The sequence below is a fragment of the Thermobia domestica genome, chromosome 14, assembly GCF_964235325.1.
Source record: "Thermobia domestica chromosome 14, izTheDome1.hap1.1, whole genome shotgun sequence".
Lineage (NCBI taxonomy): Eukaryota > Metazoa > Arthropoda > Insecta > Zygentoma > Lepismatidae > Thermobia > Thermobia domestica.
The window spans coordinates 78787939-78860027 of record NC_137467.1 but is presented as its reverse complement, the minus strand read 5'-3'; the positions used below and the strand labels follow the sequence as shown (position 1 = coordinate 78860027).

General features: G+C 35.0%; 1 protein-coding gene across 1 annotated transcript; it reads left to right on the top strand.

Annotated features, from left to right (window-relative positions):
* Positions 1–27508: 27508 nt before the first annotated feature.
* On the top strand, positions 27509–61252 carry LOC145670234 (uncharacterized). Its single transcript, XM_081738628.1, has 2 exons — positions 27509–27549; positions 59396–61252. The coding sequence occupies exon 2, from the start codon at positions 59404–59406 to the stop codon at positions 61150–61152; it is 1749 nt and encodes a 582-aa protein (XP_081594754.1). The 5' UTR covers positions 27509–27549; positions 59396–59403; the 3' UTR covers positions 61153–61252.
* The last annotated feature ends 10837 nt before the right edge of the window (positions 61253–72089 follow it).

Sequence of the window (72089 nt, the reverse complement as noted above, 5' to 3'; positions counted from 1 at the left end):
TTAAGCATCAGAATTCATCCTCAAACACTTCATTTTACCCAGTTTATGTGATCTAACACTTGATATACGTCTCATATTATAGTTAAACAACCATTAAAGTTTAACCTTACACATCAGATATAGGTTCCTATGGTTCTAAGCAGAGTCGGATCCAGGATTTTCTGAGGGGGTGCACCAATAACTACTCTTCAAAGTGCCATGCGACGATATTGTCAATCCTTGACAACGCTGATCGTAGAACGGGGGGATAATATTTTAAAGGGGGTCGCAAGTGATATGCAAGAAAAAATGTTCTCTCCCCCTGACTTCTGTTTTTCCCCTATTTCCCAAATGTTATATTGTGTTGCTTGGTGAATCCTTTTCCTTCAGTGTTAAGAAAATTGACTTAAGCTATTGCTTTTGCTAAGCTCTACTTACTCGGCAGAAAGTTTCGGAAAGTGTTGCTATTTTCACTCCTGCTTCTTATTTTAGATAGTGTATATTTACAACGAAGGAGGGGTGCACGTGCCTGGGGGTACTCCAGAATATGGATTCGAGGTGGCGTGTTGTTTGCCACGGTGTAGTTGGCCACGACACGATTTTGGTATAGTTTGCCTCGATTTTGTCACAGTATTTGCATTCCGATCTCATCAGATCTGATTATCGTGAAGATTCACACACACCTGGATAAAAAGGAAGGGTTGCCAGGCATCTCTGTTTATGATTCCCTGGATCAAGTAGTAAGTATTCTCGCTTTAGGAACGAGATAAGCTGCAAACAAGTGAACACAAAACATCATTAATATCACAATAACTTGGTAAATTGATGCAATTGCATTTTCTCATTGATATAATTGATATGTAATATATAATTAATATAATTGGAGTTCCTTATATCATCTCCTATTACTTAATGTTCTGCTTTTTGTTATGCTACGCAACTATAGAATTGGATTTTATATATTTCAGAAAAATAAATGAAATATTTCAGTTTTATGTCCCACTATTATGTCGTGTAAGGTAAGGGATATGATGAGGATGAGAATGAATAAAAAATTGTGTATTTAAGAAAGTGAGAGGAAACCGAAGAATCCCGAGAAAACTCACGCACACGGTGTTTGTCCACTACAAAGTATTATGTATTCTTATTGGAGCCGCCTAGGACTAAGAACCACATATGATGTGAAGTTATAATCATCAGTTTATTTCGTGCTTTTGGGTGCATCAATTCTCTATAGTATATTGACTCTATAGAAAGTCTGCTACGGGATATTACAAAACGGGTTAGAAATAGCAGAAGGGTTATATGACATCAACTTCAAGCTTTGTAAATTAACAGTTACGAAAAAAGAGACCCTATCAAAGTATAAAACCGCTCTCCCAAGGGACAGAAAAGTTTTAAAATTTCTATGTTGCCCACCAACCTATTGTTGAGGTGAGAAAGACTGTTACAGTTGACATTTTGTAACGTGGCTCAGTGGTAAAGCATTCAGCTCTTGTGCTTGGGGTCTCCGGTTAGATTCTAGCTCGCGCGCTAGACAGCCTTTGCGTATTTTTCATTAGAAAATGAAATGTATCTTTCAGTTTTACGTCCAACAGTTATGCCGGATATTCTAAAGGAGATGGTGATGATGAGAAAAGAATGCAATGGTGGAATGAATAAAGTGAGAGGAAACTGAAGAACTCTGAAAAAAAACTACGCACACGATGTTTGTCCATCATGAAGTCCATTTGGAGCGACCTGGGATCAAACCAGGTTCCCAGCGTACCAGAGCGCACCTACCACTGAACCACCACATATATATCTCAATAGAATTAGCCTATACAAACTCATTAAAACATAAATTAATAAGCGATCGAGTCCTGTCTAATGTCAAACGAACAAAAACCTAAATCCATTAAAATAGTTAGCGAACGGTCAGAGGATACGAAATGGAATGTTCAGATATAATTTAAATTTTGAGAATAAACTAAAACACACGTAAAATACCTTTGAAGAGAAATGTCTAATAAATACTCAAAACTATGTTACGAAATAGAAGCAGTAACCGTGTTTAGGACCGTTTGTATTGTACGTATTCTGCTTAAAAATATAATAGATCTGATTGTTATAATATAGTCATCTGGCAACCCTCAGTTTAAGAGTCGATTTTCTATAAATCTTCACGATTATGATATAAGATAAATCAGAGAGAACAATACCGTGGCAAACAACACAAAAATTGAGTCGTGGCAACCAACACGTAATTTGTTGTATTTTGTTTCCGGCCCTGGTTCTAAGGCATTAATTTTCGGCACATATATTTTTACTACCATGCTCACACTTTTAGTATTCTCTGGGTATTGTTCTTCCGGGGCACCTTCTCTGAGAACTGGATATTAATTTGCATGTACGCGCATTCCTTTTCGTATTGATGCTCTTAGCAATTTTGTCCAATTGTATCATAAACACACAATATGAATCCAACAGCCCCTATATCTTTACATAGTTTATAAAGCTCATTTTAGGTTTTAGGCCGCGTTTCTCAGTAGTAGAGCGTTCACCTTTAGGCATGGGGTCCCTAGTTCGATCCTAGTTTGCACCAAGTGAAATTTGTGGTGAACAAACGCCCTGTGGGTGGAATTTCTCGGAGTTCTCCAGTTTCCTTCTACTTTATTCATTCCACCATTCCATTCATTTTTCATCATCACCGTCTCCTTTAGCATAGCTGGCATAATCGTGGGACGTAAAACATAAAGATTTCATTTCATTTTCATTTTAGCTTTTGTTAATACTTTATTAAGTTACTGAGAAAGTTACATTCGTGTAGACATACTATACTTTTGTTACTGCAGATAAACTACAGATACAAATCATTTCATATTTGCACAAAAGCAAAGGTGAAAGAAAATAATGTTATAATTGTACTACTTATCAAAGCATTTGTCACAACAGTCTATCGCTAGAAGTATTACTGTTATTTGTAAAGTTTTTTTTGTTATGATCTGACAACAGTTTGGAGATGGGAGATGGAAAAGTATTATTTGTATTCAACAAGCCAATTAACATTCAAGACTCAGTTGTCAAATCAAAGGTCCAAATATTTAATTAGCATTGTATAGCGAATTTCATTCTCAAATCTAAAAAGTTAAGCATATTAGTTATCGAAAGACGTGTGCATCAGATTCTGAGAGATCTGGCAGTTCAGAAGCACTTACTAGAATAGAACATAAAGAAAGGCACCTTGCTCAGTACTAGTGATGGTCACAAACACCGGTTTTTCGGTTTATGGTTTTGAGGAAACCCGAAATCGGTTTTTGGACATTTTCAAAAAACGGTTATCGGTTTTCTCCAAAACCGGTTCGGTTTTTCACCGGATCCGGTTTCGGTTTTTTCAAAACTGGTTCCGTTTTTTTTTTTCAAAATTGGTTCTGTTTCTGACCAGAATAGTGTTTCGTTATTCTCCGGAAACCGATTCCGTTTACACAGAAATAGTTTTCTGTTTTTTTTTTTTTTCAAGTTTTCACCGAAACCAGTTTCGGTGAAAACCGAACTGGTTTTGAAGAAAACCGAAACCAGTTTCGGTGAAAAATCGAACCGGTTTTTGGAGAAAACCGAAACCAGTTTCGGCGAAAAACCGAGCCGGGTTTGGAGAAAACCGAAATGTTGGTTTTTCGGATTTCGGTTTTTATATATACCAGTTTTGCCCATCCCTACTCAGTACCGATGTGACAACAATCTTCAAACCTTATAGTTGAGTTGTAAAGATTTCACTCTATGAAACAACTTTAGGAACAGCCATCTTTGTGTTATGTATTACAACTAATGTGATAAACAACGATAAACAAGTGCATATATATGGCATTTCCCAATTATGAAATGGGACCGTGATGTCTTAGTGGAACTGCGCTCACATATGGCTTGCGTGGTACCTTGTTTGATCCCAGCTCCCGTCCAGTTGACTTTGTGGCTGGGCAAACACCGTGCACGTGGGTTTTCTTGGAGTTTGCGCGTTAACTACCACTTCAGTCATTCTATCATTACCATACATCTCATCATCACCATCTCTTTGTCACAGTGCATAAGTATGGAACCTTAAATTCAATAAATAAACAAGCGAGTTTCGTTTCACAGTGTGAAAATACGGCAGACTTCCAAACTATGTAAATTCAGAACTCTAATTTGGACTAATACTTCTATAGCTAATGTTTGCAGTAGAGGAATAAAATCAAAAATAGCGTCTATTTCGTAACCGCCGAATCTAACCAAAAGCAATTACTCGCTATCTCTTATGTTTTTGCCCTATGGAAATTAACTTTAAAACAGCAAGTGGTAATTGATGTGAACAAAATCAGAGATAAAGCATATTCTTGGTACTTAATCTATATTTAAAAAAAAAATCTGCTTCCTGCTAACTATTTCCGTTTTATCTAGATCCTATTTATATTATGGGAACAATGTTGTAATCAAATAAGCGTTGATTTTACTACTTCCGGTCTCAACAGATAGATAAAAATCTAGACAAAACTCATTCTTGGGGCGCCGAATCTCGATGAAAACCGTTTTCCCGATATCCTTACCGTTTTTGCTCTATGGGAATAAGCATTGATACCGGAAGTACTAGTAAGTTTCATCCACTTCCGGTTTTCGTTGAGTGTTGCGGATGGTAATGGCATGTTCTCTTAAGACGCTAAATCGATTGCTGAAATCTACTTATCTATTACTGTTTGTATTCTATGGCGAACAACGTTAAAACCGGAAAAGGTTGATTTCTACCACGTCTGATTTGGGACTCATTCTTGGGACTCGGAATAGATTACAAAAAGCGCTTCTCTATATCTCTTACTGTTCTTGCTTTATGGAAATCAATATTGGATTTTAGAAGTTTTAGTGAATTTCAACCATTTCTGATTTCGTTAGAGTGTTGTAGGTGTGGGTGATATGTTCCCCCGAGACGGTGCACCGATTGCAACACCGCTTGCTGCTGTCAACTACCGTTTTGGTTCTATAGCGAGGAGTGTTGAAACTGGAAATGGTCGATTTCTACCACTTCCGCTTCCAATAGAATGTTAGCCTTAGAAGATGAGAGTTATTCTTGGGTCGCTGAATCGAGTGCAACTAGAGCCAGGATCTTCATTTGAACATCTTACAACGCACGAGATACAGAGATTGGGGTATGAAGCAAGAACTCCAACCACTGTAGTGGACGGAAGCACTGTCCATATTGGAAGGAGCGGCATATATATAAGTGGATTTAACAGGAGAAAAAATACGTGCTCGGTCACTGAAAACCTAAAGTCGCTTAGAGCATCAATTGAGCTCTTCAATATTCAATTGAGCTAATTTTTTCCCATAGATTAGCCTACTTCAGTCTGATCTGTATTATTGGAAATTCAAGTAAAACTAAATTTTATGGCTGGGAACACAAAAAGCTTTTTCAGACCAGCCATCTTGAATGAGGTTTTCCTGGCTTTTCCTTATTCACATCACGGAAATGTTGGAATGGTATCTAATATACAGGTCCCAGACCGCTTCCTTTCTTCCCTTTCCTCGGATGATGTAATGGCCAAGTTATCCCTCATACGTGCCCTCATACATGATTATAGATAGCGAAAATCCAGAAATTTAATTCCTAATTCTAAATTGTATGGCACTGAAAAATAGACCGTCTTTTGTTGCCAAAATTGCTTGACAGTTTTTCTTCTGTCAGAACAAGTTATTTATTTATTTATTTATTTACTGTAGCGGTATATGTTAAGTACCTGTAATTGTTTCTCTTCTTTTCACGTGTATTCGAACTGCGATGCGCATATTACTATATATAGTGTTCAATTTTGACATAAGAGTCCTTTGAGGAATTGACCAGCCTGACAGGACAATCTAAGTTTAGAAAACGGTCAAAGCTTTCTTAGTCTTTTTCCTTTTTCTCTTTTCCCAAAGAAATATGGATGTCCTAAGAGACATTACTTCTTTGGATTTTTAGATGAGTACGTGGTATAATTCAGTGAATGCGCTTTGCCTATTGTTTAAGACGTAAAACTTCATTCAAAGGAACAAGAGCGAGAGATATTCATACATTTCCTCACGTTCGTTTGATATTGTCATTTGCCTCTAGTTGCCCTTCTATTGGCATACTCTTCAGAATCTTTAAGAAATTGAAGAAGGAAGAGGGACTTCTTCATACTTTCTTCTTCTTCTTCTTCTTTTTATCCTGAACGGAGTGGATGAATATCTTTCACGAAGAAGCATCTCTTTACTTATCAGCTAGGCATCAAGAGCGAAGAAACCGTCTCTCCAATGGTTGCTCACCAACTCCCTCATTCAAATCACGTGGCAGGTGAGCGGGACTATTCTTCTACCACCATCCCTTATATTTCCCGTACTTCATCGCCCCATTCCAACCTTTCTCTACTACAACTTTTTTTCCCCTTTCTTCTTTGCGCACAGCACCCACCCTGCGAAAAGAAGAAAATTTCGGGAACGCCAGGTTATATAAGAGATAGTGGTGACGAGGGAAATGTAGAGAGAGGGTGGTGGAGCGAATGAAGATGATGGGTGTCGTAGAAAAGGAGGGAGGGGAAATGAGGGCAAAGAACTGAGGAACACCGACGGGTTGGTGTGACAACCAACCCGTCTGAATCTGAATCGTTACGTTAGCCTGGAAAAGGCTGTCAATAGTGTTCCAAGCCACCATTGAGAACCACTTTTGCTAACTTGACGTTTTATCAACTAGAAATAGACATTTCTCTTTCCGAAATAGTGGAGAAACTAATGAAAAACTTTTTATTGCTTTTATTTTATATATCTTCATCACAGACGTTCATGACAGTATACCTCGTCCTTATTTGACCCTGAAAGTAAGTGACTGAGCGACAAGAATAGAAATAGGGTGATCAAAAAGTCGATATACACAAGATAGTATGAAGTAATGATTACTGAATATGTGATGTGTAATACTATTTCGAGGTATTCTATCTTCATCAGCATAACTACCACCCCTCGGTTGAAAATAGATTCGCCTAGTGATTGGAGAATGGGAAACAGATGGAAAAGAAGGAAAAATAAAATGAAATGGAATCTTTCAGTTTAACATCCCACGTTTATGCCCTTTAATCTAAGGGAGACGATGAATTAAAGCAAGTGAATGATGATGGAAGAATTGGTGGAATGAGAAAGTGGGAGGAAACGGGAGTACCACGCGTAAACACACGGATGTTGTCCACCACAAGCTTACTTGGCCATGGGAAGAAGGAAACAATTCTGCATACCAAGGAAATGCACTTTCATATGGCTCTACAAGAAGGACGCTGAACTGAACTCACCTTTATCTGTATAAAGTTCACACAAGTCCAAGAACTTCAACTACAAGACAGAGATAAGCACCCATAGTTCAGTGTTTGGTTTAGATATTTCATACAATGGAACATTAACCGACTTAATTTTACCATCTTTTCTGGTGAGGCATGGTTCCATTTGTACCACCCGATAAATTGATGGACAACTCAGAACATACATGTCCTGCACGAGATTCCACTTTATTCTGACAAATAATGGAAATAGGTGTGCGGGTGCAATATTTTAGGTGCCAAATTCTAGTCCCATTTTTTGAGCTTTGTCAGCATATTGTGGAACAGTTCATTGCCTTACTGGACACTTAGGATGGTTACACGTGGTTCCAACAGAAAGGAGCCACCTGTCATACTGCGGATACAACTATGGAGCTCTACTTCTCAAATCACTCCTATCATCCTGTGGAAGGTGTTTTCTAAAATGGGTAAGCATGTACGCTTTTGTGAAGGACAACAAGGAGCACATTTCTATCATTTACTATAAGCTTTTTTTTTCTTTTTTTACTATGTAAGTATTATTAAATGTATATATGAACATGGTTGAGTATACGAGTTTTGGATCACTCTGTCTGAATGAGTAAAATATAAACAAAATTTACCAAATATATTCAAATATATTCAAATATATTTAACATTGCAATGTTTGGTAGAGTCAAATGATAGACCGGGTGTCTTTTTTTCCCTTCACCAAATTTTATTACAAAATATAATATAATAAATACAAGTGTCTCTAATTTCAATGTCTCTTCCTCAATGACCAAGTGAAGGAATACTAAATGTTTTGCCGGGTGTCCCTTCCACTCAAGGCAGTTTCCAGAACACTTTGGCAGGTTGTTGGTTAGGCTTGGATTATAAGTTTAAGATGGATCCCTAGCTCAGTGCAGCATAGGGTAAGGAAGAGGTGCTCCTAGTCCACAGCGACATAGGAAGGTAAAGGTTAGGCGTTCAGTTGGTCGACTGATACTGGGTCCCTCGGTGGTCCTCCTTTTATTTGTCCTCCTCGGGTCCTTCCGTGAGGTCCGTCTGCTTTCGGTGTTCCTCGGTCTTCCGTGTTCGCTTGCTGTCTGCTATGTTGTTTATAAATAATAGCACGTGTTGAGTTGACACGTGCGTCTGTTGTGATGTGGGGATCCTTGCACCCCCCACACTGGAAAAAAATAATCTGGAAGATTATTTTGAGAAAATACACAGTTGTAATTAGTAAAAGTAACGGCACCAGCACTGACACACTTGATACTGTTTAGACACTAGAAAACACTATAAACACTATATACACCAATATCACTATGAAAAACTTGTGAAATATACTCATAATGGTAATAACACTGTAGTTCTGTCCCAAATAAGCAGGATCAAAAAACAGTTTATCATTTCCCTCAAAGTGGGCAGAAGTGTCATCACTGTTATTAATAAATGTATACGAGTTCACTAATGGTAGGTATCGTTTGAGCGTTTTTGTCAGTAGAATCGTTGTTGATATTGACGTTGCACTCTGTATGTATAGGTTGCATAGTTTGAATTTTTGTCTGTATGTTAGGTGCCGGTGTGTTTAATTTATTCTGTAGCGCTTCTACCGTTGCAAACCTTTCTAATGCTATCTTATTAAGGAAATCCCTCTGCAAACCCAAAGATAAATGGTGAATCTTTTGTTCTTCAGTCGCTTCCGGTAATAACTGCCTTATTGCTCAGAGTTTACGTAAAAAATACGAGTCTATTGGCTCGTCCATTCCTTGTTGTACCTCGAACAATTCTTGTTCTGCTTTATACGATGGGACTTTTGGCCTATATAAAGCTACTAACTTAGATTTTAGATTTTCATAAGTCATTGTATCAAATTGATTTTGATTTTTAAGCTGTAATACGAGATCTAGTGCCGTGTCTTGTAAATATATTGGTAAAATTTCCTTTTTCTTAGCCGGCGACCATGCCTGCATTGCTGCCATATGGTCGAATAGCATAAAAAACCTGTCCGGATCTTCATGCATCTGTCCCGCATACTTCGTTAAATGTGGCATATTAAAGGATAAATTCGATGCACCCTCTGTCATGTTTGTATTATTCTCTCCTGATCTGTACGTCCGTTTACCTGACCTAGTTTCCGGCATAAATTGCACTATGGAAAGGTAAGAAGAGAGGGAGGGAGGGAGGGATTATGTCAAATTTAGTTGAATTATGATACTAACCTCGTCAGTGTTTAGATAAAAAAGTTGAGAAAAAGAGCGCCCCGTACAAAACTCCGGCGCCTCCACCCTGCAATGTTTGGTAGAGTCAAATGATAGACCGGGTGTCTTTTTTTCCCTTCACCAAATTTTATTACAAAATATAATATAATAAATACAAGTGTCTCTAATTTCAATGTCTCTTCCTCAATGACCAAGTGAAGGAATACTAAATGTTTTACCGGGTGTCCCTTCCACTCAAGGCAGTTTCCAGAACACTTTGGCAGGTTGTTGGTTAGGCTTGGATTATAAGTTTAAGATGGATCCCTAGCTCAGTGCAGCATAGGGTAAGGAAGAGGTGCTCCTAGTCCACAGCGACATAGGAAGGTAAAGGTTAGGCGATCAGTTGGTCGACTGATACTGGGTCCCTCGGTGGTCCTCCTTTTATTTGTCCTCCTCGGGTCCTTCCGTGAGGTCCGTCTGCTTTCGGTGTTCCTCGGTCTTCCGTGTTCGCTTGCTGTCTGCTATGTTGTTTATAAATAATAGCACGTGTTGAGTTGACACGTGCGTCTGTTGTGATGTGGGGATCCTTGCAATATATTCATTCACTTTTGTGTATACAATCTCATTCAAATAAACTTGAAAAGTTTCTTACTAAAAAAAAAAAAAAACTCTAGACAACTATGTATAGACAAGTTGTTTATTTTGAGATGACTCTCTAAAAACACAGAGGTTATATGAATCTTCGATTTACTGTTAAGTAGGAAGTACGAACTACCGAGCTGTCGCTGGAAATCTGAACCATAATCTTCCACACCAAATACAATTGTTCAACCGTGACGGAGCTCTTATTTATAGGTATACTCGTAAAATGTCATTTACATTATTCGAGCTCCTTTTTAAACATTTCTTATCGTACAAATTTTTGTGTTAGACTGTATAATCTGTGACTTTTGGAGGTTTTTTTTTTTTTTTTAAAGTTGCGTAGCGCTGGGAACGTCTTGGTAGTCAGCGGCACAAATTTTTGAATAACTCTGGGTTAAGATGATTAGGTATGCCTTTACGTGTTTCATTTTCAGACATCCAAGCAAAGATCCAAGTAAGTATATCTAGATCCTAGAGGGACTAAGCAAACTTTGGGGCAGTCTGGACCTCTTCGCCTCTTTCCAGGATCTGTACCCTGAAGTCAGCCCACGAACGAACTTCGTACTTACTCAAATAAGTATTTGTAGACAAACTGTGAACAAACTATAAAAAAAAAAAAAGTTTTCCAAAATGTTTCGGTTTTCTGTAAAATCCGGGTCAGTTTTCTATCAAACTACTTTCGGTTTTCTAGTTAAACCGGTTTCAAGTTCAAAAGAGCTTCGATTTTCTTTAAAAACCGGTCGGTTTTCTATCAAACCACTTTCGGTTTTCTATCAAACCGGTTTCAGCTTCAAAAAAGGTTCGGTTTCCTATAAAACCCGGGATAGTTTTCTATCAAACCATTTTCAGTTTCTGTCAAACCGGTTTCGGCTTCAAAAGGGGTTCGATTTCTATCAAAACGAGTTTCGGTTTTAAGACCAATTTAGTTTCATCAAAAGCTTCTTGCTTCTTCGTTAATTCGTTTGCAAATGACTATTATAAGAACAAAAACAGGTACCGGTTTCGGCGAAATTCACACTGGTTTTAGTAAATACGGAATAACTCTTTTAAATGGAATACGGCGAAAAGTATTCTCCGGAACTGAGTCCGCTCGACCCAGCTAATTCTCTCCATTCTTATCCACATCCACATTTCAAAAGCTTTTTTTAAAAAAATCACTTTTGCGTAATGTCCATGTTTCTGCTTCACACAATAAATACACGAAGTACTTTATGAGTCTTTTAATCAAATCTTGTTTCAAGTTATTTTCTGATGTCTGCCATATTAAACCCAGCATCGCTACAAGTTTATTTGTTTATTTTTTTTTTACAGTATTCCACTTCGTGTATCTAGTATGTAATATTGTATCTACATCAACACATTTTTCACATGTACTTGAATCCAAACGTTGTGTCTCGAATAATCGTTGACTTGTTTGACAGTGAATCATGTATGTATAACCATATACCAATAACTTTTTGCCTCCTAATATAAAAATAATAATAATACAAATTTTTACTTGCCAGTGAGGAAACCGAGTAATTCTTGCGATTACTAGCCTAACGCTTTTGACCAGCTGACTTCAACTGGCTGGTAGCAGTAATAGTAGTGGTTACAAATTATTTGGTAATCGAAATAAATTAAATTAACTTGGTTGACCCTATGCTGTTTTCTATACAGTGGTTCTCAACGTGGGCGTTAACACCCTCAGGGGGGATTCTCGTTTTCGAAGGGAACACTTAGAACAAAAAGAGGCGATAAGGGCGATAGACTGTGTGGGACAGTGGTTCTCAAGCTTTCCGATAACGCGAACCCCCTGTTCATTCGAAAATTGATCTGCGGACCCCTTTGCAATGCTATCTGAAATTTCACATGGTATTAAAACAACATCCTAATTAGAATTACTATTAATAGACAAGAAAGAGATCAAGAAAAATTATGCAATCAGTAATTTATTCTAAAAATACATTAGTGAACGAAATTTCAATTGAAAAAATGGTAACTTTCAAAATGAAAATCAATGTCGTCCTTTCTTTTTATTTTCTTTTCTTTTTTTAAGGAATCCACTTGATAAATTCTTAAATGTGGGGTCACTAATGTGCGGAATGAAATTCTTTGTGTTTTTCCATAATTGCATTGAAATCTGGAGTAAGTTTTGTCACCATTAATCTTAGGTCCTATTTCACATTAGGATGATTTCGCTTTAAGGTTTTAGTACTGCAAAGAGCAGAAAAGATCTGCTCACATAAGTAAGTGGTAAGGAAAGGCCTCAAATGTTGCAATGCTTTTTTTAGACAACTCTTCATACTTACAACGCACTCGCAACCAAAAGCTACAAAGTTCCTTTTCTTTAAAGCGCTTTTTCATAAAGTACCGCATGATAGTTCCAATAGCTGTTCGTGTTGTGTTAGAGAGATTCATACCTTGTATGTCATGGCTTTCTACATTAGTGAAAGGATTTTCAATCCAAACCATTACCATGTTGTGGGATAGGGAAATATTCTCGAAAACTTGCAGCAAATGCTCTCAAGTGTCCTACAAGTGTTTTGAACATGTCAGCAGAGTTTTTCACTTGAAGAATCAATGATATTCTTGAGCACTGAAAATGATGAATAGTTATTGTTTTGTTCTCGTACTGCCCACAGGTCCAGTTTCTTAATCTTAAAAATACTTCTTGCATAATCGCTGTGAGTTCCATTTTAGTTCAACACATTTCAATTTTTAGGCCTTGCGGAGCCCCTGGCTGGCTTCCACGGACCCCAGGGATCCGAGGACCCCACTTTGAGAATCCCTGGCTTAGGGGAATGTTTGAGATTTGGTGACCGGTTAGACTTTTTTCTTATTATTGGACGAAAGCCATTATGCGTTTTACAAATTATCAAAAGCTTAGACTTTCATTACAAATTATTATTATTATTATTATTATTATTATTATTATTATTATTATTATTATTATTATTATTATTATTATTATTATTATTATTATTATTATTATTTCTTTTTTCCGGTCAGCAGCTAAATACTTAATGGTTTTGTTTGACATGTAACTTTGAGATGTGTTAATCTGACGTAGTGCCACCTGAAAAAATGTAATTTTATGCTGGATTGGCAACATTGTTAACCTGGTGGTATTGCATAATGTGTCAAACAATATCCTTCTCGTTGTATTATTTACATGGTACAAATTTTCAGCATTCTGTATCTATTAGTTTAAAAGTTACAAGCGCATATCAATAATGGTCCACCCTCAGTGGCGTATTTACGATTTTGTTTCGGGAGGGGCTTTGCTAACTTTCGGGGGGGCTTTGCCTGGAAATGTGAAAATTCTGCAAGATATTTCATTTACTTTACTATACTAAGTAAGATTTCGGGGGGGGGCTTAAGCCCGGAAGCCACCCCTCTAAATACGCCACTGTCCACCCTATATCCTACATATTGTGAGTATCCTTTGAGGTTGATTTTAAGAATTGAAGATTTTCACTGATTATTAGAATGTAACGTCCAAGTCTTACGTTCAAGCTTATGCATGGGTGGATGGATTGAATTAAGATGACGAGGTGTGCTACATTCACTCAAGGCGGCCCTAGACTCGAAAAGGTTGAGAACCACTGTTCTACACCTAAGCATTTTCCAAATATGCTTTTGGTCCCGACACCATTGGTATGAGCACAGAGCATATGTAAAATGAAAACGAAAGTGTGATATCCTTTGTATATATAGAGGTGGCAACACTATTGTGGAGTGTTTGGAAATGGCAGGCGAAGAAAGATATCCGATACCACATGCATTCAAAAACCACGGCCTCTCTTGTCTTCGGCATTTTGGAATTCTGAATTTTAAAATTGAGATGTCCTTTTCGTTCTCTTTTTTCTCAAACTAAAAAAGGATGCAATATGCGGTATCAGTGAATTGAAGATGTTGAAGAGAATGACGTTTTGTCAATATTTCTTTCAAATATTCCGCATTTTTGTTATTATTACTATTTTCTTTTCTTTTCTTTGTGTCATGTCTTTGCATTAAGACTTCGGAAATATGTCATTTGCAGAGTTACCAAGAAATATCTTCTTTTTTCTTACATTCCATGAAATTGGCAGCCTTCATAAGAAGATTTGTTCAATTTTCTAACATACTATTCTATTTTCTCCGTAATAGAAAGTTGTTTCCATGGAACAAAGAAATGAACCGGTCATTATTTAAGAGTCTTCATCCCGGCGAAATTAAAATACCGCTAATTTTACAGTAATTATGTGATATCTTCAAATAGATAAAAGATAACTGAAATGTGGAACAAGAGCGCCCTAGACAATATTATTTTACATGAGAAATCGTTATCACGACACACTTATCTGCTTTCAATTTCGAGCCATTTTGAAAATCGGCATTTTTTTTTCGCGTTTCTAAACAGCTGAAAACGGAAAGCCGCTAGATGTCTTGTGATAACGGTACCTCACGCAAAATAATATTGTCTAGAGCGCTCTTGTTCCACATTTCAGTTATCTTTTATCTATTTCAAGCTATCACATAATTACTGTAAAATTAGCGGTATTTTAATTTCGTCGGGATGAAGACTCTTAAAGGGAATATGCATCATTTAAATGAACGGAAACATAATTCCTTTTAACTATGTACGATTCAAACATAAAGAATCTGAGGGAATTTCGTTGACAGTGTATATAGTACTACTGTTTCATAGTAGCGTTGTGCAAGGTATCTCATAAGTTTCCATGCGAAGGAAAAATAAACATACATAAATAATGTACGTCAATGGTTAGAGATCTGTTTCTACATGGTTGTATAGGTCGGTGTGCGTATATTCAGGCCCGGATTAAAAGGGGGCTTAGGGGGATTGTAAATCCAGGTCTCCAGGTGGGCGGGAGCCTGATGAAAATCTCAATTGGCTGTCTGAAAACAATCATCATCATATGGTAAATATGACCAAAAATATGAAACAAATATCTTCTTGTGTTACATCCGCCGTCTTAATAAATTAGCATAAATCAATTTTTAAAAAAATGATCGAATATAGTGCAGTGAATCGTGATTCATATTTTCTCGTTGAATAGAAGTGTTCTGCAGTCTCGTGTAGTTATAGAATCTCCAGTCGGAATCTGGCAGAAAAATTAAGTCACCGCGCAGGCGCACAGTATTTTATGATCCTTTTGATGTCAATAAGTTCCGTCTATTTATAAACTGTATGCGTGGAGTCAGGAAAAAAAAAACAATAATGGTAACTGTACTTTAAATACATTTGTGCAGTGACCACTTCTCTTGACTTTGTTTTTTTAATGCATTTATAAAGTTTCATTAGGTATAATATTGTCTAATGCATGACATGGTTAATTCTATTAACTCTCCTACTGTACTTTCACAGAAATGTATTAGGCGAAGTCACCAGGGACCACATATTTTTTTCTAGCCCCGGACTTTCAGATGGGTTAATCTGTCCCTGGTTTTGTTGAGTGGCCTCCCAGGTCCCCAGATTTCACCCATGTTGCCACGTTTGGCCTAATCCTCGTTTCGCCTAACCAATTATCTGACAAGTAAATGATAAGATTTGTGTCCGTCATTTTAGGCGAAAAAGGATCCTCGTTTGGGCTAATCCTCGTTATGCCTAAAATGGCGGACAATGAGAAAAAATCATGAAAATTAAATTAGAGGGAAATTATAAGACAAACTTTCCTAGTATATGAAGAATTAAAAATTACAATATATATATATATATATATATATATATATATATATATATATATATATATTGATATTATATTAATTATTTTCGAGGAGTTAGGATTACCAAAATTTCTTTATGTATTTACTATGACCATGTATATATATATATATATATATATATATATATATATATATATATATATATATATATATATATATATATAATCGACACGTTCCCTATCGATCCAAACGATTTATGGTATGTATTACAAATCTTAAGAATAGATTTCATCTCAGCTTCATTCTTCTATTGAAGCCAGAAGTAGTAAGAACTAGTACAACTTCCGGTTTCGATATTGATTTCTAAATATTAATAATTGTATGCATTCCGAATCTTAAAAATAGATTTCGTCTCAGCTTGAGTCTTCTATTAAAGTAAAAACTAGTAAAACTTCCGGTTTCTATATTGATTCCTAAATATTAAAAATCGTAAGAGATAATGAGAAATCGTTTTTGATGAGAATTCAGCTTCCGGTAAACAGGTTGCATGTCTCACATTATCACTCTATTGCTGTCGGAAGTTATAGATATATTTCCGGTTTCAATATTGAATCTGCATAATTTGGAAATCTACAGTAATTTAACAATGCAAAAAGAAACTCACATGTAAGAGAACAGGATGGACATTCCCGGTAGTATGTGAAACGAGTGGAAAGTCCGCCATTTTAGGCAAAACAAAGATTAGGCCAAACGAGTATCCTTATTTCGTCTAAAATGGCGGACATAAATCTTATCTTTTATCTGTCATAAAAATGTCAGATAACTGGTTAGACGAAACAAGGATTAGGCCAAACGATGCAACACACGATCGATTTTACCTTACTTGATTTTTATCTTTTGGGGTCATTTGAAGGTTATAGTGTATTTTAAAAAAGATATAAAACATTAATCATCTTAAGGAATTTATCACCAATGTCATTACAAGCTGAACTCCAGTTGTATTTAAACGTGTTATACAACAGCGACATCAGAACAACGGTAGTTATGTAGAGCATATCATATAAATAAAAATGGTTACCCTAAGAAAATGTTTATCTTTCCTTTGTATGGAAAATTACGGGACACCCTGTACAAGAGGCACGTGGATGCGCCCACTGCTCCCGAATGTTACTTCAAAAATAGACATGAAAATGTTTTCTCTATTTCATGTTTATTCTTATTTATTTTTTAACGCCCTACAACTTTGCGGCGAGGCTAAGGAAAACGAATGTTAATTGATTTAAGTTTACATTCACTGTTACGGTTATTGGTTGGTTGAATTGGATATTAGAGTTTCATTCAGCACAGAGGCTATGTGAGACATGGACTTACAGCTGAGTTCCCACGGAGAATAACCCGCGTATTTCACATAAATTGTTCACAAACTAAGGAAGCTACAGTATCACTAACATGCATCTCCATCTGACGTGTTTCCAACTCCAGATTTTTTTCATTAAATTCATAAAGATGTGTATTTACGAAAAGAAAAATGAAATTCAGCGTACGTCCCACGATTATCTATGCCCGTTAGGCTAATGGAGACGGATGATTAAAGCAAGGAAATGATGGAAGAATTTGTGAAATGAGAAAGTGGGAGAAAACGGGAGTACCCCGAGAAAACCCATAGACACGGTGTTGTCCACCACAAACTTACTTGGAAGGGATCGAACCAGAGACCTCACACATCAGAGGTAAGCGCTCTACCACTGAGCCACCGTTTCCCTCTGTATTTACGAAATATAAACAAAATCATGTGTCTTTTCTGTGGAAATCTTCCGAATGCAAGTTTAGTTTTCTTTCAAGGAAATGATTTATGCTATAGAATAATGAGACCGGTTAATAAAACATTTATTTATTTATTTATGAAATATCAACAAAATCATGGCAATAATTTTCAAGAAAGTTATCCGAAAAGAACGTATTCCAGAATTTTCCTCAGAAAAATGAATGACCTATTCCATATTAAAGGGTTGGTAATGTAATATTCATTTATGAAACAGCTTATAAAGAAAATCATTAGAGCAATTTTGGAGATTTCTTTCTCTATTTTCATTATCCAGTATGTTACCCTTATTAGGATCACGTAGACATGTCTATATGTTCTCCACACGATAACTCTTGAACGAAAGTGAATTTATAAATTCTGTTTTGTTATTTTCTTGCAATAGATAGTTAGTTCCTTAAATCTCCCAAAATCGGAACTTTTTGGGCAAATATCTGAGGAACGGAGGCCACCGGCTTCTACTTGGTACCAAAATTCTCTTAGGTGTTGATCAACACTAATATGATCTCCCTATGACTTATGGTTCGCGAGATATGGCTCCTTAAATCTCCCGAAATCGGAACTTTTTTGGCCAATGTCTCGGGAACGGTAAGAGTGACGCGAAAAATTCCATTTCTTCTTTGAGATAGTTTTTGATATTCTATGGAATGGAGAGCTCAAAATTGAAAAATTCGTAAATAACAGACACACATACACATACACACACACACACACACAGAGAGAGAGAGAGAGAGAGAGAGAGAGACATATAAAAAAAAGAGAATTCCCTAACGATTTTTTTAAATTAACGTTCGTTGAAAATTGGTTCAAGAACGTTGAACGATTTGGCCTGTAGACAAGAATACGTATATCGGGGACAGATGAACAGACACAATACAATCACTTCTTTTAAAATATATATATATATATATATATATATATATATATATTCTGTCTCCTATCGTTGTTCAAAAGTAATAAAAACGCCTAGAATCGGGAGAACATTAATAGTGCCCTTTCATGTTATAGTGAAAATTACATATAAAATATAGTAGTTGAATTAATTCTCGTAAATTACAATTTTAACAATCATAAATATATTTTTAATGTACTCTAATCTTTGTTTTGAAACAAGAGAATATATATTCAATATATATATAGTGCAGTATTTCAATTTGTTACCTTTATCTGAAAAGAAAAGTCTATCCCAGTGTATTTCTATATATATGGGCATATGGACAGTGAAAGTATTCGTTTTAATTATATATACACTATTCGTTTTCGCCTAAGATTCGTGTATAATTGAAGAGGGACCATTGCACAATAATCCCACATCCCGTTCCCTCAATAGAAATTCCATAACGTCTATGATTTATAGTGTTCCAAAAAAGGGTTGATAATCTCCAACACAAATCTCTCTCTCTCTCTCTCTCTCTCTCTCTCTCTCTCTCTCTCTACTCGGCTAACCCCCTACCTGTAATACAAGCGAGGTTATTTCGATTTTTTTTCTTCTTTTATATATTTAAAGCGGGGTTTTTCTGTTTTCACCGATAATATTCACAGATGATAATGGTTCAGACTGGTACTGAAATGAGCTATAACTTATTCAATTCAAAAGATTCTCTTTAATTACTCTGATAAAGCTTAATAATTTTGGGTTCCATACTGTTTTTAATACGCTTCTTCTACCTTTTTTTTTTCATTGAAAAAGTATACAAAGATAAGTTGAAAAATATATCATATGTGTAACTGTGACTGTTGAATAGATTTTTAAGCTTTTAGATGACTTTTATAACTCATGCTAGTTCAACCTGTTGATATATATTTTTTTTTCGTTCTTTACATTCTATAACCTAGTTTTCGTTACGTGTTGATTTAAAGTGTTATATAATACTCAAATAAAATTGTTTCAACTTGTGTTTCATTCTGATACTTATATGTACATAATCTAGTTCCTCTAAAGATACGAGGTGTGTTTAAAAAGAAACCGAACTTTTGAAATAGTGCGCTAACGGGTAGAGGGGTGTCGCTGCGGCTACTGATCGCACCTAGTGCCAGGTTTAGACAAAAAAACTGCCATTCACCTCGTTTAGCTTTGACCGTTAGTTGTCGAGCTACAGTCGCTGAAGTGAGCACGTGCACAAGCTGTTCATCGGATTAGTAATACAGTGACAATGAAAGACCTTGAAGACAGGAACGTACGCAGGGGGTGTTTCCTGGGGGTTCGGACCCCCTCCCCGAAATTTCTATTTTTGTGTAAATTTAGCCTAATTTTAGGGGCAATTTTAGGAATTTTAATATGAAATATCCTCATATTGAGTTTGAATTCCTCCCGAAATAAATTCTTGCGTACGCTACTGCTTGGAGAACAACATATATGTGTGTGCAAGACATTTTACCGCGGTTAACTGATGCTGTGCCCGGGCAAAGGCCTGAACTGTGAGAAAACCACACTTGGATAGTGCACTGTGCCAGTGTGCCTACTCACGCTTCCCTTCCCATCCACAAATATCTGGTAAAACAGATTTCCGTTGTGCGCAATCCATCCTATTCTCTGGGCCTAGCCCACGCAGACTTCTTCCTGTTCTCCAAACTTAAAATTATTTTGAAAGGACGTCGTTTCCAAACCATAGAGGTGATTCAGGCCAATGCGACAATAAACCTGCCTTCGGTGCGAGCGGTCCCGGGTTCGATTCCTGGTGTGGGCAAGGTCGAAAAAGTGTAAAACGCTTTCCCAGGCCAGCCACCCTGAATGAGATTTTCCTGGGTTTTCGTCATTCACACTAGGCAAATGCCGGGGTGGTACCTAACTTATAAGTCCCAGGCGGTTTCCTTCCTTCCCTTTCCCCGGATAGTGTGCTCACCGAGGGACGCCATCCCTCAAAACGTGACGGGCTAAATGGCCTTCAATGCCGAAAGCCCAGAAATCTAAATCCTAAATCCCTAAACCTGCGCATCATTCCAGAAAATTCATTCAAGGAGACTTTCCAAACATGGAAGAACAGTTTGGAATGGTGTCTTACCAATTGAGGGGACTACTTTTAAGGGGACATGGCTTAAAATGTTGTACAATGACCAACTAAGATGTTATAGCTGAAGTTCGGTTTCTTTTTGAACACCCCTCGTAGTTCTTACTAACGTAAGTTAGACAATGTATCCAATCAGTGTAATCATATTATTTTCTAATTACAGAAAACTAAATCAATTTTATCTTCTAAAGTTACTAATACTCTTCTTATTAAGAGTATCATATATACAGAAACAAGATTTTTTTTTTTAGGAATGATCCCAAAAAATGCATCAAAAGATTGCGATCTTGATCAAGAATTAGTTGTCGGATCAGGAGACACAAAATTTTTGAACGGACTCTAATTCGAGTTTTGGTATTTTTGTCGGAATAAGCACATCATACTGAGTTAAGAGATAATTTAGGTTTGGCTACACTATATGTAGTTCTCCAGATATAAAGTGTACCAGAATTTTTTTCATTGAAATGTATTGGAGTTTTCTTTGATCACGGGCCACAACAATTTTGAACGGACTCTAAATCGAGTTTTGGTATTTTTGACGGAATAAGCACATCATACTGAGTTAAGTGATAATTTGGGTTCGGCTAGACTATATGTAGTTCTCCAGATATAAGGCGTACAAGGAAATTTTTCATTGAAATGTATTGGAGTTTTTTGGATCAGAGGCCACAAAGTTGTGAACGGTCCTTAAATCGGGTTTTGGTATTTTTTAACGTTATGAGCATATCATACTGAGTTAAGTGATAGTTTGGGTTTGGCTACACTATATGTAGTTCTCCAAATATAAGGATTACAAGAATTTTTGCATGAAATATATTGGATCTTTTGATCAAAAATAAAGAAAAGGAAAAAGAAAAGAAAGAAAGAAAAATAATAAATAAATAAATAAATTTTTCAATTTTACGTTTCCGCTTATACCCTATAGGCTAAAAGGGACGAATGATTAATGAAAATGAGTTAATTTTAAATAACTGGTGGAATTAGAATGTGGAAGAAAACAAGAGAACCCCGAAAAAACCCACGAATATGATCTGCTACAAACTCACATGGGATGGGATCTAACCATCGATTCCTCGCACCAGAAATGAGAGCTCTACCAATTAACCACTGTGCCTCTTACTTATATATCTTCCATATATACAGGGTGTATATTAACTAGACCGACAAACTAAAACAGATGATTCCTCATATCAAAGTAAGGGACAGATGGATTGGGAAAAGGGTCACAGTAAAAGTAATCAAAAACGACCAATGTTAGTGTAAAATTCATAAATTTCAGGATTACTGAGATGAATAGTAACATTCCAGATGCAATTTAAGTCCAATTAGTATGGAGTGAAGCGTGAAAAGGAGTGGCATTACGGGTTTTTATCATTACCCTTTCATTATAATGCGTATCCTAAGTGAGGAAAAGGGCTGAAACACTTTCCACGAAACTGTGCCTGCGTTTCAACTAGTAAATAATCAAAAGAAATGTTAAAATTTGATTAAGGTAAACTGCCAAACCCTTTATAAAGTTTTCAATGTACTATCTGTTGAACTAAGTTTTTGGTGTTTGAGGATGCAGGGCAAGAAGAAACTGAGCAAGAAACAAAAGCAGTTGGCGAAAATGAATTTCTCTGTTTCGGCAGAATCAAGCTTTAGATGAGAGAAACGAACGAACGTTCGGGAGCAAGGGGGTAAAGTAAAGTAAGGTTTGGAATGTACTTGCAGACAGACGTCGACGAAAGCAAAATATTTGTTTTCCGTTAAAGTTCCCCGCCAACCTTTCCAACACACACATACACACACACACACACACACACATATATATATATATATATATATATATATATATATATATATATATATATATATATATATATATATATATATATATATATATATATATATATATATATATACACAAAGACTGGAAGAAAGAGAGGGAGATACAGAGAATGGCTGAATTGTGTGTGTGCGTGTGTAAAGGTTTACTTCAAGGGGGTCGTTTTCGTACACCGTTGAAGAAAATGGGGGGAACAAAGACGCAAGCGGGTTGAAGTTTAATTCCACACCGGGAGTTACTACTTCAGCTACTTCTGCTGGGAGCTGTGGATAAACACCAGCCTGCAATTTCCATTATGTTCAAGAAAGACAGTGTGCTGTAAAAGCAAATGAAAGAGATACAGGGCCTCAAGAAAAGAAACAGAGAAGAAAGTAAGAATAGCAGTGCAGTTTCACACACAAACACAAGACCATCCATCTATCTCCGGATAGTTTTTCTTTACCCGTTTCCTGAAGGACCTGGGTTCGTATGCAGACTACATTGGATGAGAAACCAAGCAAGCTACAACGCCTTTGGGATTTTACCCGGTGTTTTATCAAAGCAATTTCTCTCTCTCTCTTTCTCTCGTTCAACTATTAACTTGCAAATTTAATCTTGGGTTTAAAACAAAAACTGAGATCTCCCCCAACTGAAGATGAAGCAGTTCCACGCCCGCTGTGCACTTATTCGGTAACCATTAGTAAAATATTCATAAACGAGGTTACACTTGAAGTTGTTCATCATAATATCAACTATGCAGCACGTCGAAAATTTTCATCGAAATACCCGAGCTTTATTATCATAATAAAATGTAATAATATGAAGCTAAACTGTTGAAGTCAAGTAAAGTGTTTGCTTTTCGTTTAATAAGAGAAATTTACTTCCTCTGCATACTCCGAAGGACTACAAAATAAAAACTATTTTTAATTCAAACAATCATTACAAGAATTATAGTTTGTGTGTCACTGTTAGGGGCACGTCTGTCAGTACTATCTGTGTCATTATTAGAAAAATAAATGACACTGTTAGCAATATACAGTATGTGTTACTGTATTGCGGTTCCTCCTCGCTAAAAATGTTCTGCCTCATCTAGAGTAAGCCAATCAAAATTAACCGCAAACAAATATAACTAGAATTTTAGGAATGATAATATATATATATATATATATATTAACAGATTACGATTTTGGCCAAGGATTGTAGAACTGACTAAAAAAATCCATCAAAAGATTGCTATCTTGGCCAATAATTAGATTTTAGATCAGGGGTCACAGAATTTTTGAACAACCTCTAAATCCAGTTTTCATATCTTTTACGGAATAAGCACATCATACTGACAGTAAGTTAAGTGATATTTTGGGTTTGACTACACTATATGTATTTCTCCAGATATAAGGCGTACAAGAACATTTTTGATTGAATTAAATATATTGGATTTTTTTTTATCCTGGACCACAAAAATTTGAACGGCCCCTAAATCGAGTTTTCGTATGTTTTACGGAATAAGCACATCATACTGAGTTAAGTGATAGCTTGTATTTGACTACAATATGTAGTTCTTCAGATATAAGGCCTACAAGAAAATTTTTGCCTGAAATATATTAGATCTTTCGATCCAAAAATACCATTAAAAATTAATTTTGACGTAGTCTTAAATAAAATTTAATATTTGATCAGGGTAAGAATAATATTTATCCACAAGCTAAAGAAAAAGTGGTTCGACGAAATCCCTTTACACAAAAAAAAAAAAAAAAAAAGTCATCTGGAGCTCTTTCATTTCAAAGCCTTATTCCTTAGGTCTGCTGTTATGAATGCTTATGTATCATTCATTCCAACAGACTCGACAATTTCATTCAATCGCACTCCACTGATGTCACTCCGTCACAGCTTTGTCCGACGCCTATCTCTATCAGGAAAGCCTGACTACAACTTTCCGTCCCCCCCCAAAAAAAATTTGAATAACCTGATTGCCTATGGATACCACAAGACCATCAGTCTTAACAAAAAAAAAATAAAATAAAATAAAGTATTTTCTGCCTCATATATATATATATATAGTGTTTCAAAACAACACCGACAACGTTTGGGAGGTGATTTCTGACACCAAGATAATACAAAAAATATAGACCAACCTGGGTGGACAAATGCTTCCTTTCGGAGTTATAGGCTGCCAAAATCATGAAAAAATGAACTTTAAAGGTCCACAGCTCAAAAACTATGGGACCTACCGTAGTCGGGTCAACACTTCACTTATAGGAACTAGTATGTGCGCTATCCAAATATCCATATTTGAGAATCCTGCGATACCTTCGCAACAATTTTTCTAGAGGTAGATGGTGACTATTTCCAATTACATGCCCATAGCCAAACTCCCTTTATAAAAAATGTCGCGTGAGTACCTTAGGATTCCTGAACATGGATTTGAGAGAAATCTAATTACATCATGTGCAGTAGTTCACATTCCGAGTAAGCTTGTAAACTCCATTCATTTGTGATGAAACTGTACAAAAGCACACAAAATAAAACCGGGTAAAATCATGGAGTGGAATTTTTATAGAAAGGAATTAAACAAGTTATTGGACATATTAAGAAATCAGGAGACTCACAGGAATGACAAAATACAGGGATTATCCTTGGGAAACGGTCCGGTAACCGTTATACAGGGTAATTTTTAAAAGATTTCATTTGGGTCTAAAATTTCTAACTGAAGTCCGATTTTCATGCGATTGGTGGCAAATGAACAAGGAAAGATGGGAGATTTATGAAATTATGTTTACTGGTTTAAATTTATTCAAGGTAATATCGACCACGCCTCAAGAAAAATAGCAAATATTTGCCAGTGTACGTCACAATTGGAATGAGGTTTTGGATTTTGGAAGCTAAATCGCATAATACAAATTAAGTGTTAGTTGTAACACCCATAAATCACATGTTGAATAGCTATAACCGGTTTCTTGAGACAAACGACGGAGATATTTCTTGGCCGACTTAAAGAGTCGACAACTGACATCTACAACACCCGTCTGTGGGGTTCGATGCTTCCCTATCTCACTCAGAAGCGATCCTGTTTCTTCCAATTTATTCACTAGCGACCATATTATTCTCCTGTCTGGGGCAGAACGTGAAGCAAATTTGTTTCTAAATGTCCTTTTCATAGCAACAACAGATTCCGTTCTCCAAAAACTTTTAACAATAAATTCATGTTCAAGCAGGGCCGTAACTTGTGGGTGAAAGAGGGAGCAACTGCTTTCCAAGGAAAGCTCCCATCGTTTGAGGGGACCCCACTTTAAGACAAAATTTGCTTATTCCATATACGATACGAACATGAAATTATAAATGAAGCATCAAACAAGTTTACTACATTACATAAAAACAATAAAAAATGTCTACTATTAAGGTAAACGCACCGGATTTCGACAGGTTAAGGACCTTTTTCAAAACCAATTGTCTATTGTGGCCATAATATTGGTCGGTGTTGGCCCATTTTTTTCCTTGAAATGTGCAGTTTCTACTAATACTGAAAGTCACTTCAATTCTCAAATGCTAATGTTAAATTTTTTTATGAAACTGGAACTCGCCAATGGAACCCAAATTCGACACACTTCATCTGGTTTCGACAGTTGCGGTACCTGAATTCGACACCTTCAATTATATGCATGTAAAACATTAAGTCGGCATTATTAGTAGTAGTAATCTCTTCACAGCTTCAAATATTGTTTTATTATTATGCAGAAATTATCAGACGGGCAAAAGAACACAACTTAAATTTTCTGAACTGAGTAGTTACTTCGATGATCCTCAATTCGACATGCAGGAACCTGATTTCGACATTCCATATCGAACTGAGGTTACAACTATCGGAGAATTATGCAACAAATAGCTTTATGAAAGATTTTGAACATACTTGTACGTTTAGATATTCAGTTAAAATTATATTTGCACTACTGAGCATGAATTCGACAACCTTGTCGAAATCCGGTTCACGTTATAAATAAAGGCTCGTGTTTTCGACAACCCCCCGTTCATGTTACATCACAACCTTTGTCCTCACAGAAGAAAACAAAACGCATTGATTGAAACTCCTTTACAACGTTAAAGTACTACTATTTGCTTGAAGCAAACCTAACTTTAATAAAAGTCTTACGAAAATAACCTGCCGTCTTATGATTTTCTTAAGATTATGTGTTTTTTCTCGAAGAGTGTATCACACACACAACAATGTACTTATTTTCTCTATGCGTGTGACTCATCTACTGTAACCGTGCTTTTGACACGAGAAAAGACACTCCCATAATGTTGCCACTTCTATTCACGATCGCAGGGATGGCATCTTACGCTTATTTCACAACATTTAAGCACAGGTATGTCGAATTCTGGTGCCTGTCGAATTCAGGCGCGTTTACCTTAGGGCCCCTAGATATAATATTTATTTGTATAGCTTTGAGATTTGTCAATATTGTCCCTTTAATTAATTTGTCATGTATGAAACGAGCCCGGGGGCGTAACTAACTGCCCCGCAGACCTTCCCGTGCGGGAGGACCCACAGGCTCCGTCAGGCCCATAAACAGTAAGAGAAAGATGGGAAAAGGGTACCCAAGGATTAGAAAAAAAATCTTCTAGGAGGCCCAAATACACGTATTAACGTTTGCCCTCCCACAAAAAAAAAATCTGAGTTATGGCGCTGCTTCAAAGAGTATTTTCACTGTGTCTTAATCATATTCACACAGTAGCACACAACTCCTTATTCTGTTACTTATTCTTATTGACCTTGGTGACATTGCCATCTAACGACGAAGAAAAGTCAAATCTCCACACCGTACCGTGCCTTATTCCAATTGTAAGGCGCACTGGCGAATATATATATATATATATAAGGCATGACATATATATTACCCCAGATGAATTTAAACAGTAAACATGGTTCCATAAATCTCCCATCCTTCCCTGATCATTTGCCACAAATCGCATGAAAATCGGACTTCAATTAGAAGAAATTCTAGACCCAAATGAAATCTGTGAGTTTTAAAAATATCACCCTGTACTAGGGTATTGACGATGGTAAAAAATGATAAATAATTAAATATTTAATAACAATACTTTTAATTAGTTACCATGTAATCCGCTGTTGAGCTGAGACCACATCCAACAGACCGTGAGTATTTATCACTTTATTTTAAATGTATTAATTAATGGAAGCTTCGTTCTTCGCCTAGGCAGGAACCAAGAGACAATTAAGCAAATAAGACAAAAAGTAATTACTGTATTAGATTGTTTTGTACTCTGAGTAATTAAATAAAAGTTCAAATTGTTTACATTGAACTTTTTTTTTTTTTTTTTTTTTTTTTGAAGCGGATTTGCTTAACTAACTAGCAATACAAATATTAGGACATGTCAAGGACAGTATTATTTATTCACTAAGCAACTTGAAACTAGAAACAGTTGTTAACCTTTGCCCTTAGAACAGTGCAATATCAAACAAGCTTTCCCGCGAACCTACATGAAGCACACTATATTAAGAGTATTCATCCCGGCGAATTTAAAATACCGCTAATTTTACAGTAATTATGTGATATCTTCAAATAGATAAAAGATAATTGAAATATGGAACAAGAGTGCCCTAGACAATATTATTTTGCGTGAGGTACCGTTATCACAAGTCACCTAGTGGCTTTCCGTTTTCAGCTGTTTAGAAACGCGAAAATAAATGCCGATTTTCAAAATGGCTCGAAATCGAAAGCAGATAAGTGAGTCGTGATAACGGTTTCTCATGTAAAATAATATTGTCTAGGACGCTCTTGTTCCACATTTCGATTATCTTTTATCTATTTGAAGATATCACATAATTACTGTAAATTAGCGGTATTTTAATTTCGCCGGGATGAAGACTCTTAACTAACTAGCGATACAAATATTAGGACATGTCAAGGACAATATAATTTATTCACTAAGCAACTTGATCATAGTATTTAAACTAGATACAGTTGTTAACCTTTGCCCTTAGGACAGTGCAATATCAAACAAGCTTTCCCGCGAACCTACATGAAGCACACTATATTAACAGGTCATAATTCCATTTATACTTGAGCATTAACCTTTTTGAGGATCTATGGTAACTTTTGTTATCATGGAGTAGTATTATTTTTAACCGCTTATTTCCTATAACAGGTATTTAAGCCGGATTTTTTTTCTGTTGGTCTAGTCAAGAATGGACCAAAGAACAAGCCAGATGCGTTTTGGAACTGAATGACCAACTTGGTGGGCGCTAAGTAGGAGTAGAGGGGCGTGACATTTTCTTTTTTCGTAAGGCAGATTTTAAAATTTTTCACGCCCTTAGTTTTCAAGATATCAGATTGAAATTTTGCATACGGATTGTGTGCACCTTTGAGTGTTTCTCAATTGTCTTTTCTTTCTTTCTTTCTTTTCTTTTTTTCTTTTTTTTTAGATTCATACGTGAACCTGGGCCGAAGGGGAGCAACTATTCCGAGGAGATGATTTCTTCAGAAAAAAATCCACTTTTTTTTTTTTTCAAATTTACCAGTTCAGGTGTATGATACGGACATTTGAGTGATATCATTGAAAAGGGTGCGTTATACTGAATAAAATGACGTTTGAACTATGATTCTAGGCCAAATAGAAATAACACAGTAAATTGTTAGAATATTTGTTATATCTATATGTATATATAAGGTAACCAAGAAAGTTCTGTCACTTTTGTGGAGGTCGTGTTCAATTGGTTCTCACACCGTGAGTTGAATGTGAATAGAGATAAGACGAGGATCAGTTATTGGTGTGGGTATATCCAACATACTACCTGGTTGTGGAAGTTCAGTTACACCGTGAACTTGTGTAAGGACAGATTGAACATGAGACTTCCACAGGTCGTCCTAAGGACATGTATGCTGTACGAGTTCAAACGTCGCTGCAGCGGGACGAAAGATGTGCCAGGTCTTTGGTGAGTGTGTCGTGACTACGCGGAAGTTGAGTGGTGGTTTAGCAAGTTTAAGGACGATAACGAAGCACTCGAACATGCACCACGTGACGAAAGACCAGCACGTGTACAAAATGAAGATCTTCAGACTGCAATTGAGGAGAAAATTGGCCAGACATGTGACGAAGTAGGACTACAATTCAGCATAAATGGAGAAACCATTCGCCAGCACCTTTATCAACTTGAAAAGCACTACCAGTTGGGTCGATGGATCCCACATCATTTGATTCCGGGCCAGAAGGCAACGCAAGCAGATACTTGTCTTTCTTTGCTATCTCGTCTGAGGAAGGAGCCATTTCTGGACAGGGTTTTGATATGTGATGAGAAGTGGGTCCTATACAAAGCTCCACGGAACTGTCATCACTGGTTAGTATCCAATGAACCGGTTCCAAAACAGCCGAAACCAGCATTGTCCTCCTTTGTGTTTGGTGGACTACTCGCGGCATCGTGCATCAGGAACTGTTACCAGCTGGTCAGAGCATCAATGAAACTGTGTATTGTCAGAAGTTGAGCCATGTTCAAGAAAAACTCAAAACTCTGGAGCCAGCACTTCTGAATCGCAAAAGGGTCCTCCTGTTACAGGACAGCGTTAAGCCCCACGTAGCTAGGATGATCCGGGACACCATTTTACGCCTTCTATGGGAAACACTATTGCATCTACAACGATAGTGTATATTTTCTATGTATTTCTAAATATTGTTTCTATTTACGGGGGAAAAGTGCTATTTAAAGGGCACAAGCTATCAAGAAGAAGAAGAAGAAAGTATATAAAGAAATAATTTAAATCTTTGTATTATATCGCTATACTTCTTTTTTCCGTTGCTATGACAACTTGTTTATCTGGTTGATATGGTAATGTAGAAATAGAACGAAGAACCATATTGTTATAATTGGATGTATATTATTTTAATGTGACAAATAAGGTATATGTGTAAAAATCTAAAAGTGCATAACTGTGGTGCAACTAATTTGTGATCTCGTGAACTTTATAAGTATTCAAAATATATTTGAATCAGGGAAGGTAACGATGAAATAACGTTACACATCCGCCATACTCCCCGGACATTGCACCGTCCGATTATCACCTGTTCCATTCATTGGACAATTACCTTAGAGGACGCCAATTCAAATCCCTAGTAGGGGTGCAAAATGCAATTGATGCCTTTTTCGCTTCCCACGACCCACCAAATTCTACCGCGATGGAATCCATGGCCTTCCAGAACGTTGGCAGAAGGTCGTCGATGCTGATGGGGATTGTTTTTGATCTTAAGGGTACGTCTTAAGTGTCATATCGATGTTCGAAGGTGGTGGGTGAAAAAGTGACATATATAATGGGTCATCTTCAGACATTATTATTATTCTTTTTTTTTTTTTTTTTTTTTGCCCTTTGTTTTCAAAATACAAGATTCATACTTTTCAAGGCATTGTGTACATAACGATGTGTTCCTTTTTTAAAATACAAATCCCTACGTGAACCCAGGCCCAGGCCAGAGAGGCGCAAAACTTTTGAGAAAAAATTCGAAAAACTCACGGTTCTCCTCAATTTTCCCGTTTCTAGAGTATAATACGGACAAGCGAGTGTTACCGTTGGAAAGGATGTTCTATTCTTTTTTTTAAAAAAAAAAACAAAAAACAAAAAAAAAACGAGGTACGTATGTTAAATAGTAAGGAAGCAGTAGCTGTTTGACTGGAAGTCTAAAATTTAGCTTAAAAAGTGGAAATCCTATAAGAGCTAAATACTTGTGGATTTTACATAAGTAATTACTAGAGCAACCCACATTATGCTTTATTTTTTGTTTAATTATGCTTTATATTTTACCAAATTATTCTTTATTGTTAATTTCAACCATTGGTTTATATTAATCGGGTATAATGTATAATATTTACTATATATTAAATATTATAAATATCTTGATCTATTTATTAATATTTTATGCAAACAGTTTCTTTCATATTTAATGAACTTTCTACTTAATGCACTGTAAAGAGATATCCTTTACTTGAGTCAGTTTTTTCTATCACTTGTGTGCGCCTTAGAGGTGCATATGTACAGAAAGGGAAAGTAAAAGATGCCACCAAAAAATACAGAAAGTGCTCAAGTTCAAGAGGTATACATAACAATATAGTGTGGAGTTCTTGTGTACTATTCATTGTTGGCGGAAAGTTTTCTTCTTTCTTTCCTTTTTTCTTTTCTCCACATCAAAGGATTACACCGAAATAAGAATAAGCTTTTCATTGTTGAATTGTTACGTTCTCAATGATTTTGCATTGTAAATATTGGTTTTAAAAAACATTAATACAGTATGTTAAACTTGCAGTTAAACAGAATTTTCCCAGAATTGTTCTAATAGAATTTTCCAAGAATTGTGTTATATATTTTAAACTAGCTGGGGGCTCCGCCCACAGACCCCCGAGTTTGCTCGACCTACGGCTTCGCATTTCTTATCTATCGGCCTTTGCATTAACAGTGAATTTCATGAACTTGCTCTTCATATTTCCTACATCTGCCCATCCGGGGGCTTCGCCCCCACACTGTCTTTGATCGGCCTACGACCTCGCACCTCTTGAACCCATAATTCTATCGTTTCTTTTCCTATTTCAACTATCTAAAAGAGAAGATTTTGTATCCCAAGAAAGCGTCCATTTAAATAGCATGGAAATTTCTTCATTCTCCTTTAGATCCCTAAAAAAATTTAAAATATTCACTTTTGGCAATTTTCCTGTTGGTTAGTCCTGGAAGGCTATAATCACGCCAAATTTCATTATTTTAATTCTGTCGGAAGTACTTAAACATTTTGAGGCGTAGAAGACGTCCCATATAAATAACATGGGAAAGATTTTTCAGTTCTCAAGAAAACCACTCTATGGTTGGAAATTTTTATTTCTGATGATCACTCAGGTAACGCTAACGAAAACGTACAAATATACTTAATTTCAGGTTTTTATTCCAATTCTAAGTACCTAAAACATGAGATTATAGGTCTAGAAAAAGGCCCATTTAAATAACATGGAGAAATTATTCATCTCCTTTTTAGATCCTCTAGAAGTTAAAAATATTCACTTTTGGCAATTTTCCTGTGGGTTTGTTCCGAAAACCTACAATCATGTCAAATTTAATCACTGTAACCCTACAGGAAGTGCTCAATGATTTGGGGGTGTAAAAAATGTCCCATATGAATAACATGGGAAAGATTTTTCAGTTCTCCATAAAATCACTCTAAAGTTGGATTTTTTTAAAATTTTTACTGATTTACTTAGGTAATGCTAACAAAAACGTACAAGCATACCAAATATCATGTTTTTATTCCAAATCTAAGTACCTAAAACATGAGATTATAGGTTTAAAAAAAGGCACATTCAAATAATATGGGGATTTTTTTATCCCCTCTTTAGATCCCCTAAAAATTAAAAATATTCACTTTTGGCAATTTTCCTCTTGGTTAGTTCCTGAAAGCTACAATCATGCCAAATTTAATCATTGTAGCCCTAGAGGAAGGGCTCAATAATTTATGTCAGCTCCTGTAGTTCTATATATAGTTAAGATTATACTTTATGCTTTATTTTCTAAAATTATGCTTTTAAAATTAGTTTCTTATGGACCCTTAGACAACCACAATCATGTTCAAAGTACCAACCGTATGTGTGAATTGCTGTTATGCTTTTAATGCTTTTGGGTTGCCCTAGTGATTACAAATCTATTTACATTTAATACGGACCTTGCCTTAATAACAAATAACCAAGTACGTTCAAATTTAATATTATTGCTTTCCATTTTCAAATAAAGGAAACAGTTAGGCAGCTGGGGAACATAGCGGAGCGACGTTTGTTAACTATTAGGAATTAGACCTAATCACAGGCAGAGAAAATTTTATATCATAAGCAGATAAAATGGAATGATATCTGTAATTTTACAATTTATGGTTATGTCATTGAGGCCAGAAGAAGACAGTTGAGTAACAACGAAATGATTATGAAAGAATGAGTAAGGAAACGGCAGGATGAGTCTACCACATATTCACACCTTGAAATCAAACAAAGTTACTCTCTCATATATATATGATCAAAGGAGGGGCTAAACCATAGTTTGCTGCTGTATCCAGTGTAAGGTAGGATTGAAGCCCATTTTATCCAGCCCCTGTAGCCCCCTTTGGATCCGCGGCTGTATATATAACTTTCTCAACTTTTTCTTATTTTGTTGGATTTCTACCGGACTTGATAGGGACACGGGTACAGAAATATTGAAGACAGTTAAAAACGCGCATGTTCTTTAGAGGAGCTCGAGGCCCCAATGAGTTTCGCTTTACGATTGCCAACATAACACCTCAGATTTTTCGACTACACCCACACCAACTACTGAGCCACTGAGTAGAAGCAGACAAAGTATTCTACAGGTACCGTTATGTTTTATAAATAATATAGAAAGTCATGTCCTTTCCTGGGCTGTGTTGGCAGCCGGTAGTGTTAGGTCATTAGGGTTTGTTGACCTGGTTACATGTATTGGAAAGTTGTTATATTTCTGTTTTTAGTTGTGATGACATGGAAAGGTCTTTTTTGAGTTTGTATGCGTGTCTTTCTATACTGGCTATTTTTAAAAATAATAATAATAATGGAAATTTGAATTAAATCTGTTGATACGTCATTTTGAGAGAATATTTTATTCGTTCACATGTATAACATGTTGAACAATATGTGAGAGAGAGAGAATAAAAGATTACACGAACAATATGTGAGAGAGAGAGAATAAAAGATTACACGAACAATATGTGAGAGAGAATGTGTGATACGCACTGGAATCGAACCCGGGACCCTTATTATTGGAGATGAATACTGTATGATGGGAGGGAAATATTTATTCATGCGTGACTTTTCAATTTGTTGGATCATATCTTTTTCATTATTTCGCTTTTTATTTTTATTGGTTCGTATGCCAGAGCATACTCCTAAAAGCAACTATGTTGTGAACGTGGTAAAACTTCGTGTACGGTATGATACACTATGATGGTACATATACAGAGCGTGGTTTCCGTACGTCTGTTGCTGATGAACTTAAGACATGAACTGAACTTTTCGCGCGCTTTTGGAAAACCGGTTGGGTAGGAGTGATGATGTGTGCTTGCTAAAACTGGAATTTTAATACAAAGGAAGGCCATTGACACGTTTGGTAACCATTACAGAATGCCGCCAGACTGATAGAAATAACTTTGGCGATGTCGGTGAAAACATAAAAGAAAGTTTGGGCACGCGGAAGATAAACATCACAGGTTGGAGACAGACTAATAAAAAACAAGTTTTATGATAGTTTGTTAATAATGAATACAAAGAAAGTTTTACATTACGAATGGTAAAACATATGAGGTTATTGAACGCGAATGCAAAAGAACATTCACCTATTGAATGATGATCATGTTGAAACATGAAGGGGTGTTAAATACGATTGCAATAGAAGATTGTTATATTATTGTAATAATAATGAATGAATAAATGCAAATACAAAGATAGTTTGTGGCATCCGTTATTTTACGTGGACAACATGCTGGTGTATGTAGGGACATGAATAATAATAGAAGTTGTAAATAACAGATTTTATTTTAAAAGCATGTAAACTATTTATTTATTTACACGTGATGTATCTAAATCTGCACATAGATGACAGATGATTAAATAGTACGCCTTATGAATACCGTTGTAAAATGTGTGGAATGATTTTACCAAAGTGAAAATACCAAATGTTGATATTTTAAAAGATTATATGAGAATATGTTTGCTATTTCTATATTTATAAAAATTCCATAGAGAATTGGAAAAGTATATGTGAAAATATTTTAATTGGCGTGGTAGGACTGTTTGAAAAATGTTTAAAGTACCACGTGATATGATGTTATCGATAAAGTTTTCCTTATATACTGGGTATGATGAGAAGACTAGCATAGTATCATCATGGATTCGTCTGGCAGTATAGTACAGCGAGAAATTCAACTTTGCAACGAAGTAGATTGGGATTCTACATTTGACTTTGTAGAATCTCCAAGGAAAAAGTTTAAAACTGCGAGAGATTTACCAGATATATTTATTGACGAGGAAACTCAGTATTTTTCTCCAGCTTCACCAGTATCCTCAGAAATTATTATAGAGGAAGAAATTATTGACTTAAGAGAAGATCCAGTATTAATCCCATCATCTCCTGTTGGAGTGAGGACATCTTTACCAACACTTCCAGCATCCTCGTCATTATTAGGAGTAAAAAACATTCAACCAACATCTTTAAAATGGACACTAGATAGTAAAGAAGAAGAAGAAAGAACACCATCACCTGATTTATTTACCGCAGAAGAAGAGGAGGTGGATGGAGAAGAAGAAAGAACACCATCACCTGATTTATTTACTGAAGAAGAGGAGGAGGATGAAGAAGAAGAAGAAAGACTACCTTCACATGACTTATTTAGTGAAGGGGAGGAAGAAGAAATTTTGCGATTATTTGACGAACTGGACGAGTGTAAACCCGACACACCACATGCAAGTGTTACACCTTCACCTTCACCTTCACCAGCACCACCACCACCACCAACACCACAAACGGAGCCCTTAGACTTATCAATGAAGAAGAAGAACGAAGAAGAAGAAGAAGAAAAGTGTAAGTGTACACAAGTGTTTGTGGATGAAAAGTGCATCAAAAACACTATTTTAAATTGGAACCCTAATTGTGTATTATTATGTGAGGGTTGTTTTTTTGACTGTCCGCAACAAATGTCTCACCGCTGCCTTTTTATGGACATTGAAGCTTTAGAAACAGAGACATGGTTAATTTTTATTAAAGAAAATGTGAGAAAAGAACTTTATAACATATTTCGAAACTCACATAGAATGTGTGTAAATACAATCATATTTGAAGAAGAATATTTCAAATTAATAAGAAACCCAAGATATTTGAATGAATTAGTAGATATTCTACTGTCAAAGAATAAGAAATATTAATTTTCGGTGATTCTGTATATATTGTCTAACTTTTATGTAATATTATTATTATTTTGCTTGTATATTATTTTGATTGTATATATTATTATTATTTTCCTTGTATATTATTTTGATTGTATATATATTATTATTTTCCTTGTATATTATTTGCTTGTATATTATTATGTTGATTGTATATATTATTATTATTATTATTATTATTTTGCTTGTATATATATATAATATTACCGAAATAAATATATACGAATTTCATTTCTTGATTCTTATTTAATATTAAAACTTTCCTAAATAAAAGGTATTATTGACATTTTACAAGGTGAAACTTCTTTATGCTTTCTATCGTTTACTTTTTTTTTGGAAAAGCGTTTAAAATTGGTATTTGATGACTGTTTTTTTTACTAATACTTTGAAGTATTTAAAAGTTTGATGAGTATTTTACATTGACAAGTTTGCGATTTTTGAAAACATAGTTTCTTGTAGCTGCTCTAGCGAGTATGCTTTGGCATACGATTTATTTACAGTTTTGCAGCGTAGCTGCTTTTACGACTTTCTATATTTAAAAACGAGCTTAGTATTTTCGAAATTATTTGTAGATTCACAGGGTACCTGTTCTTAGGAGTTTGCTTCGCAAACGACCCAATAAATAAGTTGAATTTGCTAAGCAAATGAACCAATAAAATAAAATAACACGAACGAATAAAATAATCGCAGCATAGCTGCTCTAGCGAGTTTGCTTCGCAAACAAACCAATAAAATATTTAAAAAAAAAAACGAGCTTAGTATTTTCGAAATTATTTGGAGGTTCACACTACAAGTGTTCTGAGATTTCATAGAAATCGAACCAATAAATAAGTTGAATTTGCTAAGCAAATGAACCAATAAAATAAAATAACACGAACGAATAAAATAATTACACTGTAAGTGTTCTGAGTTTGCTTAGCAAACGAATTATTTACAAGTTCACACGAAGTGTTCGACTAATTTATTAGGAGAGAATGAATATTTTACAAGTTTACAGGGTACATGCTCTGAGCTTCTTATTTTAAAAACGAGTGTTATTTTAAATAACACGATCCAATAAATAAAAAAAGAAGCGAAATAATAAAAAAGATACGAACCAATAAAAATAAGAAGCGAAATAATGAAAAAAAAATAAGATTTTTTTCTAAGTTCACATGAAGTGTTCGAGTAATTTATTACGAGCTTTTTAATATTTCGCAGCGTAGCTGCTCTTAGGAGTTTCCATAGGAATTTAAATGTTCGCAGCGTAGCTGCTCTGAGCTTGTGTACCAAGCAATCGGTAAAAGATACGAACCAATAAAAAAAATAAGAAGTGATTGAACAAAATTAAAAGTGAAAATGTAATTTTCAAAAAATTTTTAGAAATGCAAGTTACGAAAATGAAAATGCAAGTTGTCAAAATGAAAATGCAAGTTGTCAAAATGAAAATGCAAGTTGTGAAAATTCAAAACCGTAAACTAAAAAATGTGAAAAGTTTTTTTTTTTTTTTTTTTCACATGCATGCAATATAAAATGCACAAACAAATTTTATGTAGGCGAATCATAACATACGGATTTTTGTTAAAGTTCTAATTTCATGAAAAAATTTTTTAAAGAATTTTTCCCTACGTATAAATTGTAAGTCATATTTGAAACATAGTTTACTTTTACACTGTAAGTGTATTGAAAAAATTTTCGCGTTGAAGTAAAATATATAAGATGTGTAAGGAAATAAATAAAACATGTAATATAAAATGAGAAAAAAATTTTATTTACAAATTTCAATAATATATATATATATAGTTTACATACAGATACATTCCTTGATATATTGTTTAATACAATCTATATTTATATTAGTATATGCACAATTACATACTGGCCAATTTATTGCTGAAAGTCTTTTATCATGTGCCTTTGTTAATTTATACACATTGTTTTTATTATTATTATTTTGTAATTGATTAACAGAAGAGTTTTTGTTTTCCATTATTACTATTTCTTATGCATATTATAATGTAAATCTTTTACTAAGAATAACTCTGTAATTAACTGAATGTTATCTTTGTTTAATAAAATGTTATATAATGTCCATGTAAATTCCCAATCATCAATTTCAGTATCACAATGCACTCTTGCAAATTCTTCATATAAATCATCAAAAGTTTGTCCGTTTACCATTGTACGCCATGCATTATAACATAACATATTATAGTCCGAAGTAATACAATCGTGTTCTTCTATTTTGCTCCTGTTTTGAAAACACCCATAACACAAAAGTTCTCGTGGTGGTTTCCAACGGTCAATACACATTAATACACATTGTTCTTTTATAGAAAAAGAAGAACATTGATATTCGCAATTGTCGTATGTCTTTAGGAAACGACATTGGTACTCACAGTTTGGATTGTTGATACACATCTTTATTGTGCTCAAGATATGCTTCTCTTAAGTCAGAAATATGATAATCATTAAACGTGATTTCTTGATATGAATAATTAAATTTGTTTATAAGATGGGGAATAATGTTTACATCTATATATTTCACATGAATCTTTAGATATTGTTTTAATATTTGATCACGTGTTGATTTCTTGATTAGGAAATTCCACACAATAGTATTTAATTCTTCATCACTTTCACTCACACATTTATGATCAGTTTCTTTCTCACTACGATTTGCACAGCCTTCACAAAGTAATGGTTCAGAAAGTTTATATTTTTCTAGTAACTGTTTTACACAAACTTCATTTACTTCATTAGGAGTACAACCACACTTCACACCATTGAATATCAGAATATCATTAGGAATTGTATTTTGATTTACTACAACTTCCTCTTCAAAGGGTATTTCATTTGGATATCTGAAATTTCGTCTATACACAGTATCGTCTATGGTAATTTCCTGTGTTGGATAAATAATCCTATATTTTTCAGCGTCTTCTTCAGGAATGTCAGGATCATTTGGATGTACAAGAATAATTTTCTTTTGTTTTTCAAGTTGAAAACGTTTTTCACGTGGTGAAATGTATTTAGATTTTACACATTCACTTTGCAATAAAGAAAGATTGGTTTCAATTTCACCTTTTCGTTTCTTATTATTATAAGATGAAGAACCAGAATTTGTTTTTTGCTTTTTAACTGCGGAAACAGAATGCTTTTGACTGTACATTGTAACAACGTATCACTTCCTTTATATGATTTACTACATCTATACGCATGCGCGCTTTTATATTATATTGTGACATGCGCGAAGACCAAGTACAAGTATACATACGCATCTGACATGCGCAAAGACCAAGTACAAGTATACACATGTATCTGACATGCGTGAAAATTTAGCACGAGTATGCGCACGCATAGAATTTATATTGTTATGTCTAAATACATCGTGAAAAGAAATAGGTGTAATTATATAAAGTTTTTCATACCATTATTATATCATTAGAACATTTATATGTAATAATAGACATGTACGTGATTTGTTAGGGATGAAATTAATAATATTAACAATTTCATACTTTGTAACTCATTTACTAACACTTAGTGTTTGCTAAAGCAATCTTGGTACAAACGATATATATATATTGAAAAATAAATAAATAAATAAATAAATTATGATATCAGAGAAAACAAGATTGGATTTTATTTCATGTGCTTACAAACTTAGTAATTCAGATAGTTTGCTTAAAGACTATGTGAATTCTTTCCTTCAAATGAAGCAGGAATCTTCAGGATTTCCTGTTTGGTGCAAAACCAAAGGAGACAAACAAAAATACATTAAAGAGTATCATACCCACGAAGGCATAGAGTTAATGGAAAATAATATTGGATTGAACCCAGGATTGAGGTATATCTCCAAGATATTCCTCAACTCGCTTTATGGGAAATGTGGACAAAGAACGGACTTGTTGCAATTCATGATTGTTGACACATTGGAAAATTTTTGTATTATCTATGGGCACAACAATACGAAGTACAAAGCGTATTACCCATTGGAGATAAACATCTTATTCTTACGTATCACAATACAGAGAATAAGAATAAGCCCTGGAAATTTTCAAACGTTGTGCTTGCTTCGTTCATCACATCGTGGGCAAGACTTCGTCTTCATGACCTATTGACTGCTGTAGGTCCTGAAGCCATATTATATTGTGACACAGACAGCATTATGTTTATACAACAACGAAATAGAGAATCCAATCTTACAATCGGATCCTACTTGGGTGAACTAACCAACGAAGTAAAAGATGGGTGGGAAATAGACAAATTTATAGGATTTTTTATTATTATTATTTCAATAGAAGAATACATTATTTCGATTACAGATGACTTCTACAAGTGAAAACGAACTAACTCAAGTGGTAATCATGGCAAAACGTTTCGGATATGAAGCATCCGAAGTTGTTTACTACAGATGGAAAATGATAGTAGATAAATTTTATAGCAATGGGTGCATGTACGTAGTTTTGAGTAGAAACGATTTTTGGAAGCGTTTGGTAGATACTTATCATTCTAAGGGTGTGCGTGTACCCAATGAAAAATATTATCAAATGTTAACAGAGTTATTAAAACAATTTAAAGGAAGACAGGATGTTATTTTGACAAGCTGTGAAACCGCTGCTGATATTTCTGATTTATATTGAACAGGGTTCTTTCGAGAGGATAATATAAAAAATCAGGCTTGTGAAAAAGTTCAAGCAGCTGACTTATTTGTTAAGGACAATGCTAAACTACTATTAGGCAAGCTTACCACAACCAAGTTTTCCTAGTTCTGGGGAACCTAAGAACTAAATTGTGTTTTTCAAGAAGTACCTAAGATAATGGTTGCATCAGAATTTGAAATAGTAAAGAGTATATCAGAAACATATGTTTACTTTGGGTTAAAAGGGACAGAAATAACCATTAAGTGTATGGATCCGGAAAAATATATACGAAATCTGTTTGATTTCGGAATGACTCATGCATTAAAGGATGTTGACAAGAACACCTATATAGGAATAACTATCGAGAGCACTACCTTAAACTTAAAACAATGTACACAACATGACGTCCTAAAAAGAAATTGAACCCTGATGTATTATTCCATACAGTTGAAAATGTTTTAAATAGTAACGAACATTTTCTTTTGGGAAAAAGGTGGATTTTAAGATCCACATTGTTAATCCATGCAAGGGAAGATGTCGAACCCGTGGATCGACCAAATATGAGGAATATACAACTCTTTTGGAAAAGTGTACTATCCCATTAAACAAGGACATATAATGTCTTTCTAAGGCTATTATCCTCGAAAAAGGTTAAGGCCAATCAAAATTGCTTTCAAGTATACAAGTTAAAAACAATCCTGAGCGATTGTTGAAGCAGGCCAAGGATTTGTGTGATGATGCTAATGTTACTATTGGACATCAAAATGGGTGTACTATTAATGATGTGAAAAATTTCAACAATACCTGACACCCAAATACCAAATCATTGTCTTTGAAAAGAAACTTAATAGTCGTGAATTTTATGGAATGTATCCTGGAATAAAGGGTAGTAAGCAAATATATTTACTGTACAAAGATAATTACTACCAATTAATAACTAGTGTACGTAAACTTTTGCTAGCCGAAGGCTTTTGCGATTATTATTGTTGCAAAAAGTACAATAAAAAAATCTCCGATTTTATTATTATTATTAGTATAAAGTCTTCATTTATTCATCAATATGAAGCTTGTATAAAGTCTTCATTTATTCAGCAATATGAAACATCTTTCATTAGTTTATATTGTTTTTTTTTACACAAGTTTTTTTTTTTTTTTTTTTTAAATTTGTATTGTGTTAATTAGTTTTCAACTCATACACATAAATATTTGAAGAAATGTTTAGTATGATAGCACTGCACTGCACTACACAGTAAGTATTTTTCTTAGATATTTACTTGAGTAAAATTTACTTGTAACGTTCACAGAAAAAAAAAAAGCATGGCAAAATGTGCCTTTTTTACAGTTTGTACATGTAATATACCTACAGAAGAGTAACATTTTCATCCATACGTCTTCATATTTTTTCAATCACAAACACTATCACTATCACTATCACGTTGGTTTTTATTCCAAATTAAGAATTTCTTAAAATCTTTCTGCAAAAATATTTCTATCAGTTGATTAACAAATGTATCATTATGAATGGCATCATCATATATATGAAAAAACTGTTCTAATTTATTAAAAGTATTGTCGTGCATTTTTTGAAACGTATACCAAATTTCATTTTGTGTGTTCATATCCATAATAACACTTAGTACTTTTGTTTTCAATATATTTTTATGTAACAGAATGCAGTCATGGTTTATTGCGTCTTTCAATCCACGTGCACACCCACTGCAAAGAAGCATACTTCTTCTTTTAGATTCCCACATTTGAAAAGCATTTATTAAGCACTGAATGGTGATGTGAATATTATCGCAGAAACAAACCAATACGTTTTCAGCATTAGACATTTTTCAGTTCGACAGAGTAAACGAATTATATAATAGTTCTCAGCTTTCTTAGCAAACGAACGAATAAAATAATCACAACGTTGTTGCTTTTACGACTTTTTAATTTTAAATAACACTGTAAGTGTTCGAGTAATTTATTACGAGCTTTTTTAATATTTCGCAGCGTAGCTGTTCTTAGGAGTATGCTCTGGCATACGAACCAATAAAAAAAATAAGAAGTGATCAAACTAAAATAAAAACACTAGGCACAAATATCTTCATTGACCACCATACGAAGAAGAAAAAATCTTTTCATCGACTACAACCAGAACAAGAATATTCTTATGTAGCTTTCTTAACCGCGGTATTTATACTTTTCACCGTGGGATGTAATGACATGTTTGAATTAACCAATGAAAACAGGTTTAAACAAGTTTAAGGTAGACCTGAAACTCATAGTTCCCACCCCCTATTAGTTTTAGATACTATTCTTTTATTATTCAAATTAGCTTGAATATTTCATCTTTGCGTCAGTTTTACAAGCGACAAAGTCACCCAAACCGTTTACTGCGCGTGCTTGAATTTTTATATACTAACATTGAAAACAATAATTAGAAATTACTATACCCGAACCCCAATAGCTCCTTTGTATTTACTTGTTTTTTTTTTTTTTTTTTTTAATTAGCCTGTTGGATTCCAACGTATTGATAAATAATGCTTTTAAATCCTTTTAAAATATGCTTTTGGTTATTTTACATTTAAGACATGGTGGATTACTTCATTTTGTGACAACTTTTAGCAACGAGTGGTGCTATCTTATCTACAAAATACTCCGCACTTGAAAAATTTATTACTGTTGTTATCATAAGACAATAATTATTGAACTTTCGCTAAATATGTTTACAAATAAAGTATCGCCTACAATAAGGAGAAACAAATGCTATCGAAAATTCGGCAAATGTTAAGGAATCTTGTAGACAATCGATATAGTAAGTTGTGAATATATGTTAAAACTGAAGCCTACATTATGTATTTGATCAGTGCTAGAAATTCCTGTGAATTTTCATTAGGTATGCTATATGTTAAAAAGCATAGGAAAGAAAAAAAAACTAACACCAACTTTGCAATGGCAAAGGAGAATAAACTGTTTCACAAACTTCTTCTTCTTATGTCTGAAGTTTCATGAAAGTAAAATTTATTTATTTGTACAAGTAATCACCGATTTATTCCCTATTTATCGGTATTCTTTTTTCATGTCTATATGACATATATTCAAAGATCATTTACTTATTTAAACGGGTGTTTATATCAATGCGTTAGGTTATATATATCTATTGTATTGAATTAGATTCATTCACCCAACATGACCCTCCTCCTCTTTGCTAAGCGGATAGCGTCCATGTTAGCGGCGGTGACAAACCATAGTCCTGTGGGAAATCATCATTTTATTTACACTTTTCTTCACGAACAATAACTTTGTGAGATTATATATATAAAATACCCCATTACTGTTCAAAGGGGAGGTCAACTAAACTACCACCTTTTCCTATCATTTCATTTAACCACTTGTTTTTTAAAAAGAAGGCAAGTAGAATCAATTTTCAGTTCAAGTTCTTGAAAACAACCATCTTTTAGTATGTATTAATCTTACTTATTTGACACACATTTGTTCATTAATTTTACTTATGTACTGTTCAAAACAGAAAAGATTTGTTCAAAGATTTGATGATAAGTACGTTAGCAATAGTTCACTATTGTTTTCTTATCGAGACCAAACTTTTATTCTTTCATAACAGCTCCGTCTCAATGATTCACATTCAATTTTAACACTTTTGAAAATACAATTTCCTTGAGCATCCAATAAAATTATATGGATTACTATGCTGACAAAGTTTCAATGTTTAGTTTTTTCAGTGCTAGTTGGTTTCTACAGTTAGACTTTTTTTTTTTTCATTAGGTATTCATTTATCAATATAGGATTATAATGGCTTAATGATAAAGCAGTCATTTTCACTGCTTAGGATTTTTGGTTCGATTACCGTTTGCATTAATTATTTCATTTGTCATAGCAAAGCTATAAGGGCTCAGTGGTAAAGCATCCATTTCCACTGTTTAGGGTCCCTGGTTCAATTACCGATTGCATTAATTATTTTATTTCTCATAGCAAAGCCATAAGGGCTCAGTGGTAAAGCATCCATTTCCACTGTTTAGGGTCCCTGGTTCAATTACCGATTGCATTAATTATTTCATTTATCATAGCGGAGCCATAAGGGCTCAGTGGTAAAGCGTCCATTTTCACTGTTTAGGGTTTTTGGTTCGATTACCGCATGCATTAATTATTTTATTTCTCATAGCGAAGCCATAAGGGCTCAGTGGTAGACCGTCCATTTTCACTGTTTAGGGTTTTTGGTTCGATTACCGCATGCATCAATTATTTCAACATTTTTATCACAACATTAAGTTTGGATTTATTTCTTATAAATTGTGCTGAACAAACAACGTGTTCTCCCACTTCTTCTTCATTCCACCAATTTCATAACCTTTCTAAAGTAATCCGACATAATCGTGGGACTCACAAATTTCATTTATTATTCAAAATAATTTCATAATTAACCGTACACAGACACAATAGTAAGTAAGTAAGTAATTTTTATTTCTAAGAAACAATTTGCTATTTAATCTTTACATTTATTCAGAGTTCGATTCCGTGCTGCACAAAGTATCTAAACTGAACTGAAGTTCTTCTTCTTTGGCAATTGCAATGGCTTAGTGGTCACCTTTAGTGCTTGGGGTTTGATCCTAGGATGCTCCAATTATGTGAACATTTTATGACAAGTATTTGTGTTTCTCATGGCCGCTTTTTTTATAAAGTGTCTAAAAGACAACAAATCACCATAGCCTAAGTGTATGGGACTCCATTTCATCCAAATAGATAATGGTATGCCAATTAACATATATGTCATTCTACACTGAAACCCTTTATCTATATTTACCTTAAATAGTTGGACATTATCGTGTTTTTGCACCTGCCGTGGCTCGCAAACCCAAAAGAAATACCTAGTTAATTATTCAAGGAATAAAAAACTGTTCTCAATGTATGTTCCCTGACACCAACTACATTTTAGTGTTCACAGAAAGAAAATGTATTCAAATTCTCTATCTTGTTTTTAATATGTTCGCAAATACAATTTGCTCTGAGTAATTTATTAGGAGAGTATCTTTTTATTCTCTCTTTACATATTCTTCGAACATCTTATACATGTGAGTGAATAAAATAAATTCATTCACTCATCTTAAACGGATTTAATCAAAAAGTAAAAAATTCAGACTTTTCTTTCAGTATACTATCATTTAATAACAACAACTAATTAGTAAACGAGAATGTTGTTAATTTAATTCTTATTTATGGACACCAGCAAATATCTCATTAAACTTGTTTCACCCTACAATTATGTATATTAATTTAAAAAATAAAAAATAAAAAATAAAAGGAAAACTCAAGTACAATTTGATATTGGAGGGAAATCAAAGTAGTTATGACAGCAAAAAATTGAAATCTTTTCAATGGTAACTGATAACTGAATAGTGACGCGTACTGAAAAGCATAAAGATTTTTTTCCTGCTTTTAAAAACTCTTCAATGGTAACTGTTAACTGAATAGTGCAGCGTACTGAAAAGCATAAAGATTTTTTCCTGCTTTTAAAAATTCTAACAACAATTCTTATTCTGAAAATATCTTTTTCTATGCTTCGAAACGTTACTCTTAATAAAAGGTATCTATAAGTTCAATATGATACGGAAAAAAAAGTTAGACATTTTTATGACCTTTGTTACACAGGTTTTAAAAATTCAAAGGAAAGGAAACTCAAAATTTTCCCATTCACCCAAAACATGATTTATTTACAGTTTTTTTTCTTTTACAAGTATTTTTGTTTCAGTTTTTTTATTTTTTCCATTCTTTCATATTTCTCCCATGCTTTTATAAACACGTCATCTTCCCCATCATTTAATAAATCCCAATCATTGTCATTTACCCCCTCCACCACTGGTGGTGATATTGGTACCACTGACATCACTTCTTCCACCAATACCACTTCGTCTTCCTCCACTGACATCATTTCTTTCACCAGTGATGATGTTATTGGCTCCACTTTTTCCTCCACCACTATTACTTTTTGGGGTACTTGTTCTTCCGCCACCACCACCGGGTTGTATCTTTTTCTCCTCTGTTCATCTCTTCTTCTTCTTTTTTTCCTCCCTTCGGCCACATCCAATAATTCTTCCATCTTATTAAACTACTGGATGTGGCGGTACGAAGAGGAGGAGGAGGAGAAGGAGGAGGACTCACCGGCGGAAGTGCTTGGCTGCGGTTCCATCTTTCTAAAATAAAATAAAAAAAAGTATTATTAGTACAACTTATTTTCAGCAGAATGAAATCAATTATAATCAACACTAATAAAATTATATTATTCTAATCACAAACTCAATTACATTGTTTAAGTTGAACAACAACTTATATATAATTTTAAAGGAGTTAACTTCACAAAGATTTGACCTCTATGTAAAAAGTTATATCTGATTTCCGGTGTGGATTTTATGCTTCCAATTAGTGCTAAAAATTTTTTTTTTTCCAGGAGCAAAGTTTAAAGTTGTGTTTGTGTTTAATTTTCAGTTTTTTTTGTTCTGAAAAACCTATAAGAAAAATATCACTCTTAAATCAAGTCTAGTGTTCCTGTGTAGCCTAACATAGTGATTAATGCTAATAATCACGCTATTGGTACAAACTGTTCCGGCTTCAATTTCCAGTTGTAATAAAATACTAGTTTCATATAGCCATGCTACTGAACAAAACAGCAAACTTAAAATCAATTCACTTTATGTATGTACACGTCTCATATGCCCATACTACTGAACGGGATAGCAACTTAAAATCAATTCACTTTATGTAGGTACACGTCTCATATACCCATACTATTGAACGGGATAGCAACAAACTCAAAATCAATTTAACTTAGGCAATAGCATACGTCCCAAAGTTTCCAATAATTGTTAGTTAATAGGTTCATGTTTCATATACCAATGCTGCTGAACGCCTTGATTAACTGAAATTAAGCTACTATTATTAAAATCTTACAGTATGTTCTTATATTTTAATAAACGCTGCTAACAAACACGAATTCAATTCCCGGTTGTATCCTAAAAGTTTCACGTTAAGGCTGACGCATTTTGTTAAAATGAATCACAATTTAATTTGTAATGGTTCAACATGTTCTAACCCCTTAATGCTTTTGCCTTTTGGTGCAAACAAAACCATAGTACCGTATTCACTAAGGCTACCATCTTTACTGCAAACATATTTCCGTTCTCAAGTACAAATTTCGCATGTCATAATTTTTTAATGTTATTGCCTTTCGTGCTAAGGCGTACAATTTTAATTTCCGGGCAAGCCTATTCGCATAAACAAAGTCACCTTAACAACGGCGTGCGGATTTAATTCCCGCGTAAACCTAATACTGTCGTGCAGGTTCAAATTTCGGGCAAGCCTACGCGCATAAACAAAGGCATCTTAACATTAAAAATGCCCATTTAATTTCCGCATAAATTTAACACTGGTACGTGGGTTCAAATTCCGAGCGGACATACGCGTATAAGCAAAGTCACCTTAACAGCGGTATTCGGGTTCAAATCCCAGGTGCGCTTACTCGTATAAGCAATTAGCCTTAAATGCCCTACAACAACAACAACACTGCAAAGGTTTGGAAATTAATTTTCAATAATAAGTATTATATTTAATCTCGGGTTTTATTCAATGTTACTCCAATCCAGTTAGCTATAAAATATTCTCCCACATTCAAATGTATTCTGCGATATTTAAATATATATCTTTCACGCCATTTCCCTCAAAATATGACGGACTAAACAAATTAAGTTATTATTTTATTTTTTCACTGTATATAAATCATATTTCCACCCGGACAAACTCAAACAAAGTAATTATTAAAAATAAAATACGTTCGCTTCATATAAGCATTGTCTCTAGTTCAAACCATGAGTCGGTCATAAATGAACAAACGAAATGTGTATCAGTTTTCTTATGCATCTCTATATCAATTTTTAAACTTATAAATATTCTTTCAACAAGAAACAAAAAATAAGATTGTGTATGTGTTTTCAATAACCATATTAAAACAGTAAAATTACATTTCTTCTTCTTCTATACTTATTTTTTTTCTTTCTTTCATCGAATAACCCCGTACTAATCATTATATATAATTCTCTTCAATCATTTGTTTTCATTACTTTAATACAAAATTACCTATAATAGAAAATTGTAGTTCTATGCCATCTGTCGGAAAAATTTTAAATTAACTTTAGTTTAGTTTAAGCCGTGTTGACGTATTTGTTATTAGTCCTGAATATATATATTTATATTTTAAAGGTACAGTATGATATATATATTTCTTTTTAGCCATTAAATACTACTGATAGCATTAAATAAGTACCCTTCTCGCAGTTGTGTTCTGTTAATAAAACATAATTTGTGAGGGCATAGTTAATTCTTGTTCTATCAGTAAACCACCATACGTTCATTATATTACAAATCCCTAAGGGGGACCCTTCAGTTGAACATAATTATCATCATTATGTTATTACCTATTCAGAAAAAACCCGCAATTGTAGGAATTAACTAATGGGGAACTTTAACACATGTCAATGTATATGGTAAAACACATAATTCTCTTTTTGCTATAATACTGTTAAAATCTAGGATCGCCTATAACTAATGGGTCCCGCCAGTTATAGCTACGTGATTTTCCTTTTGCTATAATATAATACTGTTAAAAAATCTAAGTAAGCCTGGGGGCCGCGGTGGCTCGGTGGTAAAGCGTTCACCTCTGGTTGGTCAAGTAAGTTTGTGGTGGACAAACACAGTGTGCGTGGGTTTCCTCCCACTTCCTATATACTTTTAAGAGTTTATTTTAGCTCCTATATTTAGTTCAAGTTTGTAGAAACAAACGAAAGAATAAATAATCACACTGTAAGTGTTCAGAGATTTCATAGAAATCGAACCAATAAAAAAAAAAAAACCGGCATAACCGTGGGGACTCAAAAATTTCTAAATAATCCTGTGACTGGGACCCGCCAGTTATATTACAAATAGGACTACATAATTTCCTTGTAATACAATACTGTTTAAATCTATGGGGGGAATGTTGCCCGCCAATTATACGGTTATACTACAATAGGCATACATAATTTCCTTGTAATACAATACTGTTTAAATCTAGAAGAACCCCTAACTAAGGGGTAGGGCCTCCAACAGTTATAGCTATGTGTTACAATACTCGTACGTAATTCTCTTTTGCTATAAGATAATACTGGTAAATCTAGGCAATCTATCTTGCAGGCAAAAGCCCCTCGTTGAGGGACATGGTAGAAATAGGAATACCCATACATAATTTCAATTCGCTTCCTTGTAATACAATACAATACTCCTAAAATCTAGAGGAACCCATAACTAATGGGGGGAAGGGCCCCCGTTACTTGTAAAATATACTACAAATAGTCATACATAATTCTCTTTTTGCTATAAGATAATACTGTTAAAATTTAGGCAATCTATCTGGCAGGCAAAACCCCCTTCATTGAGGATCATGGTACAAATAGGAGTACATCATTTCATTTTGCTTCGCGGATACACAACAGGTTTTCAAGTCAAAAGACAGTGTTCAATAACCAATGTATTTAGGGGGTTCCGTAAAATTTTCTTTCTTGACATTAAAGCTATTCTATGCGTTATGTAACTACCATCCACGCAAATAACTAACATTCAGTAATATTTACTATTAAAACACAATAATGTTAGGGGAAAAGCGCTCCCCCCAAAACTAAAACATTTCTTTCTTTCTGCAAATACTAGTCTTAGTTCAAACATTTGCGTTCCTAAAAGATTATCAGCTATATTACCAAAGCGTAGTAGTATGCCATCTATTGACAAATGAGCTTACTTAAACAGTTCAAGTCCCATCTGTACAACGTACATATATATATATATATTAGGTATAACTGATTTAAAGTGATCGGTATAACAGTTAAAAATCGTAACAAATGAATCAAACATATTGTAATTAAGCATCCTATAATTAAGCAAATAAAACTCTACAAGTGTTCTGAGTTTGCTTCGCAAACGACCCAATAAATAACACCAATTTTAAAACGTTCACAATCTATTTTAACAATTAGTTTGCACCGCAAACGATCCAATACATAAGCAGAGTATGTATAACATACGATCCGTAAAAATATGAAGTGATTGAACAAAAAAAAGAGCAAATGATCCAATAAAATATTTAAAAAACGAGCTTGTGTAACAAACGATTTATTTTACAAGTTTACAGCGTAGCTGGTCTTACGACTTTCTATAAGAAAGGAGAATATAAAAATAAGAAGCATAAAAGAATGCAATAATAATAATAATAATAATAATAATAATAATAACTTTAGTAATCGAAAATCGCAATTACATTTCAAGCGTTTTCAGTATATCACAAAGCTTATCCTCTTGCATAATTACAAAAAATGGTCGTAGGTTTATTCCCCCAATAATGTTTCTCAGAAGCAAATCGTGTATTATTTACTTAATTATAATGAAGTGAATAATACATGACATTTAAAAAGTTCTCACCTTAAAAAATCAGACTTCGCTCTGTTAAAATCACTGACGAAAAAGTTCAACACACACACACTATGGAACTGTGTAAAAACAATAATAACAAACTTTATTTCAATACTATATATATATAAGGATTTCATTATGTCCCTCCCCCAAGCATCATGTTTTTCAGCGGGTTTTCAACCCGATTTCATTAATTATAAATAAATAAATAAGGTCCGCTAACATTGTTTATTCATTGCCACAGCGAGAAATCTAAAAATTTCTTATTTTCAAGTTCGTCAACCGCTGGAGAAATCTCATTCAGACAGGGTATCGACATTCAGGACAGTCTATGTACGGTTTTCATCTAATTAAGGAAAAATGCTTACATGTTCATCAGATATTAGATATTCTGCCAAAATCAGATATTGCCACAAAAATACATTTACGTGTTTGTCCCAAAACATCTTTTAAAGGGGGAAGAAACATAAAATTTCTATCTGTCTTCTTCATCACTGCCGATAACTATCGCTGTAACAACCATCGTTAATGGAAAAATATTTCAGTATGTTGCCAGACAGTTTTCTCATGGTCAAGGGAGAAAGTGTCTAAGGTTATTCCAGTACAAGCGGAAATAAAAATTAGAAAGTGCATTGACACTCTATACATGCGTGTCACAAGTCATAGTTCTATCGGGAGCAAGGTGAAAGCGTGTGAGGCAACGACCCGGAAGTAATGGCATTCTAAGCTAGTCTTCTGTAAGAGACGGAAGAACAATTCACTCGCTCCGTATTTCAAACTTGGCTGTAAACACGGAGTTAACTATAAGGAATAAAAAACGATGAATATTAACAAAATAAATAAAGCATTCAATCATACATACACAGACTTCGTATTTCCTATATATTTTTTTTTTCTCGCCAATTTACATGTGAGAATTGCAATAATTCTCAGTACAATACAATATACATCGCCGGTGCTTGGGGGTCCCGGGTTCAGTCCCCGTACAATACAGCATTCATCTCTGGTGCTAAAAGTCCCATATTCAATTCCCGTACAATACAGCGTTCACCACAGGTGTTAAGGGTCCCCGTACAATGCAACGTTCATCTCTGGTGCTTGGGGGTTCCAGGCTCATTCTCAATACAATGTATTGTTCACCTCTGTTGCTAAGAACCAGGGGTTCAATTCCAGTACAATACAGCGTTCACCTCTTGTGCTAATGGTCTCATATTCATTCCCCGTACAATGCAACGTTCATCTCTTGTGCTAAGGGTCCCATATTCATTCCCCGTACAATGCAACGTTCATCTCTTGTGCTAAGGGTACCAGGTTTATTCACAGTACAATACAGTGTTCACCACTGTTGCTAAGGGTTCCGGGTTCGATTCCAGTGCGTATCACACATTATAAGTGTTCTCACCTTCTTATTTTTAACAATCATCATCTCCTTTAGCCTAACAGGTGGGACTCAAATATTTCATTTTCTTTTTTTATTCTATCACATATTGTTCAACATGTTATACATGTGAACGAATAAAATATTCTCTCAGAATGACGTATCAACAGATTTAATTCAATTTTCCATTATTATTATTATTTTTAAAAATAGCCAGTATAGAAAGACACGTATACAAACTCAAAAAAGACCTTTCCATGTCAGCACAACTAAAAACAGAAATATAACAACTTTCCAATACACGTAAACAGGTCAACAAACCCTAATAACCTAACCCAACCGGCTGCCAACACAGCCCAGTACTTTCTATATTAATTATAGTACCTAACGGTACCTGTAGAATACTTTGTCTGCTTCTACTCCACTGACCCCACATTCCATTTATAGTATCGCTAACAGTTTTATTCAGAAAATAAGTAATTGACATTCAGTATCCGGCTAAAAGTGTCAACTAACAAACTATCACCTAACGAAGTATCAGCTAACAAAATTTAACGAAATAAAGTAAATTAGGTTGTTCTAACTAGCTCATATTTATAATTTTACTAATTCGCCTAAGATAGAAATATACAATATTATCCGTCTAAATCTCAAACCAAATTCACACTTAAAATATAGTTTGCAATACAGTTTGCTCGTTTCACTGACGAAATACGCTCAACATAACTTGAATTACGATATGTTCAGACACTCTATGCTGTAAGACTGCATAACCTAAAGCAGTGGCCTTAATATAACTCAATTTTATCACAGGCCTATGGTCTCAGCATGACAGCATGACTACGTACTATCACTTTCGCGTGTTACTTCAACACCAGGAATCCGGTGTTGCGATTAACACAGGCTCATAGTTACCTGTTTCGCAGAGAGCCGTGTTATGCCATTAAATTAGACCTGGTGCTAAAGAATCAGGTGGATGAACGAATAAACGCAGAAATACGAACACCATCAGAATGTTGTTTTTAATACACACCTTATGCTAGTGACCATGCTAAATGCAACCAATTTAGATAGTAATATTGATAATTGTATTATTCGTCAGCGATTCGTCAAACCTTTTGTTTCGTTAGAACAATTGGCTCAGTAAAAGGATCGCATTTCATTTAAAATTCAGTGTATTGGAAAGGTACATCCTTACTATTATGACTTTAGCATTCTTTTTTCTTAAGTGAGGAGGTAACGGTATAAAATTATCACTTTTAGAACGTAAACTTCTAGAGAAGAGATTTCAACCCCCAGCCATTAGAAGGTTACGCTCTCTCTTTGGCATATATGTTAAGAGATATTTTAAGGATTTTGAAACAATTGTTACTGGTCTAAGTGTAATTATAAGTAAAAGACCAATATTTAACAAAAAGTACAAAGTACACATTGATTCTGATGAAAATAATATAATAACAATAATAGTGAGGAAATAAATACCCGTAAATACAAATATACATTCAACGTGTTAAGGTGCTGGATATGAAAGATAATAAGAAGGTATACAGTATAAAAATGCTCTGAAGTTGTAAATAACTTACATTATATTATGGATAGATGGAATAAAGTGCATTCACACCACAATCACAATGGATTTGTTAGTTCAAACACATGATGATTAGATATTCTGTTTCGGAGCGACTCGATACTGATGGAGAAGTGATGGAAATCCAACGTTTTTTATGAGTGAAAACAGGTGTTAAGATGTTAGGATATGAGGTAGATGTTCGTTAATGATGTAAGTGGCAAATTTCTCTCTCTTTCTGGTGCGTTCAAATTTGACATATGAATATATATTGTTGTGCTAGTTGTTAAGCGGCGAGTAAAGACATTTACACGGAGCATACGTAAGGCCAGCAATTCGTAACGTATCAGGATAAAAAGAATGAGAAGTGGTAATTCGAGAGTGGAGTGTATATATCGTACCCTAAAGATAGAAAAATTATTAATGGTGCTGGGAAAATTGACGTGCTCATATGACAGGTAATGTGGATACAGTAATTTAAAACGATTTGCAAGGCGAATAACATGACGTTCCAGAATTGCAAGTTTTTCGTGTGCTGTAGGTGAGGCATGACACCAGACAATGTGATCAAAAGCTAATACAGGCCCTAAGAACGCTTTGTAAGTATTTAGTAATAACTCGGCATTTAGCTCCCAGGTTGTGCCAGTCAGACGGCATAAAATATTTAGTTTGCTGGTTGCTTCGAATGCCAGTTTTTGGAAATGAGGTTTCCAAATTAGTTTCGAGTCAAATAAAACTCCTAAATTTGGGACCGCGGTGACTCAGTGGTAGAACGTTCACTTCTGGTGCATGGGGTCCCTGGTTCGATCCCAGCTCGCGCTAAGTGAACTTTGTGATAGACAAACACCTTGTGTGTAGGTTTCCTCGGGGTTCTCCCGTTTTCTCCCACTTTCTTCATTCCACCATTTCATTCAGTTCTCATCATCACCGTCTCCTTATCCTATCCGGCATAACCGTTAGACGTAAAACTGAAAGATTTCAAATACCAGTCCTAAATTTGATGCAAGAAGCGTGTAGTTCATGAAAATTATCATGTGCTGACACATGGAGATTTGTAGGATTTCTGTGTACTTTACTGCGTCTTTTCCAAGGGAAGGAAACAAGGTCTTCTGCAGGGCCGGATCCAGGATTTCTTGAAGGGGGATGCACCAATAACTACCACTACATTTGATTTAAATTTTTAAGTTTTTAAATGCGTTTAGGTCTCTGTGATGTGAATGAGGTATATTTCTTTATTCAGTGAATCCTTTTCCTTCAACCTTCAGAAAATCGACTTAAACTATTGCTTTTGCAAAACTAAGCTTTCTTTTAAGCCTCAAACAGACACATGACAGCAGAAAGTTTTGGAAAATGTTGCTTTTTCCCTGCTAGGATCTCATTTTAGATCAGGGGTGCAAATAACCGCTCGCCCGCGGCGAATGTTTCATCGGTGCGGGCGAGTATTTATTATCATACCGAAGGTAAGTAAATGATTTCTATTGTGGCATGTGGGCTAGTAGCTTTTTTTATTTGGGCTAGTAAAATTTTATTGCTTATTTGCATCCCTGTTTTAGATAGTCTATATTTACAGTGAAGGGGTGCATGTGCTCCGATGCACACCCACCCCTAAATCCGGCCCTGGTCTTCTGTTTTGTCAGTATTCATGTCCACTAGAAAACTTACTCTCTAGATCAGTGGTTTCGAAACTTATTAAGCCACAGAGCTACCGTACCGTCTTTAAATCCTAGTGTCAGTTACCACTGAACCAAAAGAACTACCAAAAACAAATCTTACATTTGTTTATTGCCTATAAACTTACATTTCTAGTAAATATGATATCAAACTATCCAAGTTAGGAAATGCGCTCGCGATCGACGGTTTGGCTATCACTGCTTTAGATATTTATTTCTGCACGTATTCACATCGTCATCTCTCACAACGCAATGCATTTGAGTATTGTTTATAATGTCAGGTACATTTTCACGCAATGATGAACTCGTTAGTACAATTTAAACGACACATTAGCTCTATAAGAAAATCATTTTGAAACGAAAGCAAATTTTAAACATTGAGGGTTTCCCCGCATTACTCCATCCGATTTCCCACTCTTCCTTTTGAGCAAACAAAATAAAGTTTTTACACGCTAAAAATTCCCTGCAGTACTGCACCCAATTTTCCACATTTTCCTTTTTACCAAACTAAAGCAGGTTTTCACACATTAAAATTTCCCTGCGTTATTCCATCCGATTTGTCTCTTTTTTTTTCTGTTCAGCAAATAGGAGCTAAATTTTCCTTCAAAACGGAAGTTTCATTACGATTGACAGCACTACTGATGTTTACTGATTAAATGTTGAATACGTATAGACTTTCAAATTACTTGATTTCTGTCAATCCAACAAACATTTTCCTTTTTTTTTAAAAAAAAAAAAAAAAAAGAATGTTCTAACTAACATAATGCAGGCCCGTATTTAGGTAAGTGTTATTCTGTGCTCTAGCACAGGGCGGCAGAATTTAGGGGGCGGCAAAATTTTGGATCTTTCTAAGATTCACAATAAAGTAATATTTAAAACTAAAATTCCGCGCAAGTGCGAGAAAATATGCTAATGTAATTAATTTCGTTCTGATTATAGTACTTACTAATTAGCTAGCTTATTAGATTATTTTTAAAAAGTCATCCTCTCCCACCCCACCCCAAGGGGTGAGGATGAAGTTGAGCATAATGAAAACTAATCTCGTTAAACTCAGCGACCTCGAAAACTATGAATCCAACACTAATATCTGTCATGTTAGATTACTTTTAAAATCTCGCCTCTCCCTGAGGAGTGGAATATAACATTGAAGTTGAATTGGATTAAAACTGTCACTATTCATCTCAGCGACCCCAAAATTTATGAATTCAACCAGGGTGCGAAATCATTTGAAAATGGTGGGGGGGAAGAAGTTCAGCGATCCACACTAATGCTTCGTGGAGCCTCCAAAAAATTGAAATATTAATGGATTATTATTATTATTATTATTATTATTATTATTATTATTATTATTATTATTATTAATAATAATAATAATAATAATAATAATAATAATAATAATAATAATAATAATAATAATAATAAATGTTCAAACTAGTTGTAATTGTTATTTAAAAATACTTTAATGTTATTTATTCATTTAACCAAAATTGGTAACTTATCTACTGCATTTAATATACACTTTGGTGCGTATGGTCCAGGGTTAGACTCTAGTGGGAGCACAGTACCCTTGTGTTTACCATTATATTGAAGATTACATTCGCGAAAATAGCAGTAGAGATATATAAGTCAGAAATAATAGTCCCTGAGAACCGATGTCCTAACCAAGCATTAGAACTACTAACTTGAAGCGCTCCACCTGGCAAGCCATAGATCCTCATGAGCTGTAGAGTCAGAGTATAGTTTTTATCATTATTTATGAAATTCTCGTTTCTTCGCTACGTACGTAGTGTTTCAGTTTGGTCGTTCAGATATACGGTCACCCTTGTAAGTCTAAATAATACTATGTATCTATATTGTATTATTAGCAAGAATATATTATTATAAATAATGATTTCAATACAAATACTTGATAGACAACAAAAAGACGTGTTGCCTCAGTGGTAGAGCGCTCACCTCAGGTGCGTGGAATCATCGGCTGGATCCTAGCTCGCGCCAAATTCTGCTTGTGGTATACAAACAATTGTGTGGGGGTTTTCTTGGGGTCCTCTCGCTTCCTTCCACTATCCTAATCAACCATTGTAATTCATCTCATCATGACCGTTTTCCTTAGCCGTGGTGAATATTCATAGGACGTTAAACTTTAGAAAATAACAGCACAAACACTATAATACGATTGATTTGCTGATTTAAGTTTAATCACCCTTTTCAGCAGTGAGGCTATGAAATGTGGACTTACAGTTTAAGGTGAAATCCGAACCACTGTAATCGTTCAAATTTTTGTCCTGCGGCATCTGTGACTGTCGCGATACTTTTAAGTGTTGCAGCTGTAGATGACTTACTGAACACCTGGTAAAGTTCGCCTAACAAACATGCAAAGTTGTGAACAGCATTCACAACACCAAAAACTCTTTCAGAAACAAGATCAATTCGATGTGCCATGCAGTGTACGCTAATTAGGCACGGGTTGACATTTCTTCTAATTTGAGCAGCAACATCTTCGTTTCTCCCAGTAAACAATGCATTCCCCGTCCGAACTAAATCCAACCAGTTTTTCTTTAAGATTAAAAATATTTATGCCATCTTCGGAAAATGCTTGAATAATTTTCTCTTTAAGGGATTTTGCATCGGCATTTTCTACAGGCACTAATTTATAAAAACGACAACAAGGTTTATTTTCTTCATCCACATATGTTCATATAACGGCAATTGCTTATCCGCAAACCTGTTTGTAGGTTCGTCCACTGAAATTGAAAAACAATCTGTTTGAGAAATTTTACCAATTTTGCACGCAACTGGTACGCTAGAGAATAAAGGTCTTCATCTCGTCAACAACCAAACAACCGAAAAAGTTAAACACCTGCTCCTTTTACATATAAACTACGTTTTTTTTAAAACAGCATGCATTTAAAATTATTGTTTGTCTGAAAATTTTCTTTATAGACCTACTTATATTTTCGTGTTAAGTTGTCCCCCCTTACAGATTTTGGTGAGGGGGAAAAGCAAGTGTAAATTTTTTGGTGGGGGGAAATCCCTCCCGTCCCCCCCCCCCGGGATTTCGCACCCTGAATTCAACTCTAATATTGGTCATTTCCGGGGCGGAAAATTATTTAGAGCACAGGGGCGTACAATTTATAAATATGGGCCTGATATAATGTAAAAGTAATATAATTTAAAACGGAAAATCTTGCTTATACTGTATACATATTACAACGATGTCAAATTTCTTTGTTAATAAAGTGTGATATCATTCAGATAATATAATAACCATATAATCTTAATATTTTAGGATTTGGAATGGCTCCTTCTAGGAAATTTCCTCCGCCACTCCAATCATTGTTATGTACTCAACTAGTGCGGCAGATTCTCCAAAATAAACCAAAATCATGTGAAGATGTGGTCACTTTCTATAATCACAGGCAGGATATACGAGAATATTTTGGAAAAGCATCAAAAGTAGTACAAACATTGCTGATAGACAGTGCATTTAAAATATTTGAACGGATACATATATTTCATCATTTCATTCATGATCCTTACCGTTCTTATCCTTCCATATTATATCTTCTGGAAATTTTAGCATCGACAGGAATGCCAAACCTGAATGTACACTTAACCCCCATTTTCAACACAAATCATCTGACAAGATTGATGGAATTAGTTAACGAATATGGATCTTCTTTGGTGTCCCTCAAGCTGCACACAAACTCCTCCTATTCCCATATTACTCTCAGTTCAATAGATTACAACCTACTTAAAGCAACTTTAAAATCTGCTCGTGAGTTAACGCATTTAACTTTGCACCGTGTTTGCACAGATGAAATGATGGAAGTTATTGGCCACGAATGTCATCAGCTAGAGGTGATGGATGTGTCAATGTCTCCCATATCAGATATCGGACTCACCTTCCTGACACTAAACATAGTACAAAATGACAATGAACTAGCGATAGAAGGACAAGATGTTGTTTTTGATGATGCAGAGAAGAACGAGGGCGAAAGTGATAATGAAGAATGGGAGAGTGCATTCTGGAGGCTTCCAAACATTTTCCCGCCCATATGCAAAATGTTATCTCCTTCAGACCTTATTCCTGATGAAAATGGCAAACTGAAAACATTTTCAAGAGTAAAATCTTCTCTTTGTAGCTCTATGAAACATCTAACATTTACTGCTTCACAAACAACATATCGAGGCTTACTAGTAATAGCGGAAATGTTTGAAAATTTGGAACACTTCGAGACAAATTTGGAATCCTTGTTCAATCATTTACGAACCAAACAGTGGAGTTTTCCTGAGAATTACGACGGCAGAAAGTTACAAATAAAAGAATTAAACTTGGAAGTATTATCCAAAAATATATATAACTACTTACAAGTTCTGTGTCCCAAACTGGAAGATATTGAATTTCGAACTATAGATAACGAAATAAACACTTTGGATGGTTTAAACTCTCTTTCGTCTTTGAAGGTGAAATTATGTTCAACGCCTGACACTTTGCATGGTATTATTTTCCAATATATCACAAACAAAGGAGGAAACCTAAAGAATTTATCCCTAACCTATGAAAGAGATTTTCCCAACAACATCGTCATTGATTTGGGTTTGATTTTCATGTATTGTAACAATTTGGAAACACTTAACTTGAAAACTGATGAAATGATTTCACCGCCGATTTACCTTGATGATATCTGCATTGTACCGTACCTAAAGAGCGCTCGTTTGGAGACGAACGTTTCCGAAGATATATTAATATGTCTTCTGTCAAGTGCGCCTTCACTTACGTGTATTCAAGTACGCAACATTGTCAATCGATGGGAGACATTTATACCGAGAATTTTAGAAGTAACACCAAGACCGAATTTGAAGATATTTTGGGTCAGTGGACAATTCTTCACACAAAATGAAGAAGAATTGATATTATTCATGGAATGCTTCAGTGATATTGAGGTTTTGGGTTCTCTTCCACCAGAACTGAGGTTGAAATACAGATTCCTAACTGCATCACAGCATGAGTTTGAGCATCATGTGATCCACGTTGTTAATTAACATGAGTAATCCTTGTGGCCATTTTTGAAATTTACTTTTGTATAATTTACCATAGTTTAGTCTCAAAATGAATCTTAAATAAAATTGTACGAATTCTGTTTTTCAATTGTTTACTTCTAAAACGTTAAAATGTCTTCACTTTGGGTTATTAAAGTTGTATTTATGTTGTTACTTTATTAAGAAAATTTCTTGGATAGAAGCTCCGCTTTACTCGACTTAGGCGTTCGTTCATCCGGATACTTCTTCGAGAAGCGTTCTTCACTGAATTTGACATGATGATTCGAGAGAGCGCTCAGTGACGTAAGAGGTCGCATGTCCCGATCGAACGTACCGTTGAAGAATAATACGGAAAAACTGTATCTCCGAGATGCCTGAACCGTTCTTCACCAACGTTGACATGATGATTCGACAGCGCGCTCTGAGTGACGAAAGAGGTCGCATGTCCCGATCGAACGTACCGTTGTAGAATAATACGGAAAAACTGTATCTCCGAGGTGCCTGAAGCATTCTTCACCAAAGTTGACATGGTGATTCGAGAGAGCGCTCAGTGACGTAAGAGGTCGCATGTCCCGATCGAACGTACCATTGAAGAATAATACGGAAAAACGGGATCTCCGAGGTGCTTGAACCGTTCTTCACCAACGTTGACATGATGATTCGACAGCGCGCTCTGAGTGACGAAAGAGGTCGCATGTCCCGATCGAACGTACCGTTGTAGAATAGTACGGAAAAACTGTATCTCCGAGGTGCCTGAAGCATTCTTCACCAAAGTTGACATGGTGATTCGAGAGCGCGCGCTCAGTGACGTAAGAGATCGCATGTCCCGATCGAATGTACCATTGAAGAATAATACGGAAAAACTGGATCTCCGAGATGCCTGAACCGTTCTTCACCAACGTTGACATGATGATTCGACAGCGCGCTCTGAGTGACGTAAGAGGTCGTATGTCCCGATCAGACATACCCTTGAGGAATAATAACAGGAAAACCTGATCTCCGAGGTATCTGAACCGTTCTTCACCAAACTTGATATGGTGATTCGAGAGAGCGCGCTCAGTGACGTAACTGGTCGCACGTTCCGATCGGACATACCATTGAGGAATAATAACAGGAAAACTGGATCTCCGAGGTGTCTGAACCGTCCTTCACCAAAATTTACATGGTGATTCAAGAGCGCGCCTTCAGTGACGTAACTGGTCGTATGTCCCGATCGGACGTACCATTGAGGAATAACAACAGAAAAACTGGATCTCCGAGGTACCTGAACCGTTCTTCACCAAAGTTGACATAGTGATTCGAGAGCGCGCGCTCAGTGACGTAACTGGTCGCATGTCCAGATCGGACATACCATTGAGGAATAATAACAGGAAAACTGGATCTCCAAGGTGTCTGAACCGTCCTTCACAAAAATTTACATGGTGATTCGAGAGCGCGCGCTCAGTGACGTAACTGGTCGTATGTTCCGATCGGACGTACAATTGAGGAATAACAACAGAAAAACTGGATCTCCGAGGTACCTGAACCGTTCTTCACCAAAGTTGACATAGTGATTCGAGAGCGCGCGCTCAGTGACGTAACTGGTCGTATGTCCCGATAGGACGTACCATTGAGGAATAACAACAGAAAAACTGGATCTCCGAGGTACCTAAACCGTTCTTCACCAAAGTTGACATGGTGATTCGAGACAGCACTCTCTCTGAGTGACGTAAGAGGTCGCATGTCCCGATCGGATGTACCATTGAGGAATAATAACAGAAAAACTAGACAATATTTTAATTAAATATAAATTAAGCTTTAAGAGTTAATCAAATATATGGTTAAATCTCATTAAACGAACTGGAAGTTCTAATCAAAATTTATGGTTAAATATCATTAAATAAACTGCACGTTCTAATCAAAATTTATGGTTAAATCTCATTAAACAAACTGCATGTTTAAATCAAAATTTATGGTTAAATCTCATTAAACAAACTGCATGTTTAAATCAAAATTTATAGTTAAATCTCATTAAACAAACTGCATGTTTTAATCAAAATTTATGGTTAAATCTCATTAAACAAACTGCATGTTTTAAACAAAATTTATTTCTATGGTTAAATCTCATTAAAGGAACTACATGTTTTAATCAAAATTTATGGTTAAATCTCATTAAAGAAACTACATGTTTTAATCAAAATTATGGTTAAATCTCATTAAACAAACTGCATGCTGTCATCTTTCTAGTCTCATAATGAAAAGATTGGTAAGAGTGTACTTCTATATTAGTTTCATCTTAAAACATAACTTGGTGGTCGGTACAAAAGGAAGTACGCAGGAGATTTGCTCTAGATGTCCAGACCCCACGAAATTCCGAGTTTTTCTGTAAATTTATTCTAATTCTAGATGTAATTTTACAAATTTTAATATAACTTATCTTCATATTGAATGTGGACAACCTCCGATAAGTTTTGAACTCCACCAAATAAATTTTTGGGGGTACGTGTCCGTCGATACAGCATCAATTATTAGGTTTGCAAGAATAATTGATTTTCTCGAAAACTATGCACAAAAATTTGCACTCACTGATCTCTACATTAAACTATTTTTACATTTTAAAGTAATTTTGCAACTTTCAGATATAGTTTTTCAGGTAAAGTATGATAGTATTAAGGTTCACCATAAGACAATACAATTTTCGTGACGAGATACGAGATAAAACTTAATAAAAACATGTTCACTGTCCGAGACGAGACATGATTTTTCACAATACCTTTTTGAGACAAAATAGTCACTGTCCGAGACGAGACATGATTTTTCACAATACCTTTTTGAGACAAAATAGTCACTGTCCGAGACGAGACATGATTTTTCACAATACCTTTTTGAGACAAAATAGTCACTGTCCGAGACGAGACATGATTTTTCACAATACCTTTTTGAGACAAAATAGCTTCAATTTTAAAATTATAAAGGTTAACTTAACTTTTTCTTCTTAAATTCTCGTTTGAGTTTCTGCGTAACGATCCCAGGAATTTTCGCATTTTTGGAAGTGTGCCCAGTATAGCACACACGTACAAGAACTGTTTCGAATTCACTTGGATCTCTTCGATAGAGTTAAACCGCTTCACTTTCAACAGTATCCTTCTATTTAGTCTAACGAACTATCCACCACTGATTTCTCTAAGATAAGAATATCCGTTATTCTTAGATGAGATAGAAATTCCTATATTGCCTAGAATGGTGAGGAAATTTCTATGCTAAAGAAGAATTTACTGTGGTAGAAAATTAACCACCAACACCATAAAATTATGAAATTATAATTACTCATTGATCTTTCGTTGTCGGTGTTGAAATAGTGCATACAAATCATAAGTAAACACCTCAAATAAAAGCGTAACCTTTTGGGGAGTTCGTGCTAACATTAGTTGGGGAGTTCGTGCTAACATTATTTAAAAAAATAAATAAATGTATTATATTCTCAACCTTCATAAAAAAAATGCACACAACATTTTGGTATAGCATTAACAGAAGAAACATAGTTCAACCACAATCTATAATTAATTGAAATTGTTAAATACTAATTACAACTGAGCATAACAATAAAGATTCTTAGCTGTATTAGAAGTATACTAGCTACGGTTGAAATCGTTCAAGGATGAGCGGGTACAAGGAGGTAAATTCAACCAAAGAACTTCGCACTTTTCTTACGGAAAAGTTTCTTCAGTTGTTAATTTTTTTTTAAATTTGTGATGTTTCGATTCTTCACATTTTACTAAACAAAAGTCTTAATAAGGGGCCGCAGTGGCTCAGTGATAGAGCGTTCACCTCTGGTGCATGGAGTCTTGGGTTCGATCCCATCTCACGCCAAGTGAACCTTGTGGTAGACAAACACCGTGTGCGTGGGTTTTGCTCGGGGCTCTTCCGTTTCCTCCCACTTTCTTCATTCTACCATTTCATTCATTTTCTTCTCATCAATGTCTCCTTTTCCCGACCGGCATAATCGTGGGACGTAAAACTCAAAGATTTCATTTCATTTCATTTCAAAAGTCATAGTAGGCCCAACCGCCGGAAAAGTTGTCTAATCGAGTCCTCAATTATTTGGATAACGCTAGTGAGGCTTAGGATTAGGATTAGGATCAGATTTCTGGGCTGTCGGTATCTATTGCCATGTTAGCCCATCACGGGACGTTCCTCGGCGATCATACAATCCGAGAAGAGAAAGGGAAGAAAGGATTCGGGAAGAAGGAAGCGGGCTGGAACATATATCTTGTCTTTGTTTTATCTTGGCACGCTTCCCGCCAGTGCCCTTGGTTGGCTTTTAAAGTACTTTCTGCTAGCAATCACGTGAATATTTTGATCCAATAGGCGTCTTATTGGCTTTGTCGTGTAGGTGACGTTAGTTGTCAGCCAGCTAGTTAAATGAGGTCATTGGTGTTTGACGGGTATTTGAAGTGCTTAGTTGCCACACGCGAACAAGAGTGTTACAGTGACTTGTAAGTGGTGTGGCATTTTGCTTTGTTTTCTAGCGTATTGAACTCGCAACTTAACTGCGGCGTGGCAAAAACGCGTTGCAGACAGATCCATCCTTTAGGCGGGAAGCGTGCCAAGATAAAACAAACGTACTCTAGGTACCATCCCGGAATTCGTCTGTGTGAATGAGGAAACCCTCACTCAGGATGCCTGGACTGAATAAGCTTTTACATTTTTCCGACCGAGTGTCCCCACTTGGAATCGATTGATCGCTCTAATGAGACTTGTAAGATTGTGCTATTAGTGCCTTCCTCCACACAATAGCTCCTAAATAAAACTGAATTTTTAAATTCTGTTTCTTTGCAATAGACAGCTATAGCAATTATCTCTACCGACTTTTGTTAATGGAGTCAAATCCTTGTAGATTAAGAATATTGGGATACTTTATACTTCCGTTAGTCCATATGGTAGCTAACTCTTGAACGAACCGAATTTTTGAATTCTGTTGTTGCAATAGACAGCTAGAACAAATATCTTTTTATCTTTTTCGTGTTTGAAAATGGAGTCAATACCGTTCAAATTAAGAATATTGAGTTACTTCTCTACTTTTTTTTTTTTTTTTTTTTTTTTTTTTTTTTTTTTTTTTTTTTTTTTTTTTTGTCCACACAACTCTTGAACGAAACCATTTTTTAAAAAATAAAGTAGATAGAGCAATTATCTCTCCCGAATCAGTTAATGGAATCAATCCATGGGCTCCCAAAGAGGGGAGGAGGGCCACGGCTCCCCTGGCTTACCAACATGTATAAAATTCGTAACATTTTCTTAATACAAATAAAAAAAATACCAAACGTAATATAACAACCAGGGAGATGGGTCCCCCTAGAAAATTCTCTTCGGATGCCCATGAGTCAATCCGATGCTGTTTTAAAATACGGGGGCACTTATTTAAGTTTTACGTGATTCTTCTTACTATCTTTATCAGAGTTAGGTTATAGGAATATATAGGTTTGTAGCTTTCTGCTATTTTGAAATAAGGTTAAAGAATAGATTATTTTTGTTTTCTTGTCTTCTTTTTAGAAGAGAGAAAATAGTGTCTTTCGTAAAGACCCACAGTGCATTGAAAAAGTTTGGATTAATTGATTTAACAAATAGGCGATGATTGAAGGATGTATAATTAGATAAAAGATTAATGGGATGATTGAAAGATCGGATAATAGATAATGAAATGATCGGATGATGGATAATGATTGCAAAAATTTTGGATTCATTAGTCCCTGATTTAGAAAATCACAATTTACTTTTTTTCTGTCTTCTGTACTTCTTTACCTAAGAGGTTTAGAAAAATTTATAACATGCAATAATAGCAAAATGCTCCTGTTGTCAAAATCATTTGTTTCTTATTAGACATCGGATTTTTAAGCAAATGCGTGTTTTGTTTGCTTATGTACATCTCTGGTAAACTTGATAGGGATTTCTAACAACAAAAATACAACTCGAATTTGAAGTTTAATAGTGCATATAATTGCATATTACAGAGGTTAGAGCATATTTATCATATTCTATAAGCTTTTATTTCAGATGTATGCTTATAGCATGGTAATAAACCCAGTTTTAGTTTGTATTTTCAATGCATTTACATGTCTATGCAACAGAACGGCTTTATGTATGGGAAGATTGCTTAGTTTGTGGAAGACCAATAATGCTACCAACCGAAGAGCAGAACAAAGACGCTTATAATTGCCAGGACGTTAAGAGAAATTTGATAATGATAAAGACATTGTAATATCATTCGACATCAATTCAGAAATAAGAGAGGCGAGGAATGCTGCCCCTCAGTGAATGCTTAGCTCTAGTTGATGAAGTTCAGTTCAAGCTCCAGTCAGTTCCTGGTAAATTCGGGCTCTCTGTGGAAAATAAATTGACAGATGTTATTGCCAGAAACTCCGACTACAAAACAATTGAAGTCATGGGAAAATACCTTCAAAGTTTAAATTTTAACTTACCAAAAAATATAGATACTAAACTTGCTCCTCTCTATAAATATTGTCCAGTAACATCTACTGATTTTAACAGGTCATTTTATGGCTACAAGTAGTGTTGGAAAATTTCATGAAAAGTTCAAACTTGAAAAATTCGCCGAAAGTTCGGCTCATTTTTTAAAAAATTGTCCATTTAAAAAATCCCTGTAAAATTACAGACATTTTAGTATATAACATGGGTATATTAAAAATCGAAGTAAATTTATAGTACATAATTCTCACATAAATTTATAGTACATAAAAAAGTAATAAAGGTTTTTTCTCTTTCTAATAGTACATAATTGTCACATTTTTTTCAAAAGACGTTACGGAGTGTTACCATCATGTATTTCAAATTTCAAGCCTATATCATAAAACAGTATGTTTTCGGCAGAAACCTTCAATTTTACATGATGCTGACAACCGAAAACTTAAATTTGACTTGCACAAACAAGTTTATATCATAAACTCATGCATTACCAATACAAAATTAATCATTTTATTTAATATTTTTTCTTTGTGGAAAGCACTGATTCAGTTACAATAATGTGTTTTACGTGTTTATCCATATCATGTATAATGTCAATATGTATCGGTTCATCTTGTATCATTATGGTGCAAATAACTCATACTGTATAACACATAGCTAGCTCGCAGTCATCACACTATGTTCAGAATAAGTTATTATAAAAATGAGTGTCGCTAATTAGTAAATATATGAAAGCGAAAGTTCGGGAAAAGTTGCTTATGAAAAGTTCGGAAACGAACTTTCGAAAATGAAAGTTCGCCTGAAAAGTTCGCCTCATTTACATCTCTAGCTACAAGTATCAAAAACTGACACGAAAAAATGAAACAAGCATCTTGTGATATACTATAAGGCTAAATACGAGAAAGAGTAAATTATCTTTTTTTTTTTTTTTTTTTTTTTGTACAGTGGAAACTTGCAGAAAAGTGAGGATCCTATAAAGTAAATATGCTCCAAAAAACAAATGTAAAGAAAAATAAGAGATCGTGTTCTTGTATCACTTTTTTTATCTATTTTAATGTATTTTAATCTAATTTGTGTGGATTTTGAAAAGTTAGAAGTATATAAATTGTACCGTGTTATGCAAAAGTGAACTAAGCGCCAAATTTTGAAAATCCACGTAAATGCGACGATTGGTTCCTGATAAGCATTAGAACGTTTTGCACAATCGAAAAGAGAGGAAAACCAACACCTTTCCAAAAAAAAGAAACATAATTTCACTTTAGATTACGGCTACCCTAATGCTGGACATCAACCTTTAAACGTATTTTTCTTGAAAGTATGAAATTGGCGCTTAGTTCGTTTTCGCATGACACGGTACAATTGTAAATGTCAAAAATAAATTCTGAAGAGAAGTACTTGAAAAGGTAAAGTTATATTTCGGTGTTATATTTCAACTACAAATCTTTGTCACAACTGTGATACATGTTTGAAAATGCTCCCTTTTATTGTGTTATTAGTGCATATTAAGTGCATATTTTAACACACTTAACAGCATAGTTGCATGCATATTGCATGAATTTTAAGTGCATAAAAATCCGATGTCTACTAATCATCCTTATCGAAGGGTTTCAAGGCAAGAAACTATAGGGTTTTCCGGATTCCTAGAATTTTATCCAGAACGACCTGAAGTTAGCACGGGATCTGAGAGGTCGAAATCTTGGATTTTTAACTAGTGTGTAGGTACACTCATGTCCAAAATGATTGTCGCATATCTATAACTGTCTTCTTGTAAGAATATAATTTGATAATGATTTTGCAGGGTACTTTTAATACTGATACTATGTATATAATCGGAAAATGTATGTTTGTGCTAAATTTCACAGTAAAAAAATATATATATAAATACGAAAAATACAATGAGTAAAACAAAAATTTGCTAAATGGACAAGAAAGTTTTATTTTCGTTTTATTGTTCTTATTTACTGCTCTTTTGACATGAAATTTGCCAAATACATGTCTTTGCCGATTATACACATACTAACATTATAAGAATACCTGGCGAATTTATTATCAAATTATATTTCTACAACACCATATTTATAGACATGTGACAATAATTTTGGACATGAGTGTACATACAGCATGCCCAAAAACATAGTTTTTATGGCCTTTTACAAGGTAAACTTACTTGTCGACTAATCATGCTCAAATCTAGTTGTTAGCATACTTAGGGGGATGAATTATTACAAAAGACCAAGAAAGTTACGAGGTATTTCTGATTCCGAAAGCTTGTTAATAGACTGTTGTAATACGAAATCATCCGGATTAAGTTGTTTTTGTTTGTGCTACTGGCCATCTTTAGCTTTTGTAATGTACAGTCTCAACCAAAATACTCTGTGTTAATTTTCGTGTTCATTTTAAGGCACATAGCAATTTATGTAATGACTGTATATGACGTATTCAGTGCTAAGTTTTGAGTGTAAGCGCCTGGCGTTGAGTCAGCCTTCTCTGTGTTTGTTTTGCAGAAGATAACCCCCAAATGCTTTGAGTTGTAAAAGCCAGTGTGGTGATGTTTGCGTTTTTGGAAGATAAAATGACGGAGCTACTGTACACACAGTCTTCTGTATCAATGCTTACTGTTAGCTCAACACGCGGCGATCCCTTCATCTGAATTACTGGCGTGTGGTTATATGTTTTCAACTGGACAAGTATGCGATATATCATGTCATTTCATGTGGGCACGCTTAGATTTGAAAGTATAACATACGTGTGACTCTATTTTTCCCTCTCAAGTAGATTTTCCAGGCCTTTTTTAGACTGTTTCTCTGTTCTCCAACCTTCTGCCGCGACCTCTCAAAGAGCAGACCATAAGAATTTAGCAACTGTATACAAGTACGTGTGGAGGGAAATGTCTACTAGAATGCATAGAGATGCAAGAATTCCACATTACTCGATCTCTATTTTTCTTCTTTAATAGCGCTCTCTTTCCATCAGTGGATATAATAGCGTCATTTCAGATTTTCCCAGGGGAGGAGGGGGCAAGACTGTCCATCAACATAAGAGTCTCACTTTTTTCATTAATATATTAGCATACAATTTATTTTACAAACAATGTGTTTCTGAAACTCAGGAGGCACTTGCTCCCTACAATTCTTAAATGCCGTCCCTGAATGGACAGCGACAAGCAAACGTTCAGACTACTAAAAACTATCTTCACCCTTTTCACTCACATTATTTGTACCCTTTCTACTCTATACACTCAAATTTTAGACCAACAGTAGTTAGTTCCTCGAATTCTCAATAGATTGCTGAAGCTTACATTGTAATAATATCGTGGTGGAAGCCCCGACACGGGTGCTATATGAATGGAGAAAGTTTGTGTGGCTCCCTCCCACGTGACATGCAACTCAATGTTAGACTATGGGGGCTGTCGAGCAGAAAGGGACCCAAACAGCGATGTAGAGTGGTTTGCGCCGTATTTGGGGAAAGCTTATCTATTTAATATGTCCTTCTTCATACTTTATGCATCACTCTTAATATTCGGTACGATACTGGGCTATTTGTGTTTCTGGTGAACAACATCGTGTCTGTGGGTTTTTACGGGGTTTTCCTCCTTCGTTCTACATGATCGCTCCACCAATTTGTTGAAAAATATCATTCACTTTCATCAATTGTGAGTTTTCTTTAGCGAAAAAGATATAAACATGAGAAGTAAAACTAGAAAACTTCAATTTTTGTTCATTACTAATCTCGATTACCCGCTTTGCTGGGTTGAAATAAAATATACAGGGTGTTTCAGATAAAACGTCGAGTGCTTATAAATCCGAAACGGCTGAGAATAAAAAGATGAAACAAAAACTGAGATAGGAAAATGTCATAGGGTGCATCACATGGTGTTGTCGTGGTGACCCACAGGGCCCTCCTTCAAGGGGGCCCAGGGGCCAACTTCAAATTTTCAAATGGGAATGTGTATTGAATCATACCTCATTCAATAGTCCTTGAAATACGAAACAACTTTTGTAGGAAACAATTTTCGATTTGGGGCACCGTTTTCAAAATGGCCGCAAAAAGTCCTGTATCAGTTTGAAGTTGTCACCTGGGTCCCCTTCACGGAGTTTCCTGAGGGTCACCACAACAACACCACTTGATATGCTTAATCATCGTTTCTATCTCAGTTTTTGTTTCATCTCTCTATTCTCAGACGTTTCTGATTTAGGCCTATAAGCACTGACGTTTTATCAGATACAGGACCCACTTTTTGCGGGCATTTTGAAAACGGTGGCCCAAATCGAAAATTGTTTCCTACAAAAGTTGTTTCGTTTTTCAAGTACTATTGAATGAGGTATGATTCAATACGTGTTCCCATTTGAAAATTTGAAGTTGGCCCCTGGGCCCCCTTGAAAGAGGGCCCTGGGGGTCACCACAACAACACCATGTGATGCGCCCTATGACATTTTCCTATCTCAGTTTTTGTTTAATCTTTTTATTCTCAGCCGTTTCGG

Coding starts and splice junctions, on each gene's coding strand:
- LOC145670234 (XM_081738628.1), top strand. CDS start 59,404: ATGGCTCCTTCTAGGAAATTTCCTCCGCCACTCCAATCATTGTTATGT.